Genomic DNA, 72,089 nt, shown 5'->3' with positions numbered 1-72,089 from the left:
GGTCCTTGCCATAAACCTAAAAATGCCAGTGTTACTAGATAAGAGCTTCAGTCAAGGCTCCTTGCTTAAATATGTTCAGATCTGTAAGTTGGAAGTAGAAAATAAAATCTTCAAAGACTTAAGCAATTTTATTGGGAGAGGAGTAATGTTTAACCAAGTCTATAATAAAATGTGGAAGGATCAGCAGAATACAGCCACCCAAAGACAGAGACAGGGCAGGGAAAATGGGTCTAAACCACAGCAGAAATTACTTAAGTTCTTTTTTTTTGTTGTTGAGGATTCATTGAGGGTACAATAAGCCAGGTTACACTGATTGCATTTGGTAGGTAAAGTCCCTCTTACAATCATGTCTTGCCCCCAGAACGTGTGGCATGCACCAACTGTTGGCTGATAGTGAGGGCTGTTAAACAATGAAATGGGTTACCAGGGTAAGCCAAGGAATCTCCTCTTCCAGAGGCCTTTAACATAGTAAAAATTTTCTTGGCCTGAATGGCTTTACGTGTGGTCTTCCTTAAGGCGGGGTGGGGTCAGAGAGCTACAGAGGGAGGGATGACCCCTTCACAGATTCCTTCCCAAAGCCTGGGATTCTCCCTACCTGACTGTCACCACCTTGAGAAAGGGGGCCCAGGCCATTCGTCAACCTACCCCCTCTCCTAGTTCTTGCCTCTTTTAGAAATGCACTAATTCATTTCTGCTGCAGAAATGATTGAAATATTTAGACATAATGGAGGAAGTTTAATAGGGTCCAGTGGGAAACCCAGGTGTTTAGATCAGCTTAAAAATAATAACTACCTCCCCTGCCAGGGGGCTTTCCATTCACAATCAGCTCTGCTTTTATTCTTAACCATAAAGGCTACCTCAGACAGGAAATTATTCACGTGATTGGTCTTTACAAGTGCTGTTGGGTTCAAACTGAGGGCTGCAGAGGTCATTTGTGGGCAGGCATGTGATTAACCTTTGCTAGCCTGTTGCTTTTCACACTTTGTTAACAGCTTCCATTATTGCCCCTCTGAGTCTTGAGGATGCTGTTTATTGACAGTATTAAAAATACATCTCTACAAATTCTTAAGAGGCTTGTGTTAAAGGCAAGAAAAAGCCTCCCAACATCAGATAGCCAGCCGACTTGGGAAATGGGAAACCTCTAATTTTCCATAAAGGTTTATCAAGAACTGCATTAAGTCACACTACATTTAACTCAACAGTAGCCTGACACCGCACCTTTTTCATCATATTTATATGCTATGACGATACCAGGGAATTTGAGGAGGGAGCTATAAAACCTCTGGCTGTATTTGAGGATTGGACACTGTTATTTCTGAGGAAATCAGGTTGTACGTAAGTTTACAAAGGAGGAAGGGAAAGAGGTTGATAAGAAAAAAAATGTTCCTGTTAAGGAAAAATAAAGCCCTCGCCCGCATAAAAGACCGAGACTTTCAGGAAGAATGTGTGTGTGTGAGTCACTGCTTAATCAGATGCTGAATAAATGATAGTGGTTGCAGTTTTCACCCCCATCACCCCACCCCAGGCTATAAATGTTTGGGGAGACATTTCCTACAGTTGTTTGTGCAAGAAAGACCATAGTGATGTTTCCCTGCCAGGGATGTGCCTAAAACCTACTTAAAGGATGGCATTCTGCAAATGTCCCTGTTGCCACAGGATCTCCCTGCAGGAATTGAATGGCCTTTCTATGACCCCTACCTCAGCATAAGGTTTTTTCCCAAGCACTTTCCTTTTTTACTTTCTGAATTTCAGGGGAGAATTTCATTCCCTGCTTCAGAAGTATCTAAAGCTTTCCCCACTCTGTGTCAGAATCCAAATTCAGTTTGGGGTGGAGGAGATGATACTTCAAGAAATCTGTCCCCTGCTATACGTATGTATGTACATGTATTTTTTAATGTGTGCATATATATGTAAAAGGAAGAAGTGTGAGGGGAAAACATTAGAATGCCCTGAGAAATTTCTGTGCTTAAAAGGTTAAAAGGAAGAGTGCAGTGCACAAAAAGAGAGATGTTGATTCTCCTTCAACTTGCTTGTCCTCTGTGCTTGTTTAACTTCTATTTTCAGGCTTTTGCTCTCACCTATTCGCCTATTCAAATGCTGTTCAAAATGTGCAGCTATAGACCCAAATTCTTTTCCTGAGAATAATGACAGGGCAAGAATCATTTCTCTCAAAGAAAAATAGTAATTAATTAATGTTCTTCTTAAAAGAAGAGAAACATAGTATTGGGCTCCTGCCTTCCCTCAAGACTGCCCCTGGTAGGCTGCGGGGACCGCTGATGTTTGTGTGAACTGTACTGTAGATGGACTGTACTCCCCACTTATATACTCTGGTCAATAAGTCAAAACAAACAAACAGAAAGGATTTGATTCCCTTTTTCAAATGCCTTTATAACTTTTAAAACTGACAAGCCACATATTCCTGTATTTTGTGATGAAAGCGTGAAGGAGAAATTATTGCCAGGATAAGACTTTGTATTTTATGTCAAATTTTATCTGGAAGCTCATTTTAAAAGTAGAATTATAACACGCCCACCCCACCCCCCCCAAAGCAAGGATTTGAGATGAAAATGCCAAAATAACTTTAATTATAGGTTTCTGGGGGGGGGGGTGTGATGTTAAAATATCAGTCAGTGGAAAACTTCACATTGTTAACATGTCACTCAAAGAATTTGAAATTTGTGTTATACCATTACTATTTATTTGTACATTCTGGGTCTCCAATGTACAAGCTTCCAAGATAAGTACCCAAATCATTGTAACAAGTGGCCCAACATTTTCAAATTTCTTTTAAAGTCAGAGTTAAATATAAATCAGTGTAGGCTTGTTCGTGTAAAATCTTGGTTCCATTTATTGCAGTTTTTTTAATTGGGTTGAATCACATATGATTTTTTAAATATAAAAAAATAACAAATTCCAACTTGACCTACCATCTTTCTATTTTCTCTACAAAATTTGAAGTAATGTTGTGGCACTGGGGGAAAAATATATAGTAGCCTCTGACTTCAAGCTACTATTTCTTACCCTAGTCTTACTGTAGACAATAATTGGTTTTCTCTGTTCCCTCTCCCAAACTGCATAAGAAAGGAAACCATGGAAACGGGGGCACCGTAAAGCAATGCCTTCTAACCTCGGCTGAGCTCTCACTGATCCTCAGAAATGGTTTCACACATCGCTTATCGACTCATTATTACATTGGCCACACTCGCCATTTTAAATATTCTTCAACCTCAAGGGCCCATCCCCTGAGTTCCTTCAACTTAACCTCACTCACGGGAGATGACCCTGTAGCCGACTTCACAGAGGAAGTTTGGTCAGCCTACCCCCTTGGGGTTGGTGCTTGACCAAACTCGGCCTGGCCCTGGGCTAGGAGGTTGGCCGGCTGGGTACAGCACTGTGGCTGGCTTATGTTCTTCCTGCCTGTGTTCCCTGCCCTCGCCAGGCAGCCCCAGCTTGACAGGTCATCTTTCGAAGGCCTGTGTGGCTGCCTTGTTTCAGCTAACCTCTATCCCAAATACATGACACCCTTTTTTTAACAGACACATAATAATTGTGCATATTTAGAGGGTACAGTGTGATGTTTTGATACATACACACATGGTGTAAAAATCAAATCTGGGCATTTAGCATATCCATCACCACAAACCTTTATTTCTTTGTGATGGGAACATTCAAAATTCTCTCTTCTAGTTATTTTTAAATAGACAACACAATATCAGTACCATTGCCATTCTCCTGTGAGCTTCTAACAGCACTTTTCATCTCTTCTGCCAGTGGCCCAGCCCTGTGTCTGAGAACATGGCTAGCTCTTCCCTATCCTTACAAAGGTGAAAGTATCCTATCTGGATACTTTCTTAACCATGATTTCCACGTCTCCAAGTCTTCACCCCTGGCTTTCTTCCTCAGGTCTCTCTCTTTTAGAATCTCTGTCTTCACACCCATTCCTCACAAGCTCATCAAATTTGGAGCTTCTGCTCTGATCTTTAAGCAATTAATTCCTCAGTTCCTAACCTCTCATTTCTAACTTTCAGAACCATTAATTAATTCCTCAAAGTAAAATGTTCTTTCCTCACTAAACTAGCACGTCTTTTCAACGTTCTCATTTTGATGAATAATGTCATTGATGTCCCAAAGCCATGGGTGCTTATTCTCTACCATGGCCAGTCAATTGCCATCAGACTTACAATGAAATCCCAACGTCTTTGAGAGCTTGCTGTGCAAACTGTTACCTCATATCTCTCTACTTTCTCCTGGTTTAACGTGATCTAGCCACACTGGTCTTATTTCTGCTGCTCAAACCCGCCACACTTTTCCTCTCTTTGAGGATTTTGTGTCTTCTCTCCTCCAGCCTGGTTCCTTGTCAGATGACCAAACAGTGACCCATTAGCAAGATGGGCCCAGACACTCTGCAATGTCACACAGTTTGGATTTTTCCCACTGGAACTCTCATGACTGATATTAACTTACTTCTCACTACTTTTTAATCTGTTTATTATTTGTCTCTCATCTCTAGAACAGAGAAGCTTCTTGAAAGTAGGAGCCTATGTCTTTGCTCACTACTATAACTTTGTGGACAAGGACCGTTCCCTATGGAATTCCAGTAACTATTTATTCTGTGAAGGAATGAATAAATCAATGCGGTCTGTCAGATTCCACTGTCACAGTGTGTCTCCAATCCATCTCTGTTGTCTCCCACTGTCATCACTATAGACCGTGCCCTCATTATGGAAACCTTGACACTGCCCAAGAACATTCATGTCCCATCAACACTTCACACAGCTACTAGATTACTCCACATATCAGTTTTGATCCTATTATTATCATGTTCAAAATGAGTAGTACACTGAAACTTTTATAACTCAAATTGAGTATGAACTGTCCATCCCTTTAGGTTTCAATTATATACCTGCACTGAAGACACCCGGGTTTGAACCCACCACCTCCGGTATATGGGGCCAGTGCTCTACTCCTTTGAGCCACAAGTGCCGCCCCCAAAGAGATCTACTGTAGACATATGCCCCAGAGCTAAGGGTGAGCAGAGGAAAACCTTATTTAGCCTGCAGAGGTGGTATTTCAGCTGAATCTTGAAGGATGAATAGGAGTTTACCAGCCAAGCAAAATGTAGGCATACACGTGTAAGAAGTGGGCAACTATTTTCTAGGAAAACAGACCAGCAATAAACACAGTGTGGTGTGCTGGTGGTGATTACGATAGCTGGTCCAGTTTGGCAGGGTAGTGAGGGGTGGGGGGTTGTGGGTAGAGCAAGAAATGAGGCAGAGACATCAGCAGAGACAAGGTCAGTAAGGACCTTGAATTCTGTTCCAACCAAAAAAATGCAGAATAGGTGGTAGTTAAGAACACACACTCCAGACTCAGACTGTCTGGGTTTAACTCCTGCCCCAACTGGGCAAGTTATCCTTTGTATTCCATTGTTTCTTCATCTATGAAGTGGAGATAAAAATATAATAACAGCTAGCTACCTCACAGAATTACTATGAGAATTAAATGAGCTAACATGTGTAAAGCAATTAGAATACTACCTGGCACATAATAAGTACACTGATATTTTCAACTGGTGTCCTATAGATCATGGGAAACTATTAAATAAAGAATGATAAGCAAGAAAGTGACCTAAGACTAATATCTATTAAAGATAATTCTCGTAGTAGTATATAAAATGGATCATAAGGAGATAGAGACTGGAAGTCAAAAAAATCAATTAGGATTAAAAAATGATGAGTGGCTGAACTATGATAGTGAAAATGGGCAGGCAAAGGAAAATATTAAGTTGAGAATCATCTAAGAAGCAAAATAAACAGAATTTGGTGACAACTATGTGAGTAGCAAGGGTGAGAGTGTTAAGGACAATTCCCAAATGTCTGACACAAAGGATCAAGTGTATAGTAGAGCTATTCAGAAGAATCAGAAGTCCAAAATGAAGAACTGATTTTAGAGAGAGACAATGAATTTAGCACATCAGAGTACACTGAAGTTGTGGTATCTACAGGGCAGACATGAAAGACTTCCAACAGGCAATTGGAAATATGGCTCCAGAGCTCAGAAGAAATCACTTGAAATTGTATGAGCAGGGCAGCGCCTGTGGCTCAGTGAGTAGGGTGCTGGCCCCATATACCAGGGTGGCAGGTTTGAACCCAGCCCCAGCCAAATTGCAACAAAAAAATAGCCAGGCAGGGTGGCGCCTGTGGCTCAAAGGGGTAGGGCACTAGCCCTATATGCCAGAGGTGGTGGGTTCAAACCCAGCCCTGGCCAAAAACTGCAAAAAAAAAAAAAATAGCTGGGCATTGTGGCAGGCGCCTGTAGTCCCAGCTACTCAGGAGGCTGAGGCAAGGGAATCGCCTAGGCCCAAGAGCTAGAGGTTGCTGTGAGCTGTGATGCCCCGGCACTCTACCAAGGGTGACATACTGAGACTCTGTCTCTATAAAAAAAAAAAAAAAGAAAGAAAGAAAGAAATTGTATGAGCAGAAGACATGCGTTGTGAAGAGAAAGCAGAAGCGGCTCCCTAAGACCACTGGAGAATACCAGCATGGAAGGGAAGACTCCCGGGAAGTAGGAGGCCAACCAGGTAAGACGGGAATTGTGGAAACCAGAGTCTTAAGAATAAGGGGGAAACAACAATGGCGAACCTTAGATATGCTATGTAAGATAAGAACTTTAGCATGTCCACTAGATTTGGACGTGTGTTGTTAATAAATTCAGCGAAAGCAGTTACAGAGGCAAGTTGGACACAGAATTCAGGCCACAGTAGGTTGGACAGTGAAGAAGCCAATGTGAGGAAAAGAGAGAAACTCTGAGGAGGTATGAAAGGGAAAGAGAAGAAGGCAAAAGTTAGAGAAAAATATAGGATGGAGGCAAGTTCTTTCCTTTTGATGATTACAAAGGTTTAGTTATGTTGATGTGATAAGAAACATGGCGGACTGAGAGACAGAGACTTCCAAGGTCCTGATGGACCATTGGATGTTTCCTATCTTTTCTCACACTTCTTGCTACCTCAGCCTCAGTACTCCCCAAACTGGACCTGTAAAGTTAGAAGTAGACAAGAAGTGCAGGATTCCTGGTTCATCATTATCCTTCCAGCCAGATCCAAATACCTGACCTGCAACTGACAGATGATTCAGCCGTTTCTGCAGGAGCGGCATCACATGTTTACCCCACCCATACAGGATGTTCTTGGAGATTCAGAGGGCATGTTAGGAAAAGTACATGTGCCTTGGAAGAAGAAAATGCCCCGAGCATCCTGAACTTAAAATGATGAAGCCAAATTACCTTCCCTCTTCAACAACAACAACAACAAAAAAAAGCAAAGCCTTCCTGTCCTAAACAAACATTTATCTACATATTGAAGAATCTTGGTACTCTGTGAATAAACTTCAAACTTTCAGCTACAAAATTATTTAATGCTAATTACCATCATTCTCAATTAGGGAAGAAAAAAGTAGAAAGAAAAACAAGTCTAAAAAAAAAAAGACAAACAAGTCTTTACAAAGTATTCAACATTCTTCTTGTTCTCATAATGTCCAAGCTTTCCATAAAAGCATTGTGACATTATAATTCTCTTCTATCTTCAGCTTTCTGGATCCTAGCCTGCTTGATTAAACTCTCAAATAATAGCTAACACTATAGTACCTGAACAGGTTGTTTTACTTCTCGGAGCATAAATTGTCTACCCAATCTACTTTCAGCTCAGTTACATCTTAAGTTCAAGTGGGACCAACAGCAAACCTACTGAAAAAAATATTTTGGGATAGGTAGAAGAATTCCTGTTTCAATTTCAAAGTCACAGCAGAAAGTTGAAACTTGCAGCTTCAAGGAAACTTACCAGTCATTCTAAATAATGGAAAGATCAAATAATATTACTGCAAATTGCTATTGCAATTCATTCTTCCATAAAGATTACTTCTGTTATACTACCAAGTTCAGCAAGACCTTGGGTTATCAGCCAAATAAATGCCACTTCAGTAAGTTATTGCTGCCTGGGGCCAGCTTTAACTTGCATTGTCAACTTTTTTCTGTCTAAAGTTCTACTGTAAGTTTTTTATTCATAAACCATGCTTCCCCCTTGGCTCTGTTGCTTGCCCTGGTGACTTTTACCCTCCTCTTTGTTGCTAAAGAGCCCCATTGTGTGTACTAACACCCAAAACCTTCACCCAGTGATGTAAAAGAGTCCAGTCAATGGTTTGAGGGAGTGTGGGTTGGGGATAGAACAAAATGCAAAAGCCAACTGAACATTTTCTTACTATGTGACAATTGCTGCCTGCCCCTTAAGTTCTGGGAATTCAATTCTGAAATATATGACTTTGGGTCCCACATATGATCATGAATTAATAGACAAAGAGTAAACTTTGTGACAATTTTTCAGATTTGTGGGATTCAGAATTCATGCAAAATTTTACCAATTCTCCATTACTTGAACTGAATTCAAAATGGTTTCAGAAAATGTGGTACTTGCATAAATAAAAATAAATGATAAATGTTGTTTCAACAGTCTTTTTCCTCCTTTAAGTTGACAGTTAAGTGTATAACAAAAGGAGAAGACAACAAACAACATATACATACTTGTCTGAAAAGGCCTAAGAAATGCCACCCACATACACAGAGTGCCACACACAGTCATTTTATGAAGACAAGTCAGATGCCGTATAGGGTAACTGTTGAATATATTGATGACATTTTTTCAACCCTGTACCAATTACTCCTGCTAAAGTGCATCCAGCTTGTTTTTGCCAGTCTCCCTCCATTATGTCATAAAGTATAGATTCAGGACACATCCTAGGAGCAGCCTTCATAAGGACATTTCTTTCAGGGCTACTTAAACATGGCCTCTCAAAATAAAGCTTGTGCGTACTTGGCCTTTGATAACCAGTAAAGTGTCTCTGTTTGAAAAAAAAATAAGTAGGATAAGTCTCTTCCAGGAAAAAGCAATGGGGGTAAGTAGGTATTGGAAAGTGGGAGTACAAAGTCTCAAAACCTAATATGAACCTTTAAGGACAAACAGTTCTCCTGTAACACAAGAATGACTGGCATTGTCCTAGTGTGGTCCCCGTGTATCTTAAATTGTTCCAGAGCAGCTTTCATGGAGTTGCTGGAGCTGATATCTTTAAAATCATGGCTCTAGTCGGCTATGTTAATAAAGGGAAACCTGGGTAAGCCCACAAGGCAGACGATACTGCTTTGAGGAAGGGATTCTTGCCCTTAAATAAGAGCACGCGTAACCTTCAGGAATTGATCTTAGCAGAGTTTTCAACAGAGAAATAAAACCACACTGTACAGTTCTGAGTTCTCCACTTTCCCTCCTTTGCGTAAGTCATTGTCTCCTTCCAACTTCATTCATTAATTCAACAACATTTTTTGAATCTAACATGTACCAGGTACTATTCCAGACACTGGGAGCACAGTAATGAACCAAACAGATGGAAATTTCTGCTAACCTTCATCATCTCTCACACTTACGGTCCAAGCCCAAGTCAAACTGTCTCTTCTCCCCCAAATCTTGCTGATCTGCACTTTCACTGAGGAAAGGGTCTGTTGTCTAAGAAAAAAAGGGTTCTCGTTTATTAGAGTAAACAAAGGTCTTCAGCAATTACTCACTCACTCACCTAACAATTATCGATGAACATCATCTAGATGCCAGGATCTGGGCTTCAGATTGCGGAGAGCAATATGACAAACACTCAGTCCTTGGATTGAAAGGAATTATGTATTTTTGTAATGCCTTTCATGTGAACAAATTAACAATTGGTAGTTTTTCAACTGAATTTGAATTTTTGAAGTCTGCTGATAGCTGAGAGTTAGTTGTTTTCCTTTTTCCCAGGCCAAGTATTTCTCCTGGTGCACTAAAGTGTAGACTCTGGGGATAATGGTCATTTTTTGAAAATATGCTACTGCACAACTTAAAAAGGGTAAGCTAGACTTGGACGTGCATCTGAGTTCTCACTTCATTTTCCATAGTCACAACTCTTGCTGTGTTTTCAATTAGCTACAGTGACTGAAATTAATATTCCATTACACGTTTTTGATCATACTTTAATTTAACCAACAATGATGATCAGGGCATAAAATAGCCCAAGTTCTTTGTTTAGGGTTTGGTGAATAGAACCATATGCCTGACCTCAAGCCTTTGGGGAATGGACATTCAGAAAGTATTTTCATGGCCCCTCAACTTTTGTTTGTTGTTTTCCCACTTCTTTCTTGGTCTATGTGGCTTTGTTTGCTCTACTCACTATTATGTGGAGGGTGAGGCTGGAGTTACGGGCTTTGCTTTACTTCTGGAATTACGGCATTTGAGAATGTTGGCCCATTTGTCATCTATTTTGTCTTTTTTCTACAAAGTATTTATTCCAGAAGCCTTTGGTCAAAGTGTACACAGAAATTAACTAATTTTTCTTTTCTTTTTTTTTTCTAATTAATTGTATGTGTGTGGATTAGCAGATAGATAGATTATACTTTAAAGTGTTGATATCCAGATGTTCCCAGTAGAGAGTTGACAATCTGTCATCCAAATGACCCATGGGAGACATGCAGGACCCTGTTGGTAGATCCCTGTTGTTCTTCACCAGGTGAACATACCTTGGCTTTGGATCAGATGCTCCTGAGGGCAAATCCTGGCTTTCCCTCTTTGCAGTGTGTGACTGTGCAAGTTACTTATTAACCTCACTAACCCTCAGTCTGCTCTTCTATACAATGAAAATAATAAATGCTGCTGACCTTGCTGGCTGGGCTGTGAAGATTAACCATAACACATGCATTGAACAGAACATAGAGCCTCTGTGATAGGCATTCAATAACTGACAGGCATTGAATATCATCATTCCCTCTCCTCCATTTTTTCCCTTGCTCTCATCACCTGACCTCTTCTATTTCCCATTTTTCTTTTTCCTTTCCCCTTACCCTGTTTTCTACTCTCTCCTGTAGTGCCTAAGCTCTGTGAGTGGTGTCCATAGGCATTGCTCACCCACCAGCAACATTCAGAGAAGAAGTGTCGTAGAGCCCTGTTCACCAACCAAAGGAGAAACAGCCAGAGAGAAAACCATCTGGGAAACACTGTCTTGTGTAAAAGGATCTCCAGTGTATTCAATCAAGGCAGCATAGCTGAACTTATCCTATTGCCTAAAAATGTTGAAGTTCTTTTTTACGTGTAACAGCAATTTCCGGAAATTTAACTTTCCTTTGTTCATTTATTTATTTATTTGAAAAATATATTAAGTATATATAATGTGCTGGATTCTCTGCTAAAGTTGAAGCTGTGAAAGGTGTGTTTTACTTATCTTTGCATTAACTCATCTACAAACAGTTGTTAAATAAGTAGCAAACAAATGAACAGCCCAAAGCTTCCAGTTTTGAAGACACTGAAAATTAAAAAATGGAGGAAAAAAGGAAATTAACAAATAAAATTTTTATTCCCAAATGCAGTTTTATACACACACACATATGTATGTGTGTGTATATATATATATATATATATATATGTTTATTTTTTAATAAAATGAATCAGCCTCCTCTATACGTGAGTTTTTCAACAGGGATGCTAAAATATAAAGATGAAAAGACAAGGCATGTTTTCTGATAGTCATTCATTCATTCAGTAAACAGTTTCAAATGGCTCTTCGTGCCAGGATTAGGCTTATTAACCTCACTGTAGATATGACTTGTAGGGGCTGCAGATCTGACTTGTACCCTGTTCTTAAGTTTATTTCGTAGTATGGAAGCTATAACAGGAAATAAACAACCAAAATATAGAAATGAATATAGAAATTATGGGGAGAGCCACAAACAAGACAACAGTTAACTAAAATGAATAGGACATCTACCCTAGACAACCTAGCAGGAGACAGATGAATAATCTGATGATTATAATTCAATGTTTGCTTATCTGTCTATCAACTTTCCAGTTAGCTATCCCCTCCTCATCCTCAAAACATTTTGAAGAAACAATTAAATAGTTTAATATCAGTAAAGGATCATACGATATGTGTGAAGATAGATGAATGAGCAGACTAATCTGTGTGGAGCCTCAAAGAAATGTGGGAGGACTAATACATTGAGTGGAAAGGCCAAAAGGCTGCAGAAAAGGGGAAAACAATGGAGTGGGATCAGCAGGGAGCTATCTACCTCTATGGCAGTGGACAGTGGCAGCAGCCCTTTTTCAATAATGTTGTCAAAGCATCACTGTGGCACCAAAATCTTGGATCTGCATGTGTGTTTTCTTAGTACCATCACAATGGCCCTGGCAGCGTTCGTAACCTGATCTTTGAATCTGCTACTTGTCCTGCTGCTGAAGGGACCATGATTTGGCATTGGAGGGCCTAGGCTTACAGTCCAGCTATGACTTTCATTAGCTGTGAGATCTTGGGCACATCACTCTCTCTTTCCTACTCACAATTTTCAATTCTGTACAATTGGTACGTTTGTCAGCTCACAGTTACAGAAAACAAAATCCACTCTGACTAGGTAAAACAAAAAAGACTTCATTACTCAGTATGAGTATCTTTCTAAATCATTGGAAGTGTTGGATGACTGGGCCTCTGGCTGCGTTTTCAGGTAGAACTTTCAGCCCCTAAAACAACTTACCTCTGGCTTCTCCCTTACTAGCAAGCTGAATGTCTCATGTCTAATTTATCTCCCTATATTCAACTCTATTATTAACCCCAGTCTTATGAAAGTACAAATGATAAAACTGAAATTGCAACCAAAATCATAGCTGCAAAGGCATGTAGGAATGTCATTTCCAGTTGCACAGCCTCTACATAACAAGAAGGCCTACAGCGAGGATGGGAGAGTGGAGTGAGCCAATCCATACCATTTGCCACAAGGGACACCGTGCATTCTTTACAGGATTGTAGCAAGGACAGGTGTTTGTGAAGGTGTTTCCACTCCATAAATACTGGCTTAACCTGACAATACTGGCCGACATGCCTCTTGCCCTGACAGGGGGTGCCAAAGGTACTGAGACCAGCCTAGGAGGCCAGCCCTGAAATCTCAGACGCCTATCAATGCTCCAAAGCTGTACCTTGCTTCCAGCATGGCATCCCTCCTGTTGGGTAGATCTTACTGGCTTATAGCCTGGGCCCCAACCAAGAGAAATTACTGTCCCCCAGCAACTTGAAGCCCACAATGGAGAATGATGAATGCTCAAAAACCAGGAACTCAGAAAAAGGGTGAAAACCCAGAAGAAGTATTAGGTAAGACATCCCCTGTCCTCATTCCTGACAGTACACAGCCTAGTAACAGAAGAGAATATTATTCTATTTGGCTTTCTTTCTGAACCTCTCAAGAAAGACTTCATAAATGTTGCAGTGCTAAAAGCTGTGTGTATTCACATATACCCTTGTAAGAAAATGCCAGGAAAGCTATGTTAACTGGTGTGATGAAAATGTGTCAAACAGTCTATGAACCAAGTGTATGGTACTCCATGATCATACTAATGTACACAGCTATGATTTAATAAAAAATAAATAAATAAATAAGTAAATAAAAGCTGCGTGTATGACATATAAACTCTTTATTTAAAGATTTAGCAGTTTAAGAATCTAGCCAGAAAATACTAAGCCTGACCAGTAAGGAGGATCTTTCTGGACTCCTAATCATTTTTTAAATCAAATTTTTAAAGTGTATGTTTTTCCTAATCATAGGGAAGGCGCACTGGCTTACACCTGTAATCTCAGCATTTGGGGAGGCTCAGGTGGAAGGATCAATAGAGGCCAGAAGTTTGAGATCAGTCTGGGCAACATAGCAAGATCACTTCTCTAAAAAAAAAATTAAACTATAAGCCAGGCATGGTGGCATGCACCTGTAGTCCCAGCTGATGCTCCAGGTGGGAGCATCACTTGAACCCAGGAGTTGGAGGCTTTGGTGAACTCTGATCATCCTACTGCCTCCAGCATGGGCAACAGAGCAAGACCTTAGCTCTTAAATTTTTTTTTTCTAATTATAAAAGAAGGATATTCTTATTTAAAAAATTTGGAAAATTCTGGAAAGCAGAAAGAAATTAGCAATTGCGTTTTATCTCATCATAGCATTAATGTGTAAACCATTTGAAAACATTTCCTTTTGAGTAAATATAAACCAAAAAAAGGCTGGTGGTCTTACATTCATATCGTACAAAATAGACTTAAAGGTAAAAGTCATTATTGGAAATAAGAATGGAAACATAATAATAGAAGCTTCAATTCACAAGGAACACATAACAAATTTTAAATTTCTAAAAGTATATGTTATGGCTTCAAAATGTATGAATACAAAATTGAGCCACCAGTTAAGAAAAATGTGTATGTTCGTACACTTCCCTCCGTAATGCAACCAAATCATGCAAACCGAAAACAGCAAGATATAAATCAGAACAACACAAATAACACACCTGACAGAAAGGACATATTATAAAACACTGCATCCAACTGTCAAACACACAGAGCTGCTTACAAAAATTAACCAGGTACTAAACTATGAAGCAAGTCAAACAAATTTCAAAAGCTCCCTTTCAGCCACATTCTCAGTCCACCATGAATAAAGATAATATTTCAAAAAGAACAAAATAAAAGTCTATTTCATTGGAAATTTTAAAATATATTTTAAATAATTCGTGGCAAAAAAATCCAATAAAATGAAAATTAGATTATTACATAATATTTTGAATAAAGTACATATGGAAAATAACCATATCAAAACTTGAGGGATATAGTGAAGGCATTTCCTGGAAGGAAAATTACAGCTTCGCCTTCCTACAGTAGTGGGAAAAAAAGACTAAAAATTAATGAGTTAAACTGGTATATCATGAAACAGAAAATAATTAAACAAAGCCAAAGTGGGGGTCATTAAAGCAACAAATAAAATTGAGAAGTCTACTCATAAAAAGAAAGTCCAATACCACCTGTTCTCACTTATAAGTGTGCATAGGGAGCATGGAATGGTAGACCCTGGGGACTCAAAAGGGTGGCTGGTGAGAAATTACTTAATGGGTACAATGCATGTTATTCAGGTGATGGGCACACTAAAAGCTCAGACAGGCCCTATGTGCTTAGCACTTGGAAGGACTGTCTTATATTTGTTGAATGAATGAAATAATGAATGAATATGATGCCATTTATATTTGTTGAATGAATGAATGAAGCAGAGTTCTTTAATGCTAATATGCTGGTTGCATGAAGGCTACCAAATAGGTTCTGATTTCCCAGTATCCATGTAGCACTCAAAGACTCTTTGAATGAAATTTGAGTACTGCAAATGTATTGTGTTGTGACATTTAAGACATTTCAGCTGACTTTGGTGTCTTCCTAATTTTACTGTGTGAACATCATAGCCCAAATTCATTTTCATTTACTTAGCCTTTCTGAAATTAGTTCTTTCCTTATAAAGGACAATCATAATAGCATGTTTCGTTCAAGAGCTGTAAGAATTAATGAATGCTCAAGAAGCAGTGAGCATAATGTCATCTAGTGAGTATATAAAACATGTTGGCTTTTGTTGTGTGTTTTAATTATTAGTTGTAGTTGGTATTAGTAGTAGTGTCATATGCAGTAATTACATGTAGTATTATGTCTATTTCAGATTCTCATAGTATCTAGTATAGTGTTTGCACATATAAGCAACTTCTCAAAAACTGTTGCTAAATGAATGAATAATAGATCTGCAATGCTGAAATATACAAATGGCTTTTACCTGCCTTCATTCATTCATTCAACAAAAATGAATTACATCCCTTACTGTATGTCAAGTGCTGTACTAAATATTGGGAATACAGAGATGACTAGTGTTTAAGAAATGATCCCAGACTCTGAGGAGCTCACAGCATATCTCAAAATGAGACAGCATGAATTTCTTTAATTTGAAAATCTACATTGACAGCTCGCTATTTTTATACCTACCTCTCATGAGCAAGGTACAGTGACCCTTGTCAAGGTAGAATCAGCATGGCGAGAAATCAAGCAGAGACGCTTTCACAAGAACTTGAGCCCAGTGCTAAGGTGATTGCACCTGGCTGTAGTGGTGGGTCTTAAAGGGCAGACAGAGAATCAAGGACATGGTATTCAAAGGGAGTCACAAGCTGAGACATGGCTCAGGAAGTTATTAGCAACTAAAGCGTCCCTCTGAAGGCCAGGCTTTATCTGCCAGGAATGTAGGGCCCCATTAGACCACACATCCCAAACATTATGATGCCCCCAATACCCAGGAGAGGGAATTGGGAGAAGAGACAATGTCAGGAAAGTAAGAAGGAACAAGGTCCCTCAATAGGAAAAAGGAGACTTCAGAAGTGGGAGGAAGGGTCCACGCTTCACATCCTAGACGTTTGTGCATCCTACCACATTAGCAGATGGAGGAAATGGGCACAATCAAGGCATATTGTTTTATATTGGCTGAAATTAAAAATTGAATATCTTATAGGACATAGTCAATTTTTGTCACATTTTCTGTTGCTTAGCACCCTTTCAAAGCCCTTTTAATGTTTGGGAAACTTTCTTGACTTCTCAAGGTAGGAGCGAGAAAACAAGTCTCCCCAACCCCAAGAGCTGCTAAGGTACATGCATGAGACCTAGGATTCGCCAATCAAATGCAGCCATGTCAGACTTATATTCTAAAATAAACAGTGTGAAGAAGAAGGCTTGTGAAACTCACCTTCTGGAAAACAAGTGGCAAATGTGTCCAAGTCTTAGAGGTGTCTATTCCCTGATGCAACCAGTGATAGCTCCCTAGTGTTGTTTGTTGAGTTACAAGTTGTGGTGTGAAATGTCATGGGTGGTGTTTTGCCAGCAAAGGCCCTTGTGGCATAGTTGGTCATTGTTCCTCGTGTACAACACTGAAGCCAGAGTCTCTGAGCCACCAGGAGTTTGGGGGGCTTTGCTGCTTATACCAGCCTTACTGGACTCTTCAGTCAACAATCCTGACACGTACACTGGTTTGGATCAACATCTGAAAAGGCTCATCCCTGAGGAGGGACAGAGAATGCCATGATTCGAGACTGACACTGACAGGTGGGACCACCCTGTGGGTCACTGAATGCCATCGCTCATTAATGGAACAGGAGATAGGGCATGTGGCTTTACTATCCATGTGCCTTGACCACCAAATCCTGTTTGTGCAGAACATGACTTAACTCAGGAGTTTCCAGATTGTATTCCATTCTCTCCTCTCCAGAAGTCTCAGGAATCAGGACTTCACTCTGCTGGGAGGAAAAGCCAGCCCAAAAGAGAAGAAAATGAGAGCTGGGGAAGGAGGCTAGGTGGCCTTCACCTTCAGAGCCACCTCCATTTCCCCCCACCTGAAGTCTATGCTAACATTCTACAAGTTCTCTCTGAGACCAGGTATTCCCAAGAAAAACTGACAACACAGAGAAAAAGGGAAAGATAAAATGGGGTTTTCTCAGTTATTACCAAAGAGATGCCCTACCATCTCTAAAAGAGGAATGCTTTGCTTTCTGCTTATTCCTGAGCCTTCTAAGAATTCTCAAGAATCGGGCGGCGCCTGTGGCTCAGTGAGTAGGGCGCCAACCCCATATGCCGAGGGTGGCGGGTTCAAACCCAGCCCCGGCCACACTGCAACAAAAAATAGCCGGGCGTTGTGGCAGGCGCCTGTAGTCCCAGCTGCTCAGGAGGCTGAGGCAAGAGAATCGCGTAAGCCCAAGAGTTAGAGGTTGCTGTGAGCCGTGTGATGCCATGGCACTCTACCCGAGGGCGGTACAGTGAGACTCTGTCTCTACAAAAAAAAAAAAAAAAGAATTCTCAAGAATCATTAGATAAGAGAAACATCATTTCATTAGCATTAAAAAGCTTGATGTCAAAAGTCTAACTGCTTATACTTTTGTGATAGGAAGGCTCAAGTCCTCCTTTCTTGGAACAAACCATGAGCTAAATGTAGGAATATGAAGATGAAAAGGCCTGGCTCAAGGAGCAGGTGAGGTGGGAGACAGACAGATGTACAAGACAGAGCAGAGTATAACAGATACACGAACAAGATATCATGGAAGCTGTGATATCTCCACAGTGGGGAGGGGAAGGCTTTTGAAGCCTTTCCAGAAAGAAGCGACATTTTGTCCTTTGTGCATGCGCAGAACTTTGATGAGAAAATGAACATGTCCCAGGAAGAGGAAGCAACAGAAAAGTATACATAGAAGCAGTAACTTGCAAGTTGTCTTCAGGAAACATTGAATGCTTGCTAGATGAGAGTGCAGCTTATGTTTCCAAAGGGGGACAGCGTGGTAGAAAGGGTAGACATGCTCTCTCAGCTTCTTTCTAGTAGAAAGGAGCCAGATATTATGCTCATTGATTGAAATATTATAGTGTAGAGTTACTAAAAAGTTAAATGGAGTAAAAGAAAAAACAATCCAGAACCTTATCCCATATCTCATCCATTGAACTCTTCAAAAATCTCCAGCAAAACGCCTAGCATTGCTTAGTAAAACTTGATTTCTTTTTTAAAGGAAGGGGTTCTTTGCTAAGATCTCATGAAAATATTTTAATTCAGTTAAAAATTAGCCCAATGACAGTGAAGAAGGTGGAATAGACTGACAAAGAGGCCCTGAGAAGAAAATAGGCCCTGAGCAAACTCAGAACCCTGGGTTTCTGCTCTGGGTCTTGAAATGGCTAACTGTTCAGGATACTCCAATTTCCTCTTGACTGGTTCACACACTTCTAGTTCCTTCCCTGACTCACCTAAGCCCTCTTTGCCTCCCAGAAAGTGGGAAATGTCCCTCTTAAAGAGATCAAATGAAACATGGAGAGAAACCATATATTTTGTCTGAATCCCCCATCAGCTCAGAAAGGAGGCAGTGTTGACCTAACTTAGCACCGTACACCTCACCTTTCAGCTGGTACCTTTGTGTACCCTTGCCTGATGCCAGCAACTCAGTCTGTCTCCCACTCAGCTCTCCCAGGCTTCTTAGAACTCAGATTCCCAAGACAAAGGACAATTGGGGCTCAGTGAGCGCTCAGGTTTACTGAGAATTAAGCCATAGGCAGATACCATCAAAACACATCTCACTTGTGACCTTTCACAGCCAACGAATTGGAAGGATTTTCCTTTGCCGGGGATTGAATTTAAAAAGACTTCCCAGGAGTGAAAGGTCAGCCCATGGAATCATGATATCCAGTTAAACACAGCTAAATAGAACATTTTAGCATGACAATAAATGGAGTTATATTTAGCTGATTTGGGAAACTATCTGGCAGAGGGACAGGGAGGGGTACTCATCTACTACCCTGCTGCCCCGGCTGGGAAAAATACTAGAGTAGTGCAAGAAAGCACAAAGGTGAAGGATTTTACCAAATCTGTCCAGGGAAACCATTTTTGCTTTCCTAACATCTACCATGTTGTGAGTTGGACACGTTGGTTGAATTGCATTAAAGCTATATTGTTTTCTTGGTGCACATATGAAATTCCTATTAGCATGACTGGAGCAAGATGGGCTCCAGAGGGAGAACATACCCTCAAATAACTTTCTAGGCAGCTTTGATTTCTAGATATGTATGAGGTGAAAGCACATTAGCCAAACTGGCTTTGATAACAAATGCATTCTTCTTTAACAAGGAAAGACTGAAGGGAAAAAATAGTTGGCACCCCTCAAACTTAACTTGAAATGCCCCATGCCATTTTGAAATAGCCTCATATTTTACTGTTGTTAACTAACAGATGGTTTTGTTAGCCGGTGACTGTTTCTCTAAATAACTCCTGACAATAAAAGGCTGTGACACATGAGAGCAAAATGGGGACCATAAGAGGCAACCTTTTACCTCCAGAATCTTACCTTGTCGTCCATTCTGAAACTTGATGTGTGTAATTGCAGCCACTGGGAAGGTGTGGAGAGCTATAGCATCACAGATCTGCCAATAGTTAGAAGAGATTAAAGGTGTATGTTGTTTTCTTAAAAGGTAAAAAATATATTTAATTGAAACCAATTTAGAAATCAGGATCCCTGTGAGCTTAGAGTGAGAAGGTTTTCAATGAAACACTGTTCATCCAGGCTATGAGAGACCTGTAACATTTCTCTCCCAGGCTAAGTGTGCTATTTGATAGGGAATCCACTGTTTATGCTTGTCCCCCAAGACCCTTCTACTACACAATGAACTGGGACTCTGGGTAAATAGAATCCCATAGTGATTTAGCAAAAACCATCTGACTCAGACTTGTGGATTCCATCTAGGGTTCCATTTCACTTATGGTGGCCGATTTCTCTTCTAACAAGGTCCTTTTTATGTACAGCTGCCTTTTTTCATTTTATCTTTTAAAAATATCTCACTTCATCTGGCTATCTGTAACTTTTCTTACTTATCTTTTATTCTTTCTTAGAATAGTCCAAAATAGGCATGACCCAACCTGTTTGAGTATAACATCGGCCACTTTCAAATCTCTAGCTAAGGAAAAGGTATGGGCGAAGAGTATCCATCACCACGCTCATAGAACCGAGACTCAGGCTTCGAGAACTTGGCTCCTGCATGTCTACACTGGCCCAGCCACTCTGAGTCAACACTCAACAGGAAAGATTTTGATACTGCGTAAACATGAATAAAGCCTTTGTACAGTTCAACATACACGTCTTATTTAGAAAAAGTAAATGTTGGGAATGTAGCCATCTTCTCCAAATTCATCTTGCTCTTGTCTCCTCACTTATTGCCCACCACCTATAGTTATCTGAATATAGCACCTTCACCTGGCTGCTGCAGGGGGATGCTTGGAATTCAAAGCTAGCTCCATTTTCTGCTGAATAATTTAATTTTTCACCTTTGGTTCAAAAAGTTCCATAACAACTTTACCTTGGCACTAAACAAACCACCCCTCACAGATGAACTCTCTCAACAGATGTTCTCTCATCCAGGGCCAGGGTCACGCTTACTACTCAACCTCACTTTGCTCTGTACCTCTCTATGATCATAAATCATCCCCCAAAGCCAGGCTCGAAGAGGTCTAGCAATGTATAGATTGTATGAGATAATTCCCTTTAGGTACAGCCAGAATATTATTGCAATAATCCCATCATCAAGGTGAATTGAACTATGTTAGTAGCAATAGGAAGGAAGAAAAACTGTCCTATTCAAATGATGTTTTTGGCAAGATTTGACCACTGAGTGACAAAAGGAAATTTAAAAAGAGGGAAAAATCTCAGGGTGATTTTCAGTTTTCTGGCTTGTAAAAGGTGATGGATGGTGGATGTGATAAAAGAATAAGGGAACAAGGAGTTTGGGGTTCAAAAATGATTGAAACAAGCACTAAGTAGGCTCATGACTTGCTTTTATCCCATTATTTATGAAAGTTCTTATTTGGTCTGCCAAGTAGACTTCTCTATGGAGAAGAGGATACGGTCACTCACCTACATGAATAACAAAGTGGTTTTCTAAATCAGTAATCAGTATGACAAGTGTTTGAGTGACTCTTCCTCAGGTCCTTGGAAAGGCTGGCCATGGATAAGTGGCAGAAAGAGTTCAAGTAAGAAAACATAAATTGGAACCACTACCTACAAGGGTAAGACCTACAGCATTAAAGAAAGTGTGAGGGTTCAAGAAAAATGATACTTTCTACTTCAAGACTTTATGAGTCTAATGAAATACAAGAAGATTAAGTTAAATTTTTCAAGGATCAATGCACCTAATTCTTAGGACTATAATTCCAAACCCTTTTTTTTAATTCTGTCTTATCTCTTCTGTCTTACTCATAAATAATTAAAAGGAAAATTTGGGGAAAACAATAGTGAAATCAGAAGTCACAGGTAATAGCAAAGCTCAAGTAAGTAGGCTTCTATAAAAATAGGATCCACATTTAATACTGGTTTAGTTCTTAGCTTTCAGTAAACACCAAGCTACTAGAGAAACAGACATATTTCAAAATCTCTGTGCAAATATACAGGACTAAGATATACTTCATTTGAATAAATCATCAGAAAGTAGGGTAGAGAAACCTTTATCAAGCATGGAACTTTGAACCTGAGCTCCCTGGTTATAGATGGTAATAACAATGTCTACCCAAGATAGAACACACTTTTTACAAAGCGCCTGGTACAGTCAGTGCCCGGCACATTATATTTAATACAGTAGAACCTCTGTAATTGACCACCTAAGGGTCTGTAACAAACTGGTCAACTTACCGAGGTGGTCAGCATAAGGAACTAGGCCTACTGTACTGATACTTACACATGGTACATGTCCATTAAAAATTAGGTCAACTTAAGGAGGAGGTCAACGTAGGGAGGTGGTCAACTATGGAGGTTCTGTTGTAAATGGTAGCTATTATAGCAATGCTTTGGAATCACTTACTATACATGACCTGAGATTAAGCCAGGTGATCTGAAAATCAAAAACTGAGCCAAAGAGTGTTGAAGAATGCCAAAGGCACCCAATTTACAACAGTGATCTCACGGAGTAACTATCATTAGGTATTATTTTACTAGCACTTTAGCCCAGCTAAATTCAAGGTTAGTTATTGTTATTTACTGATCACAGAAAGTGAGAATAGCCCTTCACAGATGGGGAAAACATGGAAGCCTTGCTGATAGGAATCATATATTTCAACTCAAACAAATTCAATCACTTGATGGCCTAAAGTCATTGTCTGTCCCAAGACATAAAAAAAAAAAAAAAAAAGGACCTCTGGCCTTCCCCCTTATGAAGACCAAAGGCTGAGTAATTATGGCTTATACATATGAAAGGCAACCTCAGATAGGATTCAGGCCAGGATGGTGAAGTTACATAGGCCTTTCCCTCCAAGATAGCCTTTGCTTTCTCTTTCTGAAAATGACAAATTATGAGACATCTGACTTTTTCACATGAAAATAAACAATTCTGAAAATGGTTGTACATATAAATGCATAAAACACACAGTAAAACAAAAAAGACAATCTTTTGTGAATAAAAATGACCCATGATTTTCCTATACCCCTTGTCACTGACTAAATTCTTCTTTAAATGAACTGATCGTGTCATCATGCAAATGATTTTCAAAATCACCTCCCCTGGGTACAGTATAAGCTACTGACGAGCCACCTCCCCACACAAAGGTGAGTGGCTCAATTAGGACTATTTGGTACCAGATTGAAGTGGACTCTGGTTGACTTAAGCAAAGTTATAATAATAGTAATCATGAACAATAATAACATAAATTATAGAATCTATAGAAAAAAGTGAACCATCAGGCCCTGGAAGAAGACAATCAGACATGCTCCAGCAAATTAGGAAATGGGCGTTAACAGATACTCTCCAGGGCACAGCTGCCGGAAGAACCCAGGGCTTCCTCTTAATGTCTACTCACTAAAGACATAAAATTCTGGGAAGGTGGGATGGTCTTAGTTCAGACATGTGTCTGGGGGGGCAGTGGGATTGTGCATATGACCATTCCACCAGAATTAGCATGAAAGAAGGGAAGAGAAGTCCCCGGGGGGTGGGGGGAAGAGTACAGGGCAGTCCTTGGGTTAGGCTCTGTAGTTTTGGAACAGGTACACTTACCTATTATCCATAATAGCTTCCATTGGTAAGTACAAGTCATGTAGCAGTTGGACGTTTGTACTTGGGGACTTACTGTAATAGCCTCCGTTGGTAAGTACCAGTTGTCAGGGATTGCCTGTACCATCAACAAAGAAAGGGCAAGGGTTACTGGGCAGATGAAAGCCGCGTATCCCACAAAGCTCATCAGAGAACAGTGGTACTAGATAAAAACAAACCCTAGTTTACAAAACCCACTTGTGGAATTTGATTTCTATTGTCAATACACCATGAAAACATCTTATTTGAGTTCTTTAATTTGGAGAAAAAATGCTGACATAAGCTTGTACTCTTAAAAGAAAGCATTTCCTAGCTCTGCCCCTAAAAAATCCCACCTGTATCAGCAGGAGCTCTGGTGTGTACATGTCAGCATGAGCACTCAGGAGGCACAGACTGTGTTTTCAGATCACACTCACAGGAAACAGGACTGCCTGGAAGGTCACTGACTGCATGTCGGAGGGCAGGAAAAATTAGGAAGATGATGGTACATCTTGCGGTTATTGATCATAACTCTTTCTAGAAGGACAGGGGACATGCTGAAAAGATAATAGACCCAGCTGAAAGAGCTCCTCACCACCTTGCTGTGATAATTGAAACACCCAAAGCAAACAAACATGTAATAATGATTACAATTAATTACAACTGTTAAAGCTATCAGAGGTAGAATTCATTATGGCACTGGAGAAAGAAAAGTTGACTTCAAAGATGTGCATAAGTAATTGTGATGTAAACGTGGCATTTTTACTTATTTTAATAAGTAGTGAAATGTTCACATAAGTGGGTTTTAAAAATTATTTCTATAAGTATATGTGTGTTTATAAAGTACAGCTATGTACTTGTTTCTGTGTGTACAGAGAAGAATGAACATAGGTAGCTGTGAAAATGTGCAAAAGATCCAGAAAAGGTTACAGTACCAACAACAAGGACTGTTTAACACCAAGTTTAAAAACTTTATCTGTTGGTCAGTCCCAGAAGTCATATACAATAAAAATTAATCAGAAGAGCCAACAGTGTGTTACACAATGAGTAATTCGAACAAAATCCCCAGGAAGAGAATTAAAGCAAACTTGATTCCTCTTTATCTGTAGAGAAAACCTCAGGGTGACTACTTATTAAAATTAAATACTTATTCGACATAAATTTGATTCCAGTAATGTTAAAACTAGATAAATATATCACAATGGCCGTGCAATACCCAATTGTAAGAAGGGAGGACTCTTAATTCCAAAAGAAGTAAAAAGTAAAGGATTTTAAAATTCTCTCTATTAACCACCAAGTATGAGACTTAGCCAGGCTTCATCCTAATAATCACAGGCTTGAGTTTCATTCAACTTGGGCTATACAACCAATTACTGTCTCCTCGTCAGGAATCAGTTCGGACCCTACAACCTCAGCTGCTGGTCTTAATTTTGTTTTCTTTGTATTTGGTATTAGTACCACAAAGAGGCAGATTATTGCAACCCTAGAAATAGTGTCTTCTTAATTACAGCAACCAGGAAGACAATCCTGAGAAAGGTGTAAAATTAAAATTGAGAAAAAAGATATAGAGATAAAGATCATGAAGAAACAAATGCAAAGTTATAGTATTAGAACTTTTATAAGCAATTTAAGTCTAACAGTGTTAGAATGCGTTTTATAACCACTATAATACTTTCTAATCACTGTGATATTTTGCATGTTTAGTTTATGTGGGGGTAGGTTTAAAATATTTAAGAGAATAAGTACACTAAGCTTGTGAATTTAATTAAAAGTAAGAAGAGTGGGAGTAAATATATAATCGATGTTTCTGTTTTGAGATACTTACTTTGATAAAGACAATTTTTCCTATTAGCTAGGTCAGTGTGAAAATATTTAGACCAGGAGTCAGCAAACTTTTTCTATAATAGAATTTTAGACACGAGGCCAGGCTATTTGTGTCACAGTTGTTCGCCTCTATTGCTGTAACATCAAGAAAAACATTCAGGAGTGTCCAACATTTTTTCTTTTCTGCCACACACTGGAAGAATAAGAGTTGTCTTGGGCCTCACATTATATACACAAACACTAATGACAGCATACTCTGCGCATACTTTTTGCAATATCTGACACCACATACATGCAAAACAGTCCTCAAATACATGTAATCTGCATACAGCCCTCTGGCCCCAGGTTGGGCACCCCTGCTAGACAATGCTTAAATTAAGGAACATGGGATCTCCCAACAAAATTTTATTTACAAAAGTAGGCAGCAGGCTGGGTTTGGTCCAAGGGCCACAGTTTTCCAACTTCTAATTTAGGGGAATAAAATGCTTTTATATTTAAAATATCATTCTTAATATATTCACAAAGTTAATAAACCAGGCATTAAATAAGATGCAAATGGTATTGAGCATTTTTTCCACATGCAAAATTCCCTGAGATTCAAAAGAAACAAATCCTTCTAACCCCAAGTCCAACCTGCAGCCAACCATGGACTTTTTGGAGCTCCCTCTGCTGATAATTCTGTCCAAATCATGAAATATGCTCTCCTCATTACTTCACAAGGTACAGCCTCCAAACCTACTTCCATCTGTAAGTTTTCTTTTGTCATAAACTTATATTATTAATTGTTCTAACAGATAACATAATAATAAAGGACAGGACATAAAGAGAACTTTTCACAAACCTATTTGATGAGAGTTGGGAAATAGATGTGAGCCACACAACCTTATGGAATACTAGATAAATGAAAAAGAATAATCTTAATTAATGGCCTTATAAAGGTAAATTACATACATGTAGCTATCACTAATATCTAGAACAGAAGTGTTGAGAATATAATAAGCATTCAAAATATTTGTAAAGTAAATCAAATAAATGAATGAATGGTGTCATTGCTGTGGGTACTCCGGTCCAATTTTGCTGTTATTGTTGGTCGACATGAGAGCTAGTCTGAAGTTGTGTCAGTCCTGGCACTCCTGCAAGCAGACATTCAGATGAAATTAGAAGTGCAAAAGATGTGTACTTCTTTGAAGGATAAAGAGAGTGATAGTAGCACACCTGTAATGGGAGAATAGAAATGAAGGAGGACTGAGCCTCAGAGTATTGCAGAGGGAGAAAGTCTCAAGCTGGCCACGGGGAGTCCCACATTGGACAGAGGTGGTCTGCCTCTCCAACACCCCATTTACAGAACCCTTGTTGTACCCAGTTACTGGCTGGGAGCAGCCCTAGAAGAGCATGGACTTGAAATTAAGGACAGTGGTGAACCCCAAAGGGCAACAGGAAGAAGCCGTCTGCTAATTGCACTCTCAAGCAGCTCTTCCTTGATGGGAGGTCTGAGCGGCTCACGTCCAGGGCCAGGGAAATCAAAAGATTCCCTGTTTCTAAGGATAAGTAGATCAGATTCCGTTCCAATACTAAATTTTCTCTCCCTTTTTCTACCACGAACTCTGTGAGATTTTTCTCCTTGAAAACAGGAGGACATTCCTTTCTTCCTATTCAAATGTGAGCATGGATTTAAACTTTTCACTTATGGGAACATTTCTTTCACCAAGAAAAGTGACAAATGTCAACTTTTAAAATTTCATGTAGAAAGGGCAACTCTGTATGCCAATGCTATCAAACAGGACAAAGCCATTCCATCTTCTTTCAAATACTCCCCACTTAAGCGCTAAGCTTTTAGCAAATACCCACCTTGCTTGTAAACCAAAGGTGACAACCCTTTGCTTTCATACTGAATTCTGAGACACTTCTCCCTTGTATAAGTCCAAAGACAAGGACAAACTACAACTATATTTTATAGAAATACAGTGACAGAATTGTGCAAATACACAAAAATTGTATAATACTATAATGTAGACATGAGGAGCAGTGAGGAAGTGTGGATGGCTGCTATGGGAGTTCAGAGAAAGGAAAGATTACCTCTAACCTTGAGGACTGGGGAAGAGTTTCATGGAGAAAATGGCATTTAATCTGGATTTCGAGATGGGTAAGATTTGTACACATGGAGATGAGATAAATGGTATCGACTGTTGGAATCACATCTAAAAGCATGGAGCCAGAAAAGTATAACATTACCAAAAAAAATCAGGGCATAATAGTTTTCATGACAGCAGCATTGATTGACAAATTTCAGGCATCTCTGGTTCTCAAATTTTGGATCCAAGACATTATAGGCATGCTAATCACTGGTAGATGTAATATTATTGCATGCTGTTCGTAAGTTTGACATCAGAAAAATTCACCTGACTGTAGACTTGAAGATTACATCTTGGCCATGAAGACTATTCTGCCTTGAAGATAAATTTTATTACCACTTAAGACATATGTTAAAACTGAACTGAAGCTACCCATACAGTATAGCTAGTAGTATAGCATGACAGACAGCATTTAAAAATAAGTTTAAGAGAGTGTCATTAGTTCAAGTGGTGGCTCTGACACCAGATAGCTCCTCTTTGACGGATCTGAGAATGAACACATTCTCTGTGCGGTGTTCCATCAGCGATTTTAATTGCATGCTCAGCTTGATAATTTGTTGCTGTCATCTAGGTTCATGCACTGTACTAATATTTATTCTGATATTATCTAACACCTGATTAAGTTTATTGCCCGTTTTCTATAAACTTTTTCATGTGATTCACATGTGAAGAGGTAACTTATGCACCTGTTAAACGTGATGTGTGAGCTACAGGTCCCTTTACCATTCTCAACAGGTTTTTAAAACTGGTTAAGTCTATGAGAGGAAAAAGGAGAGGGTTTGCTTCTTAAATTAAAAAAATTATATATACATCCTGTTATGTTATATTGCTGCTTATAATTATATTTATATTGAGGACCATCAATAACATAAAAGGCAACTGCCTAGTTGGTCTTTTACAGGCCCTCCATTGACCCATCTCTGACAAATGGGAGGAGAATATGCGTCCCATAACTCACATTCACTAAGTGCTGCTTTATTTAAGTACAGTGTCCCAGACATAGAGATAATTAAATTTTAATGAAGGAAAAAAAGGTGCAGCATATTATATTTGCCCTTTAAACGTCCCCTGAATCACTTCATATCATATGTGTATTCTCAATAAAAATCACAAGAGTGGTAGATAGGCAAATCCAGACGGTAATTACAGAGCAACAACAAATCCCTCATCATTATCTGGCCACGTCTCCTTGCCTCTTCTATTGATTTCTTTAATCTCTTCTCTACTTTTTTCTAAATCTAACTCTTTGATGCACCAACCTTTGATGAATGTCTACCACATGATTATTAAGAAGAATGTGTGAACACTCAAAAACATTTCTGTGTGGTGTGTCTCTCTTCCTCCCTTGGTTTTCCCCAATTCTTTCTTGAAAAATATCTCCAAAACATGAATAGGTGAGTCTACAGATCCTGTTCTTCCCACCAAACCAAAATAGAAATGTTTTAATTCATTATAGCCATAGATAATTACCACAGAATGCAAAAATTCCTGAAATGATGGGTGATCTTTTCTTATAAATATAAGTTAAATTAGGTAAAAAGCCTACGAACAGTAACTGCTGTGTACTTATGCTCTATAGAAGTGTTTTTCAACTTTTTTTTTTTTTTTTTTACCTCATGGCACACTTGGACCTATTTTATGTTGATCAAAAAAAGAATGAAAAAAAAAGAATATCAAAAAAAGAATGAAAAAAAAAGAATATACTTACTGTGCTTTGAACGGTCTTTAAAAAATAATTTAATTGAAGATCTTAAACACTTTTCCAGCACACCTGAGATCCTCTCACAGCACACTGGCTGAAAGTCGCTGCTCTAGAGATATGTGATTATGTGGGGAGCCGGCATAGTGACCCCTTTAACATAATTGGACTGACCCACCTGAATTATTGTTTTCATCCTTGCTGAAGTATTTGGTTTTAAAAGCCAGGTCCAATGGCAAAGAATGGACAGACTCACGTGACTCCCCACTGGTAAAAATAAAACGTGTCGTGACTTTCCTGGTAGTAAGTGCTGACACAGTGGAATGAGCAGGGGCTCCAGAGGCAAGCAGGCCCAGGTTTGAATCCTGACTCTTCAGTCTAGCCTGTTACCCAACTTCTCAGCACCTCTGGGGTTCTTGACCTGGGAAATAAGGTGGTAATACATAGTTTATAAGATTGTCTTTAAGGTTAAGTGAAAAAGGGTATGTGAAGTGTCTGATGACAGGGAGAAGACTTAATAAATGGTTTTGTTTTTTTTTAAGTTATTGTATTATTCTTTTTCTTATTTTCACTGAACCCTTTTAAAATTGCTCTAAAACAGGCAGCACCTGTGGCTCAGTGAGTAGGGCGCTGGCCCCATATACTGAGCCCCAGCCAAACTGCAACAAAAAAACAGCCAGGTATCAGGGCAGGCACCTATAGTCCCAACTACTCAGGAGGGGTAAGCCATCACCTAAGCCTAGGAGTTGGAGGTGGCTGTGAGCTATGACGCCACAGCACTCTACCGAGGATGATAAAGTGAGACTCTATCTCTAAAAATATAAATAAGTAAAATAAAATAAAATAGCCCTAAAGAATCTGTTAAACACATATGCAGTGACACATTCCTGGAAAGCTCTTGTCACGTCACTTCACCATTAGTATGTGTAGTGACTCTCAAATCAGTCAGGGAAGGGAAGGCCAATTAAAACAGGTGTAGGTTTTCTCAGAACGCAACTTAGGGAGATGACACATCTGTCATAAAGTATGTGTTTCAGATTTTGAGTTTTACATCTTCAAAGAAACTAGAATCTAAATTATGAATAAATTACTGTTACTTTAAAAAATTTGTTTTAAGTCTTGGGTTTTTTATTGCTTCCCACAAATAAAGATGGTAGACAAGTGGAGATGTGACAGGGAAAAATCGAAATTAATGGCCTTCACTTATGATCCTGTTTCATCTGTTGTTAACGAGCAAATTCGACAGGGAAGAAGTAAGGAACTAAGAAGAAAAAGAGCAAGGGGGCATTTGACAACACAGTTTACCAAGATTTCTGGACCTGGCTAATTTTTTCAAAACTTATTGAAAATGTACATTATTAGATGATAAATATAGTCTTTCTTATTACATATCTTATAATGTATAAATTAACATTTTTGATTAACACAAATATAAAGATGTGTTCAGTGGAGAAGCCTAGGTTAATTCACTACCCCCAATGCTGGTGACAAGGTTAGAAAGTGGGACCCAGAGGCTGTTGTGAACCTGGGTAAATGTCAGTTATAAACCTAGACGGCTCTTGAACATATCGTGTATTCCGGGGTGATTTTCACGTTATGTATATATACGCTTCATACCCTTTTAAGTCTATACGAAGCTGCTAAGAGGAGAAAACTCTTGGTGTATTCAAACAAACGGAAGTTGGTTGGTTGTCCTATCTCATTGCTTTGAAGTAAAAAGAAGGTAATTAGATGAGTTTGGAAAAATTAAAATAAAGTTACTAAAATCTTCAGAATGAGTCCTACTTAATACATTTGTTTTTATTGTGGCTCTTTTATGTTCCTGTTGTTTAAAAGGAAATCTGTCTTTAAAAAGAAGTCCAGGATGATCTGAGGGTGACTTACATCAACCCAATTAAGATCTTATTACAGCACAACATAACATCTTCAAAGAAAATCTACCAGGCACACCTAGGCAAACATTTGGAGTTCATTGTCCTGAGGGGTGGAGCTGTCTGTGATGGTAAAGAAAAACAACCCATATTCTCAAGGTCAATGAACCAGGGGTGCAAATACAGTTAATAGTGTGTTTTTATAACAAGTCCGCATTTTTTTCTTTTATCCCTACTGAGACTATGGTCATTCTGACATTTCCATATCTGATACTAACCTAACAGCTAATGTGTGTTTTCAAATGGAACACCCAAAGAAGAATTTTAGAATAGAAGTTTTACCACAATGCAGCTTTTTAAATATACTTTCAACTATTGTTTGATCTTTCCACAAGGAAAACTTCTTATGAACTCCAAAGTGTCCTTTCATCCATTCCACTTAGTGACCTACTCATCTTATTTCTACCTTTATCATACATAGCCATCACCAAAAGAATGTATGTTTTATTTGTTTTATCAAGTCACATAATTTCATTTTCAATTGGAGTTTATAGGCAGCCTGATTGTGCGTGATGTCAAAAAACATGTATTTCCATACATCTTCCCTGATTTGGGATTAAGGTTATATTAGCACCACTATATCCAAGAAAGAATTTGAATAAAGTAGGTTCTGGATTCTTTTTTTTTTAATTTATTTATTTTTATTGTTAAACCATAGCTGTGTACATTAGTGCAATCAAGGGGTACAATGTGCTGGTTTCATATACAATCTGAAATATTCTCATAAAACTGTTCAACGTGGCCTTCATGGCATTTTCTTATTTGCTGTATGTAGGCATTTATATGCTGCATTTAGTAAGTTTCACCTGTACCCATTCTAAGATGCACCGAAGGTGTGGCCCCACCCATTACCGTCCCTCCACTAGAACCCCCCCCCTTCTCCTTCCTTGGCCCTTTTAAGTATCTCAGGAATGGAAGAAAAAGTATCCAATGTACTCAGCTCTACTATGAAACTAAATTATAGCTTTCACATGAAGGCTATAACCCAACTATAGCACAAGACTATGGGGAAAGGGTCTTTTTTTTTTTAATGTATCAATAACATTTATTATCTTATATCTCTTGTAAATGCAGAAGTCAAATATGAAGGTTCTGGATTCTTGCGCAAGATTTAAAAAAAGAAATCCAGGACATTTCCTTCACAACAATCTCCTTCTATCTTATAGTCTTTTGTTGGGTCTTTTCATTTTAGATTTTCTTCCCTAAAAAGCAGGTAGATATGACTTGCCAGAATCCCTACAGCCCTTTATTAATACTGTAATGACAGTACACCATTCAAAGGGGTGCTTGAAGTATGCAATTTCCAGTTCCTTTTGAATGGTTCAATATATACCCTTTCCTTTTTATTCAGGCTAAACGCGATCAAAAGTGTGCCTCTAGAAATTATAGATTTTATGCTTTCCAATTCTACATTTCCCATTTATGTTGCACTAGAAAAGGTTATCAGGACTAAACTAAGGAAGAAAACGTGGGGAGAAAGAGATCTCCTTTCCTTTAAATAACATCTAAGGACTCCACTACATTCATGGTGATTTTTCTTTATGCCATTTTACTATGATTCCAAACCATCATGACCTTACTTCGTTGTAATAAAGTACACAGAGTGTGAGGGGAAGCCAGCAGGAAACACACTTTTGCCATGCTAACAGACTAACTTTCACCATCCAAAAGATAACTTGGTGGGGGGCAGTAGAGATTCGCATACAGATTTTAAAATTACCTTTGCTGCACATTTCTAAGTACTTTAAAACCTAAGACTTAATTCTGGAAATTAGCCTTCAAATTATTTTTTATTCATGATTAGAAAAAAATACCTAACAAGTGGAAACAGGGTTTATTTTTTTAACACAGTATCTGGTTTGATTTTATCTTTGGTTAGCCAGCTTACTCTCACATTGAAGAGAAAGCAACACTGGTTACTGGGGTTCCTAGGAGGTCTTAGTCAAAAATATTCCTCTCTAAATCGATATTTAACATTTATTTGGTAAAAGATCCTCTCTAACTGCTCAGTTGTAATAGTTTATACCACTTAAGTCATTTAAGATTGAATATGTCTCGGAGTAATTTTTTTTTTTTTATTTTAGCTTAGTGTGAGGGTACAAACAACTAAGTTACAATATTTGCATTTGTTAGGTAGAGTCCCTCGGTATTTGTGCCCCGCATCCAAGAAGTGTGCCATATACAATTATTTGCATTGTGCCCATTAAATCATCCAACATGATTTTCTTGGATATAGTGGTGCTAATATAACCTTCATCCCAAATCAGGTAAGATGTATGCATGAGGGTGACAAAGTAAAACTCCGTCTAAAAAAAAAAAAGATGTTCAGTTTTGTTTTGTCAATCAGTTAAGCTACTTGCAGATAAGTCTGATAATTTCAATACATTTTTATACTGGGTCTAGAATAACCTTTGTTGTAAAGCTATTTTATTTTATATTATTTTTATTTTTCAAGTTCTTTATTTTTTTTAATTAATATGGAATTTTATTCCAAATCAGACTTAAAATGGATGATGCAGCATGATATTCAGTAAGACTGGACTCAGTAACATGAAGTAATGTAGTGTTAAGTTGTAGGCGTTCCAATAATTCCAAGAAACAGCATTTTTCAAAAAAGGTATAGCACGCTTTAGCAATGATACCCCGATTTCCTGCTTTACAATCAACCACTACCTTCAAATTCCCTATCCTGAGAATTTTCTTTTTTTTTTTTTATTATTGGGGATTCATTGAGGGTACAATAAGCCAGGTTACACTGATTGCAAATGTTAGGTAAAGTCCCTCTTGCAATCATGTCTTGCCCCCATAAAGTGTGACACACACCAAGGCCCCACCCCTCTCTCTCCGTCCCTCTTTCTGCTCCTCCCCCATAACCTTAATTGACATTAATTGTCCTCATATCAAAATTGAGTACATAGGATTCATGCTTCTCCATTCTTGTGACGCTTTACTAAGAATAATGTCTTCCACTTCCATCCAGGTGAATACGAAGGATGTAAAGTCTCCATTTTTTTTAATAGCTGAATAGTATTCCACGGTATACATATACCACAGCTTGTTAATCCATTCTTGGGTTGGTGGGCATTTAGGCTGTTTCCACATTTTGGCGATTGTAAATTGAGCTGCAATAAACACTCTAGTACAAGTGTCCTTATGATAAAAGGATTTTTTTCCTTCTGGGTAGATGCCCAGTAATGGGATTGTAGGATCAAATGGGAGGTCTAGCTTGAGTGCTTTGAGGCTTCTCCATACATCCTTCCAGAAAGGTTGTACTAGTTTGCAGTCCCACCAGCAGTGTAAAAGTGTTCCCTTCTCTCCACATCCACGCCAGCATCTGTAGTTTTGAGATTTTGTGATGTGGGCCATTCTCATTGGGGTTAGATGATATCTCAGGGTTGTTTTGATTTGCATTTCTCTAATATATAGAGATGATGAGCATTTTTTCATGTGTTTGTTAGCCTTTCGTCTGTCATGTTTAGAGAAAGTTCTATTCATGTCTCTTGCCCATTGATCTATGGGATTGTTAGCTTTGTTCATGTGGATTAATTTGAGTTCTCTATAGATCCTAGTTATCAAGCTTTTGTCTGATTGAAAATATGCAAATATCCTTTCCCATTGTGTAGGTTGTCTCTTTGCTTTGGTTATTGTCTCCTTAGCTGTACAGAAGCTTTTCAGTTTAATGAAGTCCCATTTACTTATTTTTGTTGTTGTTGCAATTGCCATGGCAGTCTTCTTCATGAAGTCTTTCCCCAGGCCAATATCTTCCAGTGTTTTGCCTATGCTTTCTTGGAGGATTTTTATTGTTTCATGCCTTAAATTTAAGTCCTTTATCCATCTTGAATCAATTTTTGTGAGTGGGGAAAGGTGTGGGTCCAGTTTCAGTATTTTACATGTAGACATCCAGTTCTCCCAATACCATTTATTGAATAGGGAGTCTTTCCCCCAAGGTATGTTCTTGTTTGGTTTATCGAAGATTAGGTGGTTGTAAGATGTTAGTTTCATTTCTTGGTCTTCAATTCGATTCCAAGTGTCTATGTCTCTGTTTTTGTGCCAGTACCATGCTGTCTTGAGCACTATGGCTTTGTAGTACAGACTAAAATCTGGTATGCTGATGCCCCCAGCTTTATTTTTGTTACTAAGAACTGCCTTAGCTATACGGGGTTTTTTCCAGTTCCATACAAAATGCAGAATCATTTTTTCCAAATCTTGAAAGTACAATGTTGGTATTTTGATAGGAATGGCATTGAATAGGTAGATTGCTTTGGGAAGTATAGACATTTCAACAATGTTGATTCTTCCCATCCATGAGCATGGTATGTTCTTCCGTTTGTTAATATCCTCTGCTATTTCCTTTCTGAGGATTTCATAGTTTTCTTTATAGAGGTCCTTCACCTCCTTCGTTAGGTATATTCCTAGGTATTTCATTTTCTTTGAAACTATGGTGAAGGGAGTTGTGTCCTTAATTAGCTTCTCATCTTGACTGTTATTGGTGTACACAAAGGCTACTGACTTGTGGACATTGATTTTGTATTCTGAAACATTACTGTATTTTTGGATGACTTCTAGGAGTCTTGTGGATTCCCTTTATTTCCTTGTCTTGCCTAATTGTATTGGCTAGAACTTCCAGCACTACGTTGAAAAGTAAAGGGGACAGAGGACAACCTTGTCTGGTTCCAGTTCTAAGAGGAAAAGCTTTCAGTTTTACTCCATTCAGTAAAATATTAGCTGTGGGTTTGTCATAGATAGCTTCAGTCAGTTTTAGAAATGTGCCACCTATGCCTATACTCTTCGGTGTTCTAATTAGAAAAGGGTGCTGGATTTTATCAAATGCTTTTTCTGCATCTATTGAGAGGATCATGTGATCTTTATTTTTGCCTCTGTTAATATGGTGGATAACGTTAATGGACTTGCGTATGTTAAACCAGCCTTGGATCCCTGGGATGAAACCTACTTGATCATGATGAATGACTTTTTTGATGATAAGCTGTAATCTATTGGCTAGGATTTTGCTGAGAATATTTGCATCTATATTCTTGAGTGAGATTGGTCTGAAATTCTCCTTTTTGGTTGGGTCTTATCCTTGTTTGCTTCATAGAATGTGTTGGGGAAGATTCCTTCTTCCTCAATTTTTTGGAATAATTTCTGCAGTACAGGAATAAGCTCTTCCTTGAAGGTTTGATAGAATTCTGGAGTGAAGCCATCTGGACCAGGGCATTTTTTCGTTGGAAGATCTTTTATTGTTTCTTTGATCTCAATGCTTGAAATTGGTCTGTTCAGGAGCTCTATTTCTTCCTGGCTGAGTCTAGGGAGAGGGCATGATTCCAAATATTGATCCATTTCCTTCACATTGTCAAATTTCTGGGCATAGAGTTGCTGGTAGTATTCAGAGATGATCTCTTGTATCTCTGTGGGATCAGTTGTTATTTCCTCTTCATCATTTCTGAATGAGGTTACTAGACATTTTACTTTTCTATTCCTCGTTACTCTTGCCAATGGTTTATCTATTTTATTTATTTATTCAAAAAACCAACTCCTTGTTTCATTAATTTTCTGGATGATTCTTTTGTTTTCAATTTCATTGATCTCTGATTTGATTTTGGATATTTCTTTTCTTCTACTTAGTTTAGGCTTAGATTGTTCTTCTTTTTCCAATTCCATAAAATCTCTTGTGAGATTGTTGATGAGCTCTCTTTCTGTTTTTCGAATGTAGGCATCTAAAGCAATGAATTTTCCTCTCAAAACTGCTTTTGCAGTATCCCACAGGTTTTGGTGGCTTGTGTCTTCATTGTTGTTATGCTCAAGGAAGTTAATGATTTCCTGTTTTATTTCTTCCTGCACCCATCTGTTATTCAACAGAAGATTGTTTAATTTCCATGCCTTTGGGTAGGATCGAGCATTTTTCTTAGAGTGAGTTCCACCTTTAGTGCCTTATGGTCTGAGAAGATACAAGGTAAAATTTCAATTCTTTTGATTCTGTTGATATTTGTTTTGTGTCCCAGGATATGATCAATTTTGGAGAATGTTCCATGGGGTGATGAGAAGAATGTATATTCTTTATCTTTGGGGTGGAGTGTTCCATATGGGTCTATCAAGCACAGTTGCTCTAGGGTCTCATTAAATCTCTTATATCTTTGTTTAATTTCCGTTTAGAGGATCTGTCCAGCTCTGTAAGAGGAGTGTTAAAGTCCCCTGTAATTATGGTATTATCAGATATCATATTGCTCAGACTGAGTAAGGTCTGTTTCAAGAATCTGGGAGCATTTAAATTGGGTGCATAGATATTTAGAATGGAAATGTCTTCTTGTTGTATTTTTCCCTTGACCAATATAAAGTGACCATCTTTGTTTTTTTGACTTTAGTTGCTTTAAATCCACATGTATCTGAAAATAAGATTGTAACTCCTCTTTTCTTCTGAATTCCATTTGCCTGAAAAATTGTCTTCCAACCCTTGACTCGGAGCCTTAATTTGTCTTTTAAAGCCAGGTGTGTTTCTTGCAGACAGCAAATGGATGGCTTGTGTTTTTTAATCCAGTCAACCAATCTATGTCTCTTCAGTGGGGAATTCAAGCCATTAACATTTATGGAGATAATTGATAAGTGTGGTAGTATTCTATTCGTCTTCTTTTGTGAGAGTCCATTGCTTAGTTTTATCTTTTGCATCAGTGTGGAGGTTAGGTTCTGTCCTTTAATTTCTGAGTTCTTACTTTGCTGCTGATCCATTGTGGTGGTCAGTGTGCAGAACAGGTTGAAGTATTTCCTGTAGAGCTGGTCTTGTTGTGGCGAATTTCCTCAATGTTTGTATATCCATAAATGATTTGATTTCTCCGTCAATTTTGAAGCTTAGCTTAGCAGGGTACAGAATTCTGGGCTGGAAATTGTTCTGTTTAAGTAGATTAAAGGTAGATGACCATTGTCTTCTTGCTTGGAAAGTTTCATTAGAGAAGTCTGTGGTCACTCTGATGGATTTGCCCCTGTAGGTCAACTGGTGCTTACTCCTGGCAGCTTGAAGAATCTTTTCTTTTGTCTTGACTTTGGACAGGTTCATCACAATGTGTCTTGGAGAAGCTTGGTTAGAGTTGAGGCGACCTGGGGTCCGATAGCCCTCTGAAAGCAGTGTGTCAGAATCTTTGGTGATATTTGGGAAATTTTATTTTATAATATTCTCTAGTATGGCTTCCATTCCTCTGGGGCATTCTTCTTCCCCTTCTGGAATTCCTATAACTCGTATGTTGGAATGCTTCATAAAGTCCCATAATTCTGACAGTGAACGTTCTGCTTTCTCTCTCTTCTTTTCTGCCTCTTTTACTATCTGAGTTATCTCAAAAACTTTGTCTTCTACCTCTGAAATTCTTTCTTCTGCATGGTCTAAACTGTTGCTGATACTTTCCATTGCATCTTTAAGTTCCCTGATTGACTATTTCAGTTCCTTCAGCTCTGCTATATCCTTTTGATATTCTTCATATTGTTCATCTGTTATTTGATTCTGTTTTTGGATTTCCTTTTGGTTATTTTCCACTTTATTAGCAGTTTCCTTCATTGTTTCCATCATTTCTTTAATTGTTTTCAACATGTGTATTCTAAATTCCCTTTCTGTCATTCCTAACATTTCTGTATAGTTGGAATCCTCTGCAGTAGCTACCTCATGGTCCCTTGGCGTGGTTGTTCTGGGCTGGTTCTTCATGTTGCCTGGAGTTTTCTGCTGATTCTTCCTCATGAGTGATTTCTTTTATCTGTTTCCTTGCCCTAATATTCCTTTCGCTTCCTCTTGCTCTTTAAGTTCTCGTGCCTTTGGACTAAGGGTTACAGGACCAGAAGGGTGAGAGGGTTGAAGAGCAATAAAGGGATGAAAGAAAGGAGGACCATGTGATAAGAAAAAAAAGAAAAATAGAGAAAGGAGATGGGGTGGGTAAAAGGAATATTGACAAAAAGAAGAGAGGCACAGAAAGAGGGAGACAGAGCAATATAGGTGTACAGTAGGGTACTTTGATACAACCTTAAAAAAAAAACACCTCTTGGGGGTGCCCAGTTGGGTGGTTCCCTTGAGGTCAGCAGCTCTTTGCTAACCTGATCAGACACAGTACCCCACCTCCACCAAGTAGAGAAGAAAGACAAAAATGGTATAAATCAAACCAAAACAAGCAAACAGAAAACTTTACGGGATAAAATTGGGTGGAAAACCAAATAGCGGTAGGAACACTAACAAAAATGAAGTTCTAATTATTGAAATAGGCAGCAATGGGAAATTATAATTAAACTAGAAAAATTGAGAAAGAAAAAGGATCTGTATGGAAAAGGTTGAATTTAAAAAACAAAACAACATCAACAATATCAAAATAAACAAAAAAAACAACCAAACCAAAAAAAAAACACAACCAAAAACAAAGCAGTATGTATATGTTATTGAGTATTGTCTGGGCAAAACGTGGTCTTCTGGGGTATGAGATGTTAATCACAGTTCTGATACGACTGGAGGCTGCTAGTTTCTCAAACCCCAGCAGGTAGACACCCTAAATCTCTCTTCAGCCCACTTAAAAGGCACTTTGAACTTGTTCACTGGCTGAGCAGAAGCTTTCCCAGGGAAGTGCTTGTCGCTGGAATCACTGCTGAAGTGCCTATCCACTTACCCTGTGTGCCAAATCTGGTCTCCCTCTGCCCCCAAGGGTTAGGGCTGCAAGGCAGCTCAGACCCCGCCCTTAACTACTTGGTCGCTGGGTTACCAGCTCCCACCCAATTCCAGCTCTGCAACCCTGAGGGCGGAGCTTGCCGGGGCAGATCGCTCACAATGGCTGCCTGTGACCCAGAGCCAAACACTATTAGCTCCGTCTGGCTCAGCGGCTCAGACTTGGGCCCTAGACAACAGCCAAAGTTCTCCGCACTCTCGCTCAGGCTCTCCCCAAGGCAGTTCAGCTGAGTGCCAAGTCCAAAGACACCAAAACAGTTCACAGGTAAGGCCTTTCTGGTTTGCAGTCTCGCTGCTACTGAACTTACAGTTGCGGCGGGTTTAGACGGATTGAACACACGCGACCACTTGCCGGTTTTCCACTGTTTTAGTCCTCCTCTTGGGGTCCAGAAGTCTCTCGCTGACTCCCTGTATCCTCTCAGGGGTGATTATAGGCAGATCCCACCAGCCAGAGATGCCTGGAGTCCTATCTCCCCAGACTCACGGTGCCCAGATGCAAGGAAGCTGTTACTCGGCTGCCATCTTGCTCCACCTCCTACAATGAAATCGGGGTGTGAGATGTTAATCACAGTTCTGATACGACTGGAGGCTGCTAGTTTCTCAAACCCCAGCAGGTAGACACCCTAAATCTCTCTTCAGCCCACTTAAAAGGCACTTTGAACTTGTTCACTGGCTGAGCAGAAGCTTTCCCAGGAAAGTGCTTGTCGCTGGAATCACTGCTGAAGTGGCTATCCACTTACCCAGTGTGCCAAAACTGGTATCCCTCTGCCCCCGAGGGTTAGGGCTGCAAGGCGGCTCAGACCCCGCCCTTAGGCTACTTGGTCGCTGGGTTACCAGCTCCCACCCAGTTCTAGCTCTGCGACCCTGAGGGCAGAGCTTGCCGGGGCAGATCACTCACAAAGTCTCCCTGTGACCCACAGCCAGACACTATTAGCTCCGGCTGGCTCAGCGGCTCAGACTGGGGCTCTAGACAATGGCCAAAGTTCTCCGCACTCCCGCTCAGGCTCTCCCCAAGGCAGTTCAGCTGAGTGCCAAGTCCAAAGACACCAAAACAGTTCACAGGTAAGGCCTTTCTGGTTTGCAGTCTCGCTGCTACTGAACTTACAGTTGCGGGCGGGTTTAGATGGATTTAACACACGCGACCACTTGCCATTTTTCCACTGTTTTAGTCCTCCTCTTGGGGTCCAGAAGTCTCTCACTGACTTCCTGTATCTTCGCAGGGGTGATGATAGGCAGATCCCACCAGCCAGAGATGCCTGAAGTCCTATCTCCCCAGACTCACAGTGCCCAGATGCAAGGAAGCTGTTACTCGGCTGCCATCTTGTCCTGAGAATTTTCAAATAAATATATTCTTTCTCATGAAGTCCAACATAGCAAATTTCTTTTTTTCTCTTAACAATTCTTTTGTTTATTAAATCATAACTGTGTACATTAATGCATTTATGGAATACAATGTGCTGATTTTATATACAACTCAGAATGCTTACATCAAGCTGGTTAACACAGCCTTCACCTCACTTAATTATTGTGTTAAGACATTTATATTCTGAATACCACAAAAAACTCTATTCTCAGAAGTATGAAAATCTGGAGAAAATAGACCAGTACCTGAAAGCACACCACCTTTCTAGACTCACCTAAAGCTATTTTAGCCTTAGAACTAAGGTGTAACCTTCTTGGAGTCACAATTTAATACAATGGCCATTGTATTAAAATCTCTGATCTATTTGTTTCCACTCAAACATTTCCTAGCCCCATCAGAGCTCCCCTGAAGTTGTTCTTTCCCTAGTAATTTTTCTTTGTCCATCCTCATACACTCTTGTTCTACATACATGTAGCTTATCGTTTGGCCAGACTCAAGGGAACCCACATGCAGATCTCTAAAGCCCTTTCTCCGCACAACCCTTGTCTCTGAGACTCTGTTCTGAAAATTCCAGCTGCTTCAAACTCATGAGACTTTGATCTCTGTCTCTTCGTCTCAGACTGCTGTGCTCTTGTTGAATTTCCCATTTCTGTGCCACCGACTATAAATTGCCTTCAGGACAAAAGCCAATGCAAGCATCAAGTAAATTTCACTTGTTTCCTTCTTCTCAGGGATCACAGTCCTGTGTTGCCTTTTGTCTAACATTTGAGAACAATTATTTAAAATGGTTTGTCCACTTTTCCATCTGTTTTGTGGCAGGAGACGGGTCCAGTACCAGCTACCCAATTATGGATTAGTAGTAAAGCAAATGACTATGTTTTCTATTTCCAAGATTTCAAATTGGCCCCTTTTCCTATTCACCTGTTCCATTTCACTGCTGTCTACTTTTGGTTCAAAATTTTCTGCTATCTTAAAAAAAAAAAGTTATTCTTTCACTTATCTCTTAAACCATCCTAAACACACCTATTTTAAAGTTTTTATGAGGCTAATTTTGTTTCTATTGAATTTGTTTCCATTAGTTATCTTCTTTCCTCTCATATAATTAGATTGGTAGTTGGTATGTAGTTTGTAGTTTGAGTGTGAGTAGAAAGATTCTAAGTGAGTTGTAAGTTCAGAATAGTAAAATGATTAGAATGTGTGCTCCAGGCTTAGGTTCAAGTCCAAGCTCTGCCACTCATTGGCTGAGTGATCTTGATCATTTACTTAGTATTTCTGTGGCTTGGGTTTCTCATTTGTACAAGGGCCTAATAAGAACAACAACTGTTTCATACAGATGTTGAGATGACTGCATGAATTCGATAAAGCACTTTTTGTATATAAAGCATTCTAGTTTAGTAAATATTGCCTCTTAGTATTTCTATCTTTCTCTCTGTATTCACCCATTCTTACCTAGCAGTTTTGAGGTTGCTTCCTCCTGCTAACCAGGCCTCTCATTCAGAATCAAGTTCTGTAACAGCATAATAGCATTTCAGAGCTCCTCTCCAACAGGGATAAACAAGGTTGTAGACTCCATCTGTGCCATGCTTCCCAGGCTAAGTCACACTCCACCTCACTGGAGCCCAGCACTTGACTAAAGCTAGAGCCCCAGGTAATCATCAGGAGGGAGCCTCCCTGCCCTGAGTGCCTGAGTTAAACCTTAGCCTGGCTGTGACTGTTTCCTTCAGGAACCCCTTTCCCACAGGACTCCTGATTCCACTGCCTACTCCTGGATCTGCAGTCCCTGGGCCTGTGAAATCAGCCCCCACTGACCTGCAGTGATGAACATCCTGAGTTCCAATCAGTGTGTGTCTCTCCTTGGTTTTCTATTTGCACGTTTTATTTCGTGTTACTCTGTCTTTGGAATAAAGTAAGTATAAACTTATGAGCCATCTTGATTGGAAAACTTCTCCCTCTTTTCTTTTTTTTTTTCTTTCTTCATTGTACTTTTTAAAACTTACCTTTTTCTTCTCTTTTTCCTATTCCTTCATGCATTTTTTAAATAAAGGCTAAAAATGCTTAATAAACATAGAAGTTAAATAAATGAAGACATGTCTTATTTTCACAGAATTTTGTTCTCTTTCTACTCATCCTTTACCATCTTTTGCAGTATTCCAACTAATAATACAGAAAATATAACTGATATTTAAAAGAAGCCTGGCTTTTCCACATAAATTGAAGTTGTGATGCTTTATGACCCTTGAAGGAAAATTTAACTAGAAACTCCTGGGCCAAAATTCTGACTTGGTGAGATGCAAGAAGGGAGAGGCTCCCTGACAACCACCACATTCCTCACCCAACTACCTTGGAAGTAGAAACAGCCCTCACCCCTTACCAAAGACAGTGATAGGTCACTATAGTCATTTAAATTCTGCACAAGTCAGGACAGTGTTCTGTGCTGCCTGAGAGCAAATGTTCCCCAGCCTGGACATTCTTTTCCTGTTCTCATCTGTTCTCCTTAACTTTTCCTACTTCTAGTAGTTACATGTATGAATCTCTTGGTACTATCTGTCTCCCCTATCAGGTTTAAAGATTCCTTTAAGGTGCCTAGAAATGAAAACATTAAAAGGTAAAAAGGCTGTATTAGTTACCATTGCTGCATAACAGCATAGCCCACATTTAGGAACTGGAATAATAAACACTTCAGGCATCTGGAGTGGCGTAGTTGGTAGTTCTGACTCAGGGTCTATTGTGAGGCTACCACTGAGGTGTCAGCTGAAGCTCTGTCATCCCTGGTTCCACTGTAGGAAGACCTGCTTTCCACGCCCTCCTGGTGGGTCCCTACACCAGGTTGCCTCCTGACGGGGCAACTGGCTTTCCCCAGAGCAAAAGACTCACAAGGGAGCTCCCACGATGGAAACCATAACCTTATCTATCTCAGAAATGACACTCCAGTTAGGAGGAGGTGGTCAATAAACCCAGGCCATATCCAAGGGGTGGGTACAACAAAAGGTCGTAAAAACCGGAAGTCTGCGATCGTTGTGGACCGTCTTAGGAGATGCCTACTATAAAAGCTCTTAGTATCTTCCAGACCTGGGCTTCCCAAGTTTTCATCGCCAGAAAAAAACTTACACCTCTCACGCATTTTGTGTTTTGAATTTTTCTCCTTTGTAAACTATATTTATTATTAAGTTATGTCTTCACTTCTGTTCATAAAAATCAAATATACAATATAGTAACAAAGCAACAGTTAGCTTTGTTAACTGTTAATTTAAAAATTAATTTTTAAATAATTAGCAATATTTAAAATTAGTGAAGTTATATCCTTAATTAGATGGCTGATACATTAACTCACAGCGTCTCAGAATGTGCCACTTATTTTATTTTTTAAATATTGAAAATTTTCCCCAGTCTATCATTGTTTCCTTTATGAAAATTTAGAGATATAGATAATCCAGATAAGGCAAAATCAAGCTAATGAAACCCCTTCACTCCATAGATCAGGAAACTGAGTCCCAGAAACATGAGTGTTGGAGCTGGAAGGAACTGCGGTCCTTATCGCCTGTCTCATGTCCACTAAAGCACAATGACTTATTTGGTCTTATTCTTTACTCCCAAAGATGAGCAAAGGACACTTAATAAACTCTAATGTTAATTATAATAACAATGACATGAAAATTTATAACATAAATCTAGTGTTATTAAGCATTCCTCTTTCAAAGAGATCAATTTATTTTGCCCAAGTCAGCCACAATTAATGGAGCAGGTGAAACAGATCAAATCTGCTGTGGGATTTTCATTATTCTAATTGATAGCACATTGGCTTTTGTGATGTTTAAGGTTTGCTATGCCAAATAATTTGCTTATCAACTAGAAAATAAATTGAAGGCATCCCTCTAAACCTTCCAAACCTGCACCAGCCATTGTTCCAAATGTGGGTGAAAATTAGTAGCTATGGATGAGAATGGCCCGAGAAGTGAAATTAATTAAAGTCTTGCTGGTCTTATTCCCCAGCACCAGGACAGTGAGGACAACCGACTGGCAGGCTTTGCATGCCCCGGCTCTCAGTGTAAAGCGCTAGGCCGTCGTGGCTCAGTGGGGAGTAGTGTGAGCACCATCTGGACATTTCAAAATGTCACATGTTGCAGCAAGTTTCACCGCCTCATCTCCCAAATTGAAATAGTGTGAAGAACCCAAACTTTGCTTATAGTCTTTACACAGCGAAGATCTTTGAGATAAATAATTAAGAAGTTAATCATACAGGGTGTTTGAGAGGTGTGCAGGAAAAAAATACCCATTCTAACATTTATGAAAGATAAAAGGCTGTGAAGAGTAGAAGACAGAGTCTATGATTTCTTTGACCTGAAGGAAAAGTTTTGTTTGTTTTTTTTTTGTGGTTTTTGGCTGGGGCGGGGTTTGAACCGCCACCTCTGGCATATGGGACCAGCGCCCTACTCCTTGAGCCACAGGCGCCACCCAGGAATAAGTTTTAATGAAAACACAGAGTCACTGACACCAGTAGGTGTGTGCGTGTGTGTGTGTGTATGTTCGTGTGCGTGTCTGTGTGTGTGCATGTGTGAAGCCTACTGTTAATGAACAGGTTCTGAGCAATGTCTCCGCTGTGACCAGCATGGCTCACTAGCACCTTACGAACAGAAACGCATTAAAATCTTTTGACCCTCACCTGTTTAACACCATGAGAGGCTTCTTTAGTAGTCATATCTCATCATCTCTGCAAGGAATCACCTACATAAGATCGGAGTAAGAAGAAAATGACCAGGGAAAATGCAGACACGAATTGTGATATTGGGAAGAAGAAAAGAGGACATGAAACATTTGTAGAGATGCTATTTGCTCTCTCGCTCTCTGTGTTTTTGAAAAAGTCTGGAAAGCCAAAGCTACTTGGAATTGTCTAAAAATGATCCACTGTCTTGGGAAGGCTGGTAGGACTGGCCCCCAAATGTCTGGATTCAAAGGCCAGCTCTATACTGGTCTGTTGGTGGAATCCCTTAGCTTTGCTGGCCCCCTGGTTCTTTATAGAATGCCATGATATTAGTGGTTTTCAAAATGCTCTGTGGAGGCATAGGTGTTTTTTTGTGGCAGGTTTTTTGAGTTCACTGGGGAAGAGTGATGAGGTGAAGAGGCAGCCTTCCCTTGACTTCAACCGAAGGACCTTCTCAGGCATTGGGCTTCCACATACCATGTTTGTTGTCAAAAGTATTTTGAACCCACTGAACTAGAAAAAGAAAAGAATCATCATGGTATTAGATGTCTGGATGGATGAAGATCTGTCAAAACGCAATGACAGAGAATCTGGATGGTCCTTAGAGTTAAGGGTCAGAACCCTGCCCTCTATGAAGATACTCAGTTGCAGACCAGAGACATCTTGCTGGACTTCAGCTGAGATGCAAAGATGTCTGTAGTCATCAGACGATGCTGGGACAAGCAGCTATCTAGGATAGCAGTTACCAGGGGGCAGACATAAATTCTTGTAAGAGTCAAACAATAGAAAAATACATATGATGTGAAATTTCCTGTTTATCTGCCCATCTCCCATTATCACACTTCTTACCATAGGTAACCACCACTCTGTTTCTTTGTTACACATATGCATTTTATACATGTGTCTATGAATGTAAATCTTCTAAAAAATAAATGAAACCTATGTGTTGCTATGCAATTTACTTTATTTACTTACTAATATGTCTGGAAATTTTTCTCGACAGTTTAGAATTGTCTTTTGACTTTATAAAATGAAAGAACAGCATGATGAATAACATATGCACTTAAAATATTTTACAGTTTATTACCTAGGAAGCTTTCTATTTGCTCAGCAACAAGGATTAACACTGATCCCTCTTCTCTGTCTTAATTAGAAGTTCAAAATACATATTTCTCACCTACTAATTAAGTACATCGAGGAAATACATGAGGTAGGCTTCTAAAATTCTGATCATTCCCAAACTGGAAATTTTTCTATATCAGTTCATGCCTATCTATTTTTTCCAAAAGAATTTCACTGTATTTCATAATGTATATAAACCATACTTATTTAATAATTCCCAAATGAGTGGGCTTTAAGGTTGCTCCCAGTTTTGCATTACTGTAAGCAATTAACATTGTACATAGAACTCTGCGTACAAATGGGAATTTTTCTGTCAGAGAGCTAGAGATGGAATTATTATATTTGAGTGTGGAAAAATTTCATTTGCATCTATTTATACAAATGCCAGCAGTGTATTTCTCTACACATTTGCCAAAAAATGATTTTTCTTAATTTTTACCAAATAAAGAAATACTGGTATTTTCATTTGTGTGTATCTTATTACTAGTGAGATGCATCATTATTTCATCTATTTGTTGCCCATTAATGTTTTCATTAGTTAAAGGAAGCACTAACCACGGGGCTTCAGAGACAGATTTTGGTATCACATTTGTAGTTAGGTTTGCAGAATCTGATCAACTGAATTCACCTTTCTGGACCTCAGTTTCTTAATATGATAAATGAAAGTAATAATTCCAGTCCTGTCTCATTCCACTAAGTGATTCTGAGTGTTCCTTAAAACACTGGACGGAAAGGCAAGTACAAAACTGTAAAATTATAGACAAACAAAAGAAATTTCTTTTATTTAAAAAAAAACTGTGCAACATTATTGAACAATTCTGTAATTGGAAGTTTTTCCAGGCAGAAAACGGCTGAAGTGCACAGCTAGTCATTCACAGACCAACCTCAGGGTCTCCCAGACCAATCTGAGGAGAGTAGGAGGCAAAAGTACTTGTTCAGGTCCAAAACTGCTCCCCTTCCAGCCAGGCCTTGGTGACCACAGAAGAAAGCTCACACCTTATGAAATTTCTCTCCAGGTTGGTGGTTTCAAGGGGTCTGGGTGGGGGTGCTCCCTCTCCTCTGGTTCATCCATCAGCAACAACAATGCCAGCTGGTTACCGGGGCCCGGTGAGGCATAAGATGCCTGGGAAAGCAGCTGTCTTCCCCTTTACCTGTGTCAGAATTACTAATTCAATGACAAATTTGCCTTTAGCTGTACATGAAATTTCATTCTTCTAAAACAGCTCTTACTCTTTATGAAGTATGCTTTTCCCGTAACTATAACTCTTGTCTTGAAAGAAACTCATACCTCAATTAAACAAAGATAAAAATTCCCATCCGGCCATCTATTTTTTCTAAGATGAGGTACACAGTACTTTGTGCAAACTTTTAGATGTCCTCTTGCCTTTCAACTGTTTGCTGTGAGGTAAGCCTGTGTAGATTGTGTATATTTCTTTTTTCTTTTCCTTTTTTTTTCTTTTCTTCCTTAAGCTTCTTTTCTTTCTTTTTTAACATTGAAGATGGAGCTTTATTTGTACCATTAAGCTAATGAGGCAGATCATCTTAGTTAAACAGAACTCCTAGCCATAAAATATCTTCCTTACAATGAATTCCTATTCTTTAAAGAGACCTCTGTGTACATCTTTTCTTTTTTAATTTCAGATTAATATGAGGGTGAAACTGATTAGGTTGCAATGTTTGTGCTTGTTAGGTGTCCCTGGTGCGGTTGTGCACACCCCTGAGGTGTGCCATGTACCCTTACATTGTGCCCATGAGGTGGGAGCACACTGGTCCCCCCCTCTCCTTCCCTCTCCCTCCAACTTGAACTGAATTGAATTTTTCTCTTATGGGAGCATGTATTAGTTCATCTACTGGCTTCATGTTAGTATTGAGTACATGGGATACTTGCTTTTCCATTATTGTAATACTTGACTAAGAGAAGGTTTTGGGTTTCTAAGATTCCACATGACAAAATTTTTACTTCCATCTTTTCTACCACCAGTTCACATTGTAAACATACTGCGTAAACCTGGTAAGTACAGTTTGACTAAGAACCTAGTCACGTCACCCTTCACAAACTTTGTAAAACTATTTGTAAATAGGTTATTTCAGACTCTAAAAATATCAGCACTTGATTGGTATAAGTCACAGTTACAATGAGTAAACTAGGACCTATGGATTAGATTTGACATATTTTCTATAATCAACAATTCTGCTGAAAAATAATTTCAGTATTTTGGGTAAATCATATGCAAAAAGGAGCAACACATTCTTCAATGTTCAGGGCGAATAAAATTCTTGCCCAAATGTCAGTCTTCTTCCTGTGTAGCCAACTGCTTCCCCTCATGTTCCCAGGTTGTAACTCTGGTTTTTCATCCCCTTAACAGAGGGAGTAATATGAGAATGATCGTGAAAACCATTAAAATAATATCTCCTTCATGTTTAGGGATTCCTCCTTCCTTGGGATGATTTTGAGTGGATATCTACCCTGTGGATACCCCAAAATCAAAGGGATTCCCCCCAATTATACTCTCTTTCATAACTGCCTTCTGGACCTAGTCTATTTGGTAACTTCAGACAGCATTAATTTGGACCAGACTGTACGTTTTGTGATGTAATTCAAATGCCTAGCATCACCAAGGGTCTTTCCCCTCTGGGCTTTGTGTTATATCATTGTTGAGGTTCTCATTTTCCCTAGAAAGAGCCTTATAAACATACAGCATCTATAGGCACATGTTACAATTTCAAGCTCCAATTGTGACTCATTTTCAGCTAGCTCTCCCAACAGGAAGCAAATGATTAAACCAGAAAGATTTTCAGGGTTCCTCAGTCTGCACTGTACATTTGCATCCCCTAAGTAACTCCTGACAATGAAGATTCTAATTCAGTCGTTCTTGGATGGAGCCTGAGAGCCAGTATTTCTAACAAGCTCCCTGGTGATGCCAACGCTGCTGGTCTGAAGCTCACACTTTGAGTAGCAAAGATTTGGACTATTGCTCCCACACCCACATAAAATACTGATTGTGACACAGAAAAAGTTGCCAAAGAGTTTTAGACTAGAGAGAGATGGAAGAAGGCAGAGCCACACAGTCACTCTCATTGACAAAGGAAGCTGAAGCAAAGCCTTTCACACAAACTGAGAAGGACTCAGGACTTCAAAGCTACGTTTTGAACAAAGATCTGGCAAATACTCAGAGCAATTTCGTCCTTACTATTAATAACAAGGGATGTGAAACAAGAAGCGGGCACCCCAGACAACCCACATACGGGACAGGAGAAGACACTGGAAACTGGATTGCAATGATTTTCCCTACCACAGGTCATCTGTTCTCATGAGTTCCTCAGTGAGCAAGAGTCGAAGCCTGATAGAGAACACACTGGATGTTCCTCCCGTGAATATCACACATAGATGGAGCAAACTTTATAGAATTCCTGTGGAAGAGGGAGGAGTCGGTCACACTGAGCAAATTGTTCGTCTGTCTTCATGAAGTACTGAGCTAGAGATTTTTCTGTTCTTAATATAGAGATATGACCTTGGTGGGCCCTCTCTGAGTGCTAAAAATCAAGATTCTGATATCTAGAATATTGACTGGAAATGCTTACCTCCACATATGGCTATTTACTACAGAAACAAAAAATGAAAATATAAGAGCTGGTCGTTTTGTTCTAAAGTACATGGCAAAGCCGAAGGATCTTAAGGGAAAAGACCCACAGCAAAGACCTGGATATTATAACCACGTGGTAGAATAGCATATTTTCTTAACAGTAATGGGCATTGTGCCTGACTGCTAACTCTGAGTAGAAGTCAAAGGCAGACAAAGCAGATTTACTCTCTTTGTGACAGGGGACTTTTATCAATATTATTTTTCAGGGAAAAGTCTAAGTAATCTTCAGTTCAATTCTGAACTTATTACCCAATAGACTTAAGGTTTCTTATACTATCCACAGGTCCAGAATATTTTATCTAATGTGGAAGGATAAAGGGATATTTATATCAATCTCAGATAGCTTTATTTAAAACAACTACTTTAAAAGTTCAATTTAAATTGTTTCAATGAGAACTGGCCCATCATCAAATTCTGTGGAATCCTTCCGACCTCCAGTTCACAATGGGCATTATGGTTTATTCTTTAATGTACATCAATTTGGTTCAAGCAGGATCCAGACTGCACATCTCAGCATTCTACTTGAATAAAGAAGAAAGCATTCAATTCCCCTCCATAGCAAATTCAGCCTTCCACAAGTCAGTTCTGCCAGTCGGTGGTGGCTGCATTGCAAAAACCGCTTTGCAAATGTTTTGCTGGATTTTGTTGCTAGGTGATGATTGGGGAAACTTTGCAATTCCTGCTGAGAGGTTTAAAAAAATGTGCCTGTAACCAGTTTCATATTAAAGAAGAGGGGAAAAAATAGGGCAGCCTGCACCTTAATTCCTCAAGGTTTGCTTCTTCTCCCCCTTAGCTGCCACACAGAGAAACTGTGACCATTAAAAAAGTATATGTACAAAAAAAAAAAGGGAAACAGTATTCAGTGTATCACCAACCAAACCAGAATAGCGTTAATAAAACAGAACTTGTCAAATATCTTCTCTTTACTCCGAACTGAACGGTGATAATGGAATAGGGGAGAGGAGGACCAAGGAAGGGAAAGAATGGGACCTCACCAGCCCCTTAACAGCACTCTTGTCTGTTTTCCATATCAGCAAAGACCCTTCGCTTCAAAAATTGGACTGAAGCTGGAGTCAGCTTGTACCTGAGCTGTATTTCCGAAACTCTTGGCCCGCACCTGACTCCCCAGCCAAGCAGCGGGGTTTCCTGGGAAAAGCCGGGAGGCCCATCTGAGGCCGGCTCCTACCTCAGTGATTGATGCGGGCGCGTGCGGGGGGTGACACACTGTGAAATCAGATGGAGGCGCAAAGAGTTAATCCTTGGGCTTTTTCCAAACTGGGTACTTTAAAGGAAAAATAATATTTATTCTTTCCTTTTGTTAATTTTATAGCTAAAAAAAAATCACTCTTGATATCTTATTCACTAGGCGAGATGCCAGCTTGCAACCTCTACAACATTTCAGGAGATAAATAAATAACCACACTAGTGGCAGTAATTATTTGTCCTTGCATTATCATCAGCAAATTATTTTAAACTGCTAATTTAACAAGTAGTGTATTATAACCAATGGAGAGAGAAAGCACTGGGCCCTGCATACAAATTTCTTGCCACAAGTTAAAGGACCCACCTACAAATCACCAGGAAGAAAACCCTGAGAAACTACAACTCTACCACCTTGGCCTTCTCTGTTCTTAGAAACTTGGAAACAGCTTGGTAGTAAGAGTCCCTTTCTCCTCTTCACCAACCCCGCTCGCTCTCTCCCACTCCCGCTGGGTCCTCTCAGGGAGGACAGGGAAGGCCATGTGTGTCTTTGACTTGGCTGCCCAGGCGAGGCTCTGGCACTTTCGCACCCTCCACAGCAGATGCACAAACTTTAGCAGAGTCTTTTTAACACTTCATTAATTATTGAGCTGTGCCAAGAGTAATTATTGGGCTATGCCAGGAGTCCTTTTCTCCCACATCAGTAAACAGTAATTTGGAGAAGGGGGGTTATAACCTCAGGGTGAACAACATTTTCCCCCACAGCTGTGTGGTGAGCCCAGCAATAATACATATGCTTCAACAAATGAGGAGGTCCCCAGCCCGGCCTCTGTTGCATGCAGGATGTGTTATGGGCCAGCAGAAAATATCCACCATGCTAATCTTGTGACGCAAGATTTTCAGCATCTCATTTGCTAATGGATCCAAGATCCTTGTCCTGACTTGGTGCTTAGGCCCTAATTGAATAATAATAATATCCAACAACATCAGGGGAATTGAATCCCAGGATATTCCCGTCATGTGGTAATGGAAACATGCTAACAGGATATAGCATTTTCTCTCAATTATTGATGTTTCTTTCCTGTTGTCATTATTTAGAAAAATGTTAATTCTTTACCTTGACTTCAATTAACAGAAGACGTCTCACAGTCACTGCACAACCCTAACCAACCCTGGGAGGCGGCAACATTTTCAGAGTCAAACCAAAGAGCTGGTTAGGTCGTGTTCCACTGGCTATGCAGAGCAGGGCTGAGTGTTGGCTGCTTGCGGTCTTATTTCAGAATAATGGAATCATGGGGTTAGAAGGTTACTCAGAGCAACACTCTTCCCTTGCCAAATGGCTGTTAAAGAGCCTCCAAATGACCCCGCAAAAAAGTGATCATCTAGTCTCTGCTTCCAAGGAAGAGAACTCATTTCTGTCAGAAATAACTCTTTCTGCCTTGTTTTTTTTTTTTTTTGAGACAGAGTCTCAAGCTGTCACCCTGGGTAGAGTGCTGTGGCGTCACAGCTCACAGCAACTTCCAACTCTTGGGCTTAAGCGATTCTTTTGCCTCAGCCTCCCAAGTAGCTGGGACTACAGGTGCCTGCCACAATCCCCAGCTATTTTTTTTGTTGTAATTGTCATTATTGTTTGTTTTTTGGCAGGACCAGGCTGGATTTGAACCTGCCAGCTCCGGTGTATGTGACTGGTGCTGTAGCCACTTGAGCTACAGGCACAGAGCCTCTTTCTGCTTTCTAATGGCCAGCATTTACGTGTTCAATCTCATAAATAACAGAAGTACGTCTACTTTTAGCTTCTGTTCATCAGTCCCTCAGAGATACACAACACATTTGTAAAGCTTTCACATCAGCTAGCAACCCCTAAATCAGTAAGGAGTTTTCAAACGTCAGAGCAAATAAGACATTTATACTCCCAAAAATGCAAATTCCAGGGCCCCATGTCCTTAGAGATCGAAGTTTAGGAGGTCTTCAGGTGGTCCACAATAACACTTTGAAAACACTGCTCTAAGCCATTTCCTCTCAAGGCTGGACTTATTCAGCCTCTTTCAATCAATTTCCAAGAACAACAGGTCACCAATGAGTTCCCCACGGCCACATCCAATCATCAGTTCTCTGTTCCCACCTTACTCGTACTGGTCACTCTGCCCTTCTTGAAATGCGTTATTCCCTTGGCCTCTGGCAGAGCCCAGAGCCCTGCTTTCCCTCCCGCAGCGCTGCCAACTAATGGAGAATGGTTTCTCCCTCCCATACTTTCCAGAACTCACAAAGCAAACTCCCACGTTTGTACTTTCTCTTTCCACTTTATCCTCTCAGGTTAATGATCAGACAACAGCTCTCCAGAGACGACTCACCTGACCAGCTTCCCTGCAATAGCTCCTGTTCCCTTCTCTATCTCCTTACACTGCTTGATTTTCTATCAGCACTGACACTGATGTCATAATTAACAAATATCTGTCCAGGTATTTATTTTTGCCTCTCCCATAAGAATGTAAGCTACAAGGAGGCTGTTTTATAAATTACCCTTTCTTCAGTGCTTAAAACAATGCCCGCACATGATAATAATAATAATACAAACATTTGTTGAGAGAATGACAGAAAAATGGTAGTGAGTCCTTTCATGAGTCTGGTTATCTATCTGTGTCCCTCCAAAGGTATGCTGTCCAGAACCCCTCACAGATTCCAGGTGTGACCTGGCCAAAACAGACGAATCTATTTCCTTCTTTGGAATACTGGATTTGCACAGACGCAGCATCTAGGGTAGCTGTGTCACCTACTGAATCGCATCAAGCTTGTGCAGCTGGGTGTTTGGAACGAAGCTCAGGATTTCACATGCATCCCTGTTAAATGTTCTCAGTTCTCTGATTAAATTTGCTCCAGCCCATTAAAATTCTCTTGGATAGTAATTCTGTTGTTAAGCATGTCCCCACATCAGTAGCTCCTCAGCATTCATTTCATATACCTACTGAGTCACTCTCTTGTTCTAATCACTAATGAGGGGTCACAAAACCAAGGTTTGTATCTGGGCACTGCCACTCCTTAGCCGTGTGACCAACCTTAATCAAGCTAATTAAGTTCTCTAACTTCCTTTTCCCCACATAAAATGGAGACAGTAATGCCTGGTAAGGTTGTTGTGAGAATTAAATAAGATTATAAAATGTTTAGTACAGTACCTCATAGGTGCAGGCTGATGTTGTTCTAACACTCAGCACTGTGCCTGAAACATGGTTGACCCTCAAAGGACTTTTGTTGGTTTTTGACCAGGACAGGTGCACAGGCAATCTACATGGTAAGATTGTAGAACTGTACATCGTTATCAACAACCCATTAATTAGCCTTCTTCAGAATTCAATTAATTCCTTCACCAGTTAGGAATACATCTCCTCATGCTCTCATCCTATTTCCCTTTTCCTGTTTTATTTTTAAAAAAGTTCAACAGAGACTTTGAACTTTGCAATCTCGAAGTATGGGGATACTATCTATAGTGCAATCTCCTGAGCTACCAAACATCCCTAGCAAAGAAGGAAAGTGTTGGCCAGTGAGGTGGCTCATGCCTGTAATCCTAGTACTCTGGGAGGCCAAGCCGGGTAGATTGCTTGAGCTCAGAAGTTCAAGACCAGCCTAAGCAAGCGCAAGATACTGTCTCTACGAAAACTAGAAGAACTACTATTAGCAGGGTGCTGTAGTCCCTTCAGGAGACTGAGGCAAGAGAATCTGTCTGTGTCACTCAAACCCAGGAATTTGAGGTTGCTGTCAGCTATAACGCCACAGCTCTCTACCTCGAGCAACAGAGACTCTGTCAAAAAAAAAAGAAAAAGAAAAGAAAACAAAGTCTTATGAGCTTGGCATGACTTCATGAGCCACTGCTTTCTTTTCTGCACGTTCACAAATCACACTTGTCTGGGAGGGATTCCTGCATTGTCAATTTGTCAGGAAAGTCACATGGTCCATCTTCTAGTTCCTGCCCCTCTCCAAGTTTTGTAAGGATCACGTAACAGTTTTTCTCAGCACCCTGAGATAGGTATCGCAAGACAGGAAACAAACACTCACTAATTGCTCATACAACTGAAGTTTCAAGAGTCTCTTACCAAAACCACCCCTGCATTTAATGGTTTATTCCTATCCATTTCCAAGAAAAGTATGTATCTACCTTGGTACTTTGAGAATAAATATGAGAGAAGCAGAGTTCAGATGGTCTAAACTCCTCTTTCTTCTTTTCATCATATTTCATCTGTAGGAAGACAGAGACCCCCTTTCTGAATAAATATTCTAGAGCATCTGTTGTTTCATTACCTAAGAGGTAGAGCTTAAAGCCAGCCTGAACTTTCAGACAACAACTATCCAGAACACAGGACAAACTCCCCTCAGTTTTTGGATATAAACCTTTTAGAGTCGGGATTTTCAGGACTGGCCACTTAGTAGGCCTTCTATTAATGTTAGTTTTCTTTATTAAACTAGTCTCCAAAAAAATGTATTATTATTCCCTTCTGAACTCTCATAACACTTTATCCACATCTCATTTGGGAGTTTGGTCTGATATTCTTTCTATTTTGTAAGAGCCTCAAGGAGAAAGACTATAATTTATTCTTCACATAAAAGATAATTCCATTAATAAATCTAAAAATGTTGACTATGACTTTATTAATATCTTTATTGCTTGTGGTACCTAAATGCTCCTAACTTAAAGGAGTTGCATTCCTTGATTGTTGTAAATAGCTAATCTTCATTTATTTGGCAAATCCTTTCTTTACGCACAATACAAAATTAAATTTTATTCCAGGATTTTCTGAATTATAGTAACTGTTGGAGGTTAGTGGGATACCACTGGCTATATTTGTTTTATTTATGTGGTTTTCAAATGTGTGCTGATTCAGACACAAGGCTCACCACTAGAGAATGCTAATTCTTTAGGACTTTGAAAATTAATTAAATGAAGTAAAGGGTAAAAAATGTTGTTCATCACCATATGGTAGCTTTTTTATTCTTGTGATGAATTTTAACTTTGATATAAAATAGTATGAAAATGTTTCATTGTATCTCTCCAAAGCAATCTGGAGCCAGTTTATAGGAAATGTTCTTACTATTAGGCCATCATGAGCCATGTAAGTGCTCAGAATCTGTATTTCTAGGCAAGATGAACACAGCCTGCACAGGTGTGAGGAGTCAGGCTCATCTCAAAGAGCTAAAGCAATCCTGAATATTTCTGTGACTGTTCACTGGTCTGCCCTTTGGTCAGTTTTACTCCAGAGCCAAGTAGCTTTTCACCACACCATATTAGCACTCTCAAAGAGTGCAACATCATCACCTCTGCCCACCAGGACCTTCATTCATCTAAACCAGCATCAAGAAAATCTGCTCAGACACCATCAACCAACAGAACAGAATAAAGAGCCCAGAAATAAACCCACACACTTACAGTCAATTGAGTTTTTGACAGAGGTGCTAAGAACACAGAATGGGGAAAAGACTCTTCAGTGAATGGTGCTGGGAAAACTGGATAGCCACATGCAGAAGAATAAAATTGGACCCTCATCTCACACCATATATTAAAATTAACTCAAAATGTGTTAAAGACTTAAATGTAAGTCAATAAAACTGTAAAACTATTAAAGAAAGAAAATGGGGAAAGCATCACAACAATCGTATGGGCAGTGACTTTTTAGAAATGACCCCAAAAGCACAGGCAACAAAAGCAAAACTAGCAAATAGAACTGCACCAAACGAAAAGCTTCTGCACAACAGAGTGAAGAAAAACCTAATACGTACAAACCATGCATGTAATAAGGGGCTAATACCCAAGAAACTCAAACAACTCAATGGTAAGAAAATGTATAAGCTAATTTAAAAATAGACAAAGGACCGGAAAAAACATTTTTCAAGAGACATACAAACTTTTCTACCAGGACCTACAGCACCAGTGGCCTTTACAACAGACCCCAGTTTGGGGAGATCTCGGCCAAGAATCAACTCATCACTTTAGTTTTTGGCAGCTTAACATCTTTATTGATTCTAGGAATGCACATCAGCGCTTCTGTGTTCCCTCAGGTAACTCCAAAACCATTGAATATATTTTTTTCCATCTGTATCTCTGAGCAGTATTACTGTCTATTTTCTTATCTACTGATATCGACAAGGAGACTTAGAACCAAAATTAGAAAACTCCTTCACTATACCATATTTTCTACCATCATGTTATGTGCAAACCTAGACGCCATGATGTGGGAAGGTGAGGTTGCTGGGGAGAAACACTTACCAGGACTCTCCAAATGACAAAATAGGACAGCAAATAATTGTTGGATAAGGCATGCTGAAGAATCTCCTGCAGAAATCTAACACATGATTTTCATGTTAATTGTAAATCTAAATTCCCTTTCGCAAGGGAGACACATAGATCACTTTGCTTTTCCTTTAAGAGCGAGTCCAACTTTCACTTTGGAAATTAAAATTTTTTCTAATGTAACTGCATGGCAAAAGGCTACATAACAAACAATCTTGCATTTTAAGTCAAATATTCTTTTATTTCTGTTAAACTGAATATACATTTGTTCACTAGGCAATGACTTTTGTTTATAACTACAATTAAATTTCACATTAACAAAATACAGATGGTGAAAAGACAACTTTGTGAAGATCTAATTACAATAATAAGTAAAATAATTTATACAAATGACCAACATGTACATGAAAAAAATGGGGGAGGGGAGCTCAACAGCATTAATCATCAGGGAGGTGCAAATTAAAACCACAATGAAATATCACCTCACCCCTGTTACAAACGCTATTACCAAAAAGATGAAAGATACTAAGCGTTGGTGAGGATATGAAGAAAAACAACCCTTGAACACTGTTGGTGGGAATGTAAATTAATACAATTTTATGCAAAGAAGTATGAATTTTCCTCAAAACAATTAAAAGTAGGGGTGGATCTTGTGAGCAGGGGCTCCCTCGGACTCACGGCGGTCCCTCGGCACCACCACATACTCGGGAGCCAGCCCAATTCTAACGCCTCCTGCACCAGTATCCAAGGATGTGCCTTCAAGCCTCCACACAGACCCGCTTTTGGGACCTCCAGGAGAACAATCAAATTACAGGTCAATTTCTTGGAAGTGGACATCCCCCAAATTGACATCATTAATTATGAATTGGATGTCAAACCAGAGAAATGCGCAAGGGGAATTGACAGGGAAATAGTGGAACCCCTGGTCCATCACTTTAAAACACAGACCTTTGGAGATAGGAAACCAGTGTTTGACAGAAGGAAGAATCTTTACACAGCCATGTCCCTTCCAACTGGGAGGGAGAAGGCTGCACTGGGGTCACGCTTCCAGAAGGCAAAGACCGCACCTTCAAGGTGTGGATGCAGTGGGGGTCCTGCGTGAGCTTACAGGCGCTACCCGATGCGCTTTCCGGGCGGCTGCCCAGCGTCCCCTTTGAGACAATCCCGGCCCTGGACATGGTCCTGAGACGTTTGCCATCCATGAAGTACACGTCCGTGGGCTGTTCCTTCTCCACTCGTCCGAGGGCTGCTCCAACCCTCCTGGTGGAGCCGGGCAGCGTGGTCTGGCTGCCATCAGTCCGTCCTGCCTTCTGTTTGGAAAATGATGCTGGATGTTGATGTGTCGTCAACAGTGTGTTACAAGGCACAGCCAATCATCAAGTTTGTGAAGTTTGGGATTTTAAAAGTATTGAACAAAAAAGCCCTCTGACGGATTCCCAAAGGGTAAAGTTTACCAAAGGAATTAAAGGTCTGAAAGTGGAGATAATGCCCTGTGGGCAGATGAACATTAGTACTCCGCCTGCAGCGCGGCCCTGCGGCCCTCCAGCCACCAAACGTTCCCGCTGGCGCAGCAGAGTCGCAGGTGCCGAGGGCGCGGTGCCCAGCACGTGGAGGACAGGCATGAGCTGGTTCTGCGCCACCCCACCTCCCAGGCTTACACGTTGGACAGGAGCAGAAAAACACTTGCCTTCCCTTGGAGGTCTGTAACACAGTGGCGGGACAGACGTGTATTAAAAAACTATCAGACTTCAACCATGATCCAAGCGACGACCAGGTCAGCACCCATCAGCAAGAAGAGACGAGCAAATTGAGGCAAAGTGCGAGTTTTAACACAGACCCTGAGTTTGGAATCATGGTCGAAGTTGAGATGATGGACGTGACTGGATGGGCGCCGCAGCCGTCCTCCATCCCCGGTCCAGGGCGTCTGGGACACGAGAAGCAAGCAGCTCCACAGAGGCATCAGGATCAGGTATGGCCATCGCATGCTTTGCCCCGCAGTGCCAGGGCACAGAAGTCCGTCCACCTGAAGTCCCTCCTTAGGGCAGCTCAGAAAGATCTCAAGATATGCCGGCTGCCTATCCAGGGCCAGCTGGGCTTCTGCACGTACATGTAGGGGCGGGCAGCACAAAGCCCAGGTCCAGGCACCTGAAGAACACGTACCCCAGCCTGTGGCTGGGGGTGGTCGTCCAGCCCGGCAAGACCCCACATCTGTGGAAGTGAAATGCATGGGAGCCACAGCACCGGGCAGGGCCACACAGTGCGTGCATATGACCAGCATGCAGAGGACCATGGCGCACACCCTGTCCAACCTCTGCTGAAGATCGACATCAAGCTGGGAGGCAAGAACAACACCCTGCTGCCCCAGGGTGGGCCTCAGGTGTTCCAGCAGCCTGTCATCTTCCTGGGAGCAGCCATCACTCACCCACCCGCTGGAGTCAGAATGAAGCCTTCCATTGCTGCTGTGGTGGGCAGCGTGAACACTGGCCCCAATGCTGCTGTGCCACAGCATGCACGCAACAGCACAGGCCAGAGATCAGCCTAGGACACGGCTGCCATGGTCCCCGAGCTCCTGGTCCAGTTCCAGAAGTCCACACACTTCAAGCCCACCGCATCATCTTCTACGGCAACGGTGTCTCCGAGGGCCAGTTCCAGCAAGTTCCCCACCATGAGTCCACGAGGCCTGCATCAAGTGGCAGAAGGACGACCGGCCTGGAATCACCTTCATTGTGGGCAGAAGAGGCACCACGCGCAGCTCTTCTGCACCGACAACAAGAGCGAGCAGGTTGGGAAAGGTGAACCATTCCAGCAGGCACCACTGTGGACACGAAGGTCATCCATCCGACTGAGTCCAACTTCCACCTGAGCAGTCACGGGGCATCCAGGGGACAGCAGGCTTCTGCACTGTCACATCCTTTGGGATAACAATCGTTTCTCTTCTGATGAGCTGCAGATTATACCCTACCAGCCGTGTCATACCTGCACGCACTGCACGTGCTCTGTGTGCGTCACACCTACGAGCACTGCACGGGCTCTGTGTGCATCACACCTGAGTGCACTGCATGGGCTCTGTGTGCATCACACCTGAGTGCACTGCACGGGCTCTGCATGCGTCACACCTGAGTGCACTGCACAGGCTCTGTGTGCGTCACACCTGCGCGCACTTCGCGGGCTCTGCGTGCGTCACACCTGTGAGCCCTGCACGGGCTCTGTGTGCATCCCACCTGAGCGCACTGCACGTGCTCTGTGTGCATCACTCCTGCAAGCACTGCACAGGCTCTGTGTGCATCACACCTGAGTGCACTGCACAGGCTCTGTGTGCATCACACCTGCGAGCACTGCACATGCTCTGTGTACATCACACCTGCGAGCACTGCATGTGCTCTGTGTGCATCCCACCTGAGCACACTGCATGGGCTCTGTGTGCATCACTCCTGCAAGCACTGCACAGGCTCTGTGTGCATCACACCTGCGAGCACTGCACAGGCTCTGTGTGCATCACTCCTGTGAGCACTGCACGGGCTCTGTGTGCATCACACCTGAGCACACTGCATGTGCTCTGTGTGCATCACTCCTGTGAGCACTGCACGGGCTCTGTGTGCATCCCACCTGAGCGCACTGCACGTGCTCTCTGTGCATCACACCTGCGAGCACTGCACTGTGCTCTGTGTGCAGCCCCGCCACCACACTCACCTGGTGGCCTTCCGGGCCAGCTGCCACCAGGTGTGTAAGGAGCATGACGTCTGAAGGAAGACATACCTCTGGGCAGAGTCACTGCAAGACCCCCAAGAGTGGCCACCGCAGCCCAGGTCCATCAGGACACCGTGCAGTGTGCACTTTGCTGGACATGTTTTAGTGTTTACCACTGTGTACCTAGTTGGATTCACAGCAGACCAGCTACACTCAGACCAGCCATTGGCCAGCCCTTCTGTGACAGCCAGCATCAAACATCAGATGTCATTGATTTTCTTAGATTCCCCATTTTCCAGAATGAGGCCCCAATGTGGTAGGAAATATAGTTTGCCAAAATCTATAAGCTGCTTTTTAAAATAGAGTTCTATGTTTCCTTAAAAAAAAAAAAATTAAAACTAGGACTACTATAGATATGATCTAGGAATCCCACGACTGGGACAGATGCAAAGGAAATGAGATCCACATGTCACAGGCGTTTCCATACTCCCATGTTCTTTACAGCACTGTTTACAGTAGCCCCGGTATGAAATCAACCCAAATGTTCATCAGCAGGGAATGGATAAAGCAAGTATGGCACATACATACAAGGGAATATTATTCATTGTTTAAAAATAAGGAAATCTTGTCACTTACATCAACATGGAGGAATCTGCAGGACATTATGGTCAGTATTCTAAGCCAGGCTCGAAAAGACATGATCTCACTCATATGTGGAATCTAAAAAAATCCAACTGGTAGAAGTAAAGAGTAGAACCAGGCTTACCAGCAGCTAGAGGTGGGAAGAGATGAGGAGATGGTGGTAAAGGGGTACAAAGTTTCAGTTAGACAGAGGAATAATTTGTTAATATCTATAGTGCATAGTTATCTATTATTAACTATAGGTTAACTATAGTTAATAATAATGTAATGTATATTTCAAAATTGCTGAGACGAGATTTTAAATGTGTGCACTACAAAAAAAATGTATTTGAAGTGATGGATTATATATGTAATATATATGCTTAATTTAATCATCTCATAATATATAGATATATTAAAAAATCACATTGTATCCAATAATTATATTGTCAATTAAAAATAAAAGTTTTTAAAGGGCCAGAAAGAAAATCCATGAAAAAGTACCTTGTTCTTAGCACTTATTTGATTTTATGAGAAAAAAAATTTAGGCCAGGCACAGTGGTTCATGCCAGTAATGTGAATATTTTGGGAAAGCAGCCTGAGCTACATAGTAAGACCCCATCTCTACAATTTTTTTTTTTTAATAGCTGGATGTGGTGGTGTGCACTTGATCCCAGGACTTTGAGGTTGCAGTGAGCTATAATACTACCACTGCACTCTAGCCCAGGCGACAGAACAAGATACTATCTCATAAAAATAATAATAATAATTATTATTATTGTTTGGTCATTTAAACCCAAGCATCAAAATGCATGTATATGATGTGTATTTTAATCTGAGATCTTGCAAGATAGTTATGTTGTTTACAGTAGCGGAAACAACTGTATCTTCACTGCTTTTCTTACAGTTATGATTACTGTTTAAGTGAAATAAATCATTGACAGGAACAACTACCTTCATACAACTTTATTGGAAAAATCTGGAGAAAGATGGCCAGCCAAATGAATCAGCTCACAAAATTTCCCTCTCCCAGTACTTAGTAGCTTGAATGAAAAAAAAAAAAAAAAAAAAAACTAAAACCTTTTCATCCTTATGAACTAAACTTAGAAAAATGGTGCTTAGGAAAGGAAACAGAAAATTCTGTTTAGCAGTTTAGCAGAGCCCAACTTCTAACTTTTAGAAGCAGAGGAAAGAAACAAAATGTTTCAACAACAGTTGAGAATGTTGAACAGTTCTCTTAGAGCAAAGGAAACTAAGGTAAGTAGAAAACCCAGGAAATTCCCAGGAAGAACTCTGAAAATTAAGTTTCTTTATAATACCCCAAGGCCTCTACTAAGCACAAGTGGAAGCCCCAGATGGCCGTGTGCAAAGGCTCTGTGTTGGATTGGGGAACAAGCTGAAGCTTGCAGGATTATGATGCATCCATGCCAAGATGGAGTGGATCCTGGTACAGAATAAATATTCAGTGTGTTCTCAAAAAACAGAGCACTTCCTTGGGCCCCCAGGAAGCTGGACGCCTAGGAGTACAGGCCATTCCACTCTTCAGGTTCTATGAAAGTGCATAGAAAGCAACACTCAGTTTTCATATTAATAAGAGGGAAAAAGACCAAAAAGTAGAGAGGAAATATTGTCAAGAGAAACTCAGAGTGAATGTAAGGTCTGGACTGAGCTTCCCACATTAAACTTGAATAGTCTGAAAAAATATGTTGAGGTGCTATGGTCTGAACATATGTGTCCTTCTAAAATTTTTATGTTGAGAACTAACCCCCACAAAGAGATTGTTATTAATAGGTGACACCTTTAAGAGGTAATTGGGGACTAATGCCCTTATAAATAGGAGTCTTGAGGAACCCTGTTTGCTCTTCTGCCATGTGAAGAGATACAAGTAAGGACATAATATGATTAAGTTATTGAACTTCATAGTATCTAGGCAGAAAAATTAAGCCACCCATAAGAACAAATGTCAGTCTGCCTTTGACATCTACAAAACATCAATCAGTGACTGAAGAATGCAGCAACAGCAGCAAAGTTGAAGAGAAAAAAATGTGACCAGGAATATTATAACCAGTCACAATTACCACTAAAATAAAAAGCGCACGGGCCAAATATATGTAAACATGAAGAATTCATGGAATAAATTGTTTATGGTATGATGTGAAAACTAAACGAAGAAATCATCATTAAATAAGATACAGTAAAAGAAATGATGGTGAAATTTTAATTCATTTAAATATATAACAAAGACTATTTGGGGAAATTTGAATGCAGAAAAAAGTGAAAATATTACTATTCTGACATTGTAAAAATTAATGTGTGTGATCTGTTTTCACTAATAGCAGAGTGTCGTGTATTTGACTAACCCCTCTCATAGACAAAAATCACAAAATCTAGGTAAAATATTTTTAAATGAGTTTAACACATCGAAAGAATGACAAAAGGCAGGCATAAACTAGAAAGGAGTTGACCTTTGATAACAGGAAACATAGTTCAGCAGCTTTTACATTTGTGCAGCTTATCATTTATGTGGCCACTTTCTGTTCTACACGGCACGTTGTAACTATTTCTAAGCAGGAAGCTACAGTCCTTCTGGCTTGAGAAGTCAGAAAGTGGAGTTTGAAGCTGCCATTCCAACTAAAAAATGAAGAAGTAAGTGGAGGAAAATTCTAGAAACTATTGAATCACAAAGAAATGGCCTTAAAATCTGCATGTGAACTCCACTCAAGTCTTTAGTTGAGCCCTGAATCTCCATAGGGATAAATACAAGCACATAAACAGAATGCTAGGCGCAATAGCTCACTCACGCCTGTAATCCCAGCACTCTGGGAGGCTGAGGCAAGTGGGTTGTTTGAGCTCAGGAATTTGAGACCAGCCTGAGCAGGAGTGAGACCCTGTCTCTACAAAAAATATAAAAGTCTTTATCTTCTAAATGTAGGAAAACTAGCTGGCGTGCTGGCGGGCATCTGTAGTCCCAGCTACTTGGAGGCTGTGGCAAGAGGATTTCTTGAGCCTAAGAGTTTGAGGTTGTTGTGAACTATGATGTCACGGCACTCTACCCAGGGTAACAGGGTGAGACTCTGTCTCAAAAAATAGATAGATAGATAGATAGATAGATAGATAGATAGATAGATAGATAGATAGATAGATAGATAGATATAAAGATATAAATAGGGGAAAACCCAAGGACAAAATTAAAATGTTGTAACAGAAACCTTGAGAGAAGTTGACAGTTGAAAGGCTGAGGAAAATAAGCAGAGATTTTAATCGGAGTCACAGGAGAGTCAGATTTTAGAGTTTGAGGTGATTGAAGTTAAGAACCTGCTAGAACATCAGCACACTTCACAAGAAAGCAGCAGAATCAAGACTCTCCATTTTAGCACACACGATATCTAGCATACAGCAAAAAAACCACTTCACATGCAAACAAACAGAAAAATACGACCTATGGTCAAGGGAAAAAAGAGGTCAATAGAAATTAACTGAGTTAACCTTGAGTCTAGAAGTAGCTGAAAAGCACTTTAAAGTAGCTATTATTCATACATTCAAGAACTTCTAAAAATTTATTGAAATAAATAAACATGTAGAACAATGATTCTCAACCAATATGTCATAGCACACCGGCACGCCATGAGAGGATCTTAGGTGTACCTCAAAATTTTTCAAAGACAATTAAATTATTTTCAAAAGAAGTTCAAAGCACAGCAAATATATTCTTTTTTTTTTTACACCTTTTCTTTTTGATCAACATGATTTAAGTATGCTGCAGAAGCTTAACTATAGGTTCAAGTGTGTCATAAGATTTTTTTTTAAATGTTGAAAAACACTGCTACAGAGAATCTCAAAAATTGTAATCTTCAACTCCCTGGCCATGGACCAGTACCAGCCTATGACCTGTTCTGAACCAGCCAGCCACACAGCATTACCACAGAGCTCTGCCTCTTCTCCCATTTCCCCCCCTCCATCCCCATCCATGAAAAAATTATCTTCCATGAAACCAGTCCTTGGTCCCAAAAAGGTTGGGGACCATTCTCAAAGACATAAAACTATAAGAAGGAATCAGTTAGAAAATGTTTAAATGATAAAAAATACATGGGACCACACCTACGAGGCATCTTATAAGGGTACATGTGAAATTTACTAAATGTAGAATGTAAACGTCTTAACACAATAACTAAAAAAAATGCCGTGAAGGCTATGTTAACCAGTTTGATGAAAATGTTTCAAATTGTATATAAAACCAGAACATTGTACCCCATGATTGCATTAATGTACACAGCTATGATTTAATTAAAAATAATAATAAAAAATTTAAAAATGCAATATCTGAAATGAAAGTTATCAGATAAACTATTGAAGAAAAAAAAAGAAGGGTCTAAAAATTAAAGATAGATCAATATAAATTATCCAATCAGAAGACAGAAAAATATTGAAAACTGTGATCAGGTCTTCAGTGACCTGAGGAATAGATAAAGAAGATGGAGCAGGGAAAAAAGGAAAAAGACATTATCACCAAAATTTTCCAAAATTTAGCAGAAAACATAAATTTACATGTCCAAAAAGTTTAATGAGACTCAAGCAAGATAAATACAAAGAACATAGTTAAATACATCACAGTCACATAGCTGAAAACTAAAGATAAATCTTGAAAACAAACAAAAAAATCAAATTACATAATAGAAACAATGATAGGAACAAAGACAGATGTCTCATTGGAAACAATAAAGGCCAGAAGAAAATTGTGGAGGACGGTGGTAGATAAAAGATGGCCAAAATTTTTTTTGCTACTCCTTCCACCGACAGATAAAAAAAATACAGTATAAATGATACTGTCTGTTTATGAGTGGGGCCTTAAAAGCATGGCAGCTTCTTTTTGCCTCTTGAAAAACTAAAGTTCTGAGCCACCATGTAAAAGTCCAATCACCCTTCTAAAGTGATCACAAGGAAAAGCTGTGAGACTACATGAAGAAATGTGCAGCAGGGCCACAGCTTCCATACATTCTACCAAGGGGACAGGTATTGGAATACAGTGACCTTCTACCCTCCTGAGGAGCCCAGCCACCACTGAACACCACCAAGTGATTACAATCAATACCCCGCAGAGCAGAATAATCACTCTGCCAAGCCCTGCTCAAATTTCTAGATGACAACATTATTATTATAGATATAACATAATATATTGGGTTTTTTTTAATTAACTCATAGCTGTGTATATTAATGTGATCATGGGGCACAATACACAGGTTTTATAGACTGTTTAACACACTTTCATCATAGTGGTTAACATAGCCTTCCTGGCATTTTCTTAGTTATTGTGTTAAGACATTTATATTCTACATTTACTAAGTTTCACATGGACCCTTGAAAGATGCACCACAGGTGTAATCCCACCTATCACCCTCCCTCCGTCCATCCTATTCCCTCCCTCCCCTCCATCTCCCCTTTCCCCATATTCTTAGGTTGTAACTGGGTTGTAGCTTTCATACGAAAGCCATAAATTAGTTTCAGAGTAGGGCTGAGTACATTGGATACTTTTTCTTCCATTCTTGAGATACTTTACAGAAGAATATGTTCCAGCTCCATCCATGTAAACATGAAAGAGGTAAAGTCTCCATCTTTCTTTCAGGCTGCATAATATTCCATAGTGTACATATACCAAAATTTATTAATCCATTTGTGGATCGATGGGCACTTGGGATTTTTCCATGACTTATCAATTATGAATTGGGCTGCAATAAACATTCTAGTATAAATATCTTTGTTATAATGTGATTTTTGGTCTTCTAGGTATATACCTAGTAGAGGAACTATAGGATTCAATGGCAGATCTATTTTTAGATCTCTAAGTATTCTCCAAACATCTTTCCAAAAGGAATGTATTAATTTGCATTCCCACCAGCAGTGTAGAAGTATTCCCTTTTCTCTACATCCACACCAACATCTCTGGTCTTGGGATTTTGTGATATGGGCTAATCTTACTGGAGTTAGATGATATCTCAAAGTAGTTTTGATTTGCATTTCTCTGATGATTAAGGATGATGAGCATTTTTTCATATGTCTGTAGGCCATGCGCCTGTCTTCTTCAAAGAAGTTTCTCCTCAAGTCCCTTGCCCAGCCTGCGATGGGATCACTTGTTCTTTCCTTGCTTATACGTTTGAGTTCTCTGTGGATTCTGGTTATCAAATATTTGTCAGAGACATAACTTCCAAATATATTCTCCCATTCTGAGGGCTGTCTTCTTGCTTTACTTACTGTGTTCTTGGCTGAGCAGAAGCTTTTTAGGTCCCAGTAGTGTATTTTTGAAGCTGCTTCAATTGCCCAGGGGGGTCCTCCTCATAAAATATTCACCCAGACCGATTTCTTCAAGGGTTTTCCCTGCACTCTCTTCTTGTATTTTTATACTTTCATGTCTTACATTTAAATCTTTAATCCAGTGAGAGTCTATCTTAGTTAATGGTGAAAGGTGTGGGTCCAGTTTCAGTCTTCTACAGGTTGTCAGCCAGTTCACCCAGCACCATTTGTTAAATAGGGAATCTTTTCCCCACTGAATGTTTTTAATTGGCTTGTCAAAGATCAAATAATGGTAAGTAACTGGGTTAATCTCTTGGTTCTCTATTCTGTCCCAGACATCTACTTCTCTGTTTTTGTGCCAGTACCATGCTGTTTTGATCACTATCGATTTAGAGTATAGTCTGAGGTCTGGTAGTGTAATTACTCCTGGATTGTTTTTATTTCTGAGTAATGTCTTGGCTATTCAAGGTTTTTTTCTGATTCCATATAAAACAAAGTACTGTTTTTTCAAGATCATTAAAATATGAAAATGGAGCTTTAATAGGAATTGCATTAAAATTATATATTGCTTTGGGTAGTATGGACATTTTAACAATGTTGATTCTTCCCAGCCATGAGCATGGTATGTTTTTCCATTTGTTAACGTTCTCAGCTATTTCTTTTCTTAGAGTTTCATAGTTCTCTTTATAGAGATCTTTCACATCCTTTGTTAGATAAACTCCCAAATATTTCATCTTCTTTGACACTATTGTGAACAGAATAGAGTCCTTAACTGTTTTCTCAGCTTGACAATTGTTGGTATATATAAAGGGTACCGACTTATAAATGTTGATTTTGTAACCTGAGACACTTCTGTATTTCTTGATCACTTCTAAGAGTTTTGTAGTAGAATCCCTGGGGGTTTCCGGATATACAATTATATCATCTGCAAAGAGCAAAAGTTTGATCTCTTCTGACCCTATGTGGATACCCTCGATCGCCTTTTCTTCCCTAATTGTGGTGGCTAAAACTTCCATTACAATGTTAAAGAGCAGTGGAGACAATGGGCAGCCTTGTCTGGTTTCTGATGTGTGTGAAAATGATTTCAATTTATCTCCATTCAATACGATATTGGCTGTGGGTTTGCTGTAGATGACCTCTATCAGTTTAAGAAATGTCCCTTCTATACCAATTTTCTTAAGTGTTCTGATCATGAAGGGATGCTGGATATTATCAAAAGCTTTTTCTGCATCAATTGAGAGAATCATATGGTCTTTGTTTTTTAATTTGTTTATGTGCTGAATTATACTTATAGATTTACATATATTAAACCAGCCTTGAGCCCCTGGGATAAAACCAACTTGGTCATGATGTATAATTTGTTTGATGTGTTGTTGGATTCTGTTTGTTAGGATCTTGTTGAATATTTTTGTGTCTATTTTCATTAGTTATATTGGTCTATAATTTTCTTTTCTTGTTGGGTTTTTTCCTGGTTTGGGGATCGGGGTGATGTTTGCTTCATAGAATGTATTGGGTAGTCTTCCTTCTTTTTCTACCTTTTGGAACAGGTTGAGTAATATAGGTACTAGTTCCTCTTTAAATGTTTGGTAGAATTCTGACGTGAAGCCATCTGGTCCTGGGCTTTTCTTCTTAGGGAGATTTCGTATGGTTGATGCTATTTCAAAACTTGATATTGACCTGTTCAACATTTCCACTTGATTCTGGCTAAGTCTTGGAAGGTGACGTGCTTCCAAATATTGGTCAATTTCCTTCAGATTTTCATATTTCTGAGAATAAAGTTTCTTGTAATATTCATTAAGGATTTTTTTAATTTCTGAGGAGTCTGTTGTTATTTCATCTTTGTCATTTCTGATTGATGAAATTAGAGACTTCACTATTTTTTTCCTGGTTAGGTTAGCCAAAGGTTTATCTATTTTATTGACCTTTTCAAAAAACCAACTTTTTGATTTATTGATCTGTTGTATAATTCTTTTATTTTCAATTTCATTGAATTCTGCTCTAATTATGGTTATTTCTTTTCTTCTACTGGGTTTGGGGTTGGAATATTCTTCCTTTTCCAGTTGCTTGAGATGTCCCACTAAGTTGTTAACTTCCCTCTCTTTCCATTCTCTTGAGGAAGGCTTGCAGTGCTATTAATTTCCCTCTTAGGACTGCCTTTGCAGTATCCCAAAGGTTCTGATAATTTGTGTCTTCATTGTCCTTTTGTTCCAAAAATTTGGCAATTTTCTTCTTAATTTCATCTATGACCCAGTTATCATTCAGGATAAGGTTATTTAACTTCCATGTTTTTGTATGAGTATGCAGATTCCTGTTGTTCCTGAGTTCAACTTTTATTCCATGGTGGTCCGAGAAGATGAAAGGAATAATTTTTATACCTTTAAATTTACTGAGGTTAGACTTGTGACCAAGATGTGACCGATTTTGGAATATGTTCCATGGGCTGATAAGAAGTATGTGTATTCAGTTTTGTTGGAATGAAATGTTCTCTAGATGTCTGCTAAATCCAAATGTTGGATAGTTAGGTTTAAGTCTAAGATTTCTTTGCTCAGCTTCTTGTTGGAGGATCGATCCAACACTGCCAAAGGAGTGTTGAAATCTTCAACTATTATGGAGTTGGAGGAAATCAAGTTGCTCATGTCTGTTAGAGTTTCTCTTATAAATTGAGGTGCATTCTGGTTGGGTGCATAAATATTCATAATTGAAATCTCATCATATTGAGTATTATCCTTAACAAATATGAAGTGACCATTCTTATCCTTCCTTACTTTTTTTTGGTTTAAAGCCTATTGTGTCTGCAAATAGAATTGCAATACCTGCTTTTTTCTGATTACCATTTGCCTGAAATATGGATGACCATCCCTTCACCCTGAGTCTATATTTGTCTTTTAAGGTAAGATGTGACTCTTGTATGCAGCAAATATCTGGCCTGAGTTTTTGTATCTAGTCAGCTAAACTATGCCTCTTTAGAGGACAGTTTAAGCCATTCACATTAATGGAGAATATTGATAAGTCTGGTAAAATTTTGGGTATTGAGTTTTTCAAAAGTCCAGTGGACATTTTTAATCCTTTTGCCAGTGTGGAAGTTGGAGTTTGATCCAAAGTTTCTGAGTGAGTTTACTTTTGTGGTAGAGGATTGGGCTGGTCATTATGGAGGATAGGTCTGAGAATATCCTGAAGAACTGGTTTGGTTATGGCAAATTTCTTCAACATATGAATGTCATTAAAGTATTTAATTTCTCCATCATAAATGAAACTCAGTTTAGCTGGATACAGGATCTGGGATTGAAAGTTATTTTGCTTTAGGAGATTACAAGTCAATGACCACCCTCTTCTGGCTTAAAAAGTTTCAGCAGAGAGATCTACAGTCATTCTAATATCCTTCCCTTTGTAGGTAATGGATTTCTTACGTCTGGCTGCTTTCAGAATTTTCTCCTTCATATTAACTTTAGTGAAGTTAATTATGATATGCCTGGGGGATGTCTTA

The 72,089-nt window shown here is 39.7% G+C and overlaps 2 pseudogenes; both read left to right on the top strand.

Annotated features, from left to right (window-relative positions):
- The first annotated feature begins 15,917 nt into the window (after positions 1-15,917).
- On the top strand, positions 15,918-57,965 carry LOC128567493 (transmembrane protein 243-like; annotated as a pseudogene).
- A 517-nt stretch (positions 57,966-58,482) lies between these two features.
- LOC128567492 (protein argonaute-2-like) lies at positions 58,483-62,019 on the top strand (annotated as a pseudogene).
- Positions 62,020-72,089: the final 10,070 nt, after the last annotated feature.

Source organism: Nycticebus coucang, chromosome 16, assembly GCF_027406575.1.
Source record: "Nycticebus coucang isolate mNycCou1 chromosome 16, mNycCou1.pri, whole genome shotgun sequence".
Taxonomy (NCBI): Eukaryota; Metazoa; Chordata; class Mammalia; order Primates; family Lorisidae; genus Nycticebus; species Nycticebus coucang.
Note: the sequence above shows the minus strand (reverse complement) of the source record. Positions and strands in the feature narration are given on the sequence as shown.